This window comes from Barbatula barbatula (assembly GCF_947034865.1).
Source record: "Barbatula barbatula genome assembly, chromosome: 8".
Taxonomy (NCBI): Eukaryota; Metazoa; Chordata; class Actinopteri; order Cypriniformes; family Nemacheilidae; genus Barbatula; species Barbatula barbatula.
Genome location: NC_136771.1, coordinates 13,224,419 through 13,296,507, shown reverse-complemented (window position 1 = coordinate 13,296,507; position 72,089 = coordinate 13,224,419). Strand labels below are relative to the sequence as shown.

The window sequence follows — 72,089 nt, the reverse complement described above, 5'->3', positions numbered from 1 at the left end:
CGCCTGCGGATGGGCAGGACCGGACGCCTGGGGAAGGGCAGGTCCGGCCGCCTACGGATCGGCAGGACTGGACGCCTTCTGGATCGCCAGCTGTGAACCCGGCGGGAGAACCGGCAGGAAAGCCGGCTGGGCTGGGTTATGTGCCCCCCTCTGTTGCCTCTTCCTCTTCTGCCGAGCCAATTGCCTGGTAGTCGGCTGGAGGAAGTAGGTGTAGGATGGGGTGGGCTCCGCATTGGAGGCCTCCGAAGAGGACCCCAGGACTCTCTCCTCCCACGCTTGCCCTGAAGACTGTTAGGTGGTGAAGAGGTTGCAGAGTCCGAGGTTGCAGGGTCTGAGGCTGACGGTGCGGCAGTGGTCACGACCCCAAGCTCCAGATGTGACCCTCAGGGATTGGATCCAATGGAGCCGTAGAGCAGAGACGTGCCGAGATCCTGGGCAGATCCGGATCACTAATCCACTAAACAAGATCCGTGAAGCCCAGGTGTCTCAGCAACTTAATCTCCGACTGGGAGAGCGCTCTGCAAGGCAGCCAATGAAGATCACCTTCAATTCCTCCTCCGTGAAGCAGCCTCGCTTTGCCGTTGCCAAATACTTGTCAGCGAAGTCCCAAGTGTACAAGTCTCTCTGGCGGAGGCCAAAAATGAGGTACGCCTCACTAGCACGGGCCGTCGTGTCCGTACTGCCTACTGGGTTCAATATGGTTCGTTGCATTCTGTCACAAAATGGCTTTGGACAGAACCCAGATGCAGGCAGACGAAGGGTTAACGAAAAAACTTTTATTAAACAAAAAACCCACAATGGGGAAAACATAACTAGAAGATTACGGGAGACAGGAGCGCAGGGCTGAGAGACATAACAGGAAGACACGTGGCGCCAAGTAACAAAATAAAGCCACGTGTCTCCACACATAACAGAAACATTTACATTTATTCATTTGGCAGACGCTTTTATCCAAAGCGACTTACAAGTAGTTTTTTTACAGCGGCACATTACTGCAGACCAATCGGGGTAAGGTGCCTTGCTCAACGGCCCTTCAGTCATGACCTGCTGGCACTGAGATTAGATCCAGCAACCTTTTGATCACAAGCCCAACGCTCTAACCATTGACACATACCTATTCATAAAACAGAACCTATCATCATGGGAGTTTAAACAAAGTCAAATCTAGTCTTCTCTGATTCATTTTAGTGTTGATTGCCATCTGATGTTTGTAAGTGATCAATCTAAAAGTCATCTTGCATTTCTGATTCGACATGTTCTTAAAAATACAATGACATTGGCAATACAAATGATCACTATTCATGTTTCTTCTTTTTGAATTTCAAAATTATTTAGTTTTATTTATAGATACCTGCTGTCATGGTTTGGGTCTTGCCTGGTTGTTGTCTGGCACGGGAGGTGTGTTTATGTTTTGTTGAGCACATGTACTCCATTGTTTGACGGCGCGTCACACGCTCATGGTCTAGGTCACTCGGACGCCCTTGTGTTTCCCGTTAGGGCTTCCCTCTCACCGGTGATTCACCTTTTCATCACTCTCGCACCTGTTGCCCATTTTCCCCTTTTAGTTTGACTCATTCTCGTTTTCATTTCACCTGTTCCCACTCAGTAGATTTCTCATTTTTACCCCTCTATTTCTCTATGACCGTTGCATGTTTTCATGCCAGTTCAGTCTAGCCTAGTATCTTGCCATAGTCCTTTGTCTATTCATTTTTTTTTCTATTTTAGAGGTTATACCACACATAGTTTCCCTGGCTTCCTAGTTTCGTCTACCTGTGCTTACATCCCTTTCTAGTCCCTGCTGGCATCCCGGACCACTCTCGCCATCCACTAGTGACACTTCGCCCACGGACCTTGGACGTCACCATCTGCCAGCATATTTTCCCACCTTTTGAGTTACGGGTCGTTAACAACCCTCCCCCATTTCTCTTCTGTGGAGGAAAGGGACTGCAGACTTTATCTTTCTGGTGGACGCTTTGATCCCGCCGCGAGTTGGATTTCAGAGGTGTCTATGCTTTGGACTGTGTTACTTCAATCAATACACTTTGTTTGTTCACCGCGCACTTGAGTCTTCCCTCGTATGCCATGACAGAAGGGTCAGACCAACAAAACGACTCAGCGGGGCCGGATCCTCTGAGAGCCGCTCTCCAGCAGCAGGGCATCATACTGGGACATCAGGCATCCTGCCTCGTTACAACTTCAGGTCTCCAAACTGCTCTGTGGGGCCGCCCATCCTAGGGAGTCTCCCCTCTTTGGTTCTCACGGGGGTCCGAGCAGACCGGAGCCTTTCGCCAACGGCCCTCTGCTCAACGATTGAGATCCCAACTCGTGCAGGGCTTCCCTGTCGCAGTGCGCTCTAGTCTTCACACTACAGCCACGCCGATACACCACTGAGGAGACGAGAGTGGCATTCGTATTGAGATCGTTGCGCTGCACCCTCCCTGAGACCTGGAAGAGCTTATCAACCTCTGTCTTCAGATTGAGAGCCGGGTCCATGCCCAGCACCGCCGTCATCCCTCTCCATCACCCTGGCGACACCGGGATGCCAGTCTGGATGCCGGTCGAGATGCTAGTTCTTCTGGCTCCACCCACTTCTGACAAAGATGTTGAAAAGAAGTCTTTTCGACGTACTTTTGCTCAGTGGGCAGTTTCTATTATTCTATTGAACAAGTGTTACATTTCACGCGAATCCATAAGAATTTTGTCAATAAGCACCGTAATTTATGTCACTTTAACTGCGTTTAAGCAGCACATCAAAAATAGACTTCTTCAACGTGCAGTGTGAATGTTCAAACCTGTCATTACAAGCTTCCTTTTCTATGAATGCTGATAGGTGCTGATAACATGCTGGTTACACGTGCAGTGAACAATCCTCTTCTCCATTGCTCATCTAACATACCTCTGAACATTTCGTACAGGGAACTAGCCAATCAGACAGCTTGTTACATCTCTCTTGCCATAGCTAATTTGCATTGTTTATGCAAAGTACTCAAAGTGTCTAAAAGGAAAAGCTAAATGACTAAGCTAATCGAATAGCAAATGGAAAAACGAAAGGCAACGGGAAAATGGAAATGCAAATGTTAAAATAAATAGTCTTTTAAATTACTGATAAAAAGTCATATTCATTTCATTTCGCCTATTTATATTTGTATAGATAAATAAAGTTGTAAACAAATGTATTAATGCCTATTTTATTGTAGAATTAGTTTAAAAAATGAAATACTTTACACACAACGTTTCTGGTTCTCCATAATATTTGACAAACAAATATAAACAGGTATAAACATTCATCTTAAAAAATATGCGCTTTTATATCCATGCTTGATAATGCTATAATGAAATTGGCAGCACATATATAGTTTTACTGTTTGAAAATCTATACAATGCTGAATAAATAATCAATATATAAAGAAAATATTTGCAAATCAATGTTAAGGACTGCTAGAATATAAATGTTATTGAAGCACACAATGACTAAAGGCCACAAAACTCATTATTTTTTACGAACTTGATAAAATAAATAAAATTTCCATTCTGGGACTAAGAAAACCGCTTGTAGGAGATGTAATATTTATAATGGCACATATTCAACTGTAACTTTAATGATGTGTGAAATTGTGAGCTACATTATTATCATGTAATCCCATATCTTCCATAACAAATTATTTGTCAAATCCTCTGTTGTCTTTGCATAACTTTAAAATTAATTAATTTAGTGTACAAGTTAAAGAACTCCATAATGGTTGTGCTGACTGCACAATAATTAATTTGTTGTTTCTTCACCATCTTCTCTGACATTTTCTTGGGCTTCAACTCACACAATTTAATTATTTATTGAAGAAAACACAATTATGCTTATTTATGGAAGATGTTGCTTGAAAATTCCTAATTAGAGCGTATACATAAAATTAGCCAATTAGGATGGATTAAAAAGAAGATATGTTAGAAGAATAGAAGATGTTCAGGTGTAGCCTTATAGCACCAATTTCAGATAAACGCATACATATTAATGAGCAAACACTGTTCTGATAGGTGATCAGTAACACAATATTCTGGTATTTATGGGATTAGTGGTCACTCAATAAACAGCATCTTAATCTTTACTTCTATGGCATTTGCTCTTTGGCCTATTTCTGAACAACCATTCCCAGCCTATGTTTTCCTTCCAGTCTTCTGTCTGAAAATTACATTAGAGATTATAGCCTCAGGCTCTTTTAGAGCTCTTTTTTCTTCGCCAAGTGCAATTAGAAGCGAGAAATTCTTCCCTCACCTTACACAGTCCGATTTACACACGTAATTACATTGTGTTAGCAGACCCTCGGGTATGGCAATATTCCAGTTTAACCACAGTCACCTCGGGCCACTGCTGCTGCATGAGCAAATCAAGACCTGTAATTTTTTATTTGGGTAGGATGCGTTCACTGTAAATAAGAAACGGGGAAAATCGGGGGAAAGGGGTTTAGAGAGATGGAAACCTTGGGCAGTCTCCTTGGCTATTGCATGAATATGAATGTCAGGGTGATGTCAGGTCAGAGCCTGGCATCCTTGGCACATGATAATAAATCAAAGGGAATATCAAGCAGTTGGTTGGTTGTCATGAATACTGATTGGAAGAAGTAACGCTTAGCAACCCGGAGAGGGTTCAGATCTAAATACGTTTTAAATTCATAATTGAGAAAGGTATTGAAATACATTTTTAGGCACATGTTTTATAATATCAAGTTTGTGGAATAAAAAAAAACATGTCATTCAATTTCTGTCTTTTAAAGATCAGAATTTATTATAATGTTTTAGATATTTGGCACAAATTAGCGTTTAGCATTTTACATTCCATTTTTAGTGCACCCGAAAAATAGACCATATTTAAAAGAAATATACAGAGTTTCAAAAAGTGTATAATGTAATGAAATGCTTTAAAAATTGTTATTCCCATAACATGTCATCCCAGGGATAAAATTGGCTCAGCTCTCTTCGGGTCATTGAGAATTTACATACAGTAGCATGCATGTTACTTTAACACATTATAAAGTAAAAGCATCTATATGATATGAGTCAAAGCATGTTTCTGTTCCTGACAAATTTTTAGGATGACCAATACGAAATAACGTATACGAAAATTTCGGACTGTATGTGCAAAGACCTTTAGTCTTCTACATAATTATAGTTTAATATACTGTACAGCATGGGTTCCCAAACTTTTCAGTCAACGACCCCCAAAATAACAGTGACTTGAGAGCCCCACTATCCTCGGAGGTGGTTAAAGTATACAAACGTTGCGCACAAATGCGCACATATACCTATTCTACCCAAACACGCATAGTGACAACACAAAAGAGCACAGTCTTACATAATATTATTTTACAGTTATTTACTCATTACTTTACTGGCTGTTATACATAAACTAAGAACTATTACTACAGATGGACTAATTTCATCAAACTGATTTGAGTGCTGATGGATATACCTCTTTTCGTACTTGAGGAGGAAGACCCCTGTGACTGTGGCGCTTCTCTGCCCTCCTCAGCACGCCTCCCTGCTTTGTCTTTGCTCGATATTAATCAATGTTTAATTTCGATAAATAAGAATATCCTAAACTTGAAGCCTTAAAAATAATCTGCGTGCACATATGACTGTTTAACGTGGTGCTGTAAATGGATTTGCTGCACCTAATCTAATGCGGTTGCTAATGTCGTTAATGTGACGTGATTACCTCAGGGGTCATGATCGAGGGTGAGGAAATTCCTAAGGCTTTTTATTTGCCTGCTTTTATGTTTAACTTAACTCATATTTTTATATTTTGTTACACTTATTGATTACATACGCTATTTCTAATAAAAGAATAAAGATATATGGGCATTACCTTGCTATCGCACCCTCGTGCCCTTGCAACCCAGAATATTTGTCTATACATAATACTCTAGTAACATTTTTAAACTGAGATATTTAATACTATAATTTGGATATAAAACTGTCATTTATCCCTAAATATAACCAAAACCTAGACATATGGAAATATACACTGGAATCATCAGCTTCCTTTTCTACCACACCATTACATGGAACACAAACAGAGAGTACAGTGAATACCCATTTTATTGAAACAGTTGATAAATGATACGGTACATAGATTGAATGATGAAGCAATATAATAATACGGATGATAATAGATATTCACATTTACATTTAGACATTTAGCAGACGCTTTTATCCAATGGGATTTACAAATGAGGTAAACAAAAGAAGATATAACAGAAAAATGTTGTGGGTATGTTATACACAGTTTAACAGAATGAACCGGATGACGAAGACACCGAAGACACTGGAGCTGGAGACAGGGGAATTCACACATTCATTGCTAAGTAGCACATTTTGGCATGCAGTTGAATCCATTTCTGGATTTTCCAATATTAGTGACAAAATGTTGCCTAATGAGTTCTTTCATACACTGGTCTTTCCAACTTTACATAGACTGGTTACATCTACATTTTTCCAATTGGCTCATTTGAGGTTTTGTAAATTTCACAAATGCCTTGACTAATACAACCGAACAATTAAGATTTTATAAGTGTTACCAATAGATGTTTTTTTACAGTGTATGAATAAACACAATTATAGAAACAATCTGGATTTCAAAAATAGAACTATATGAAAATGACAGTACAGTGAAGCCAAACTATTTTGTGTTGGTGTTGTTTCATGCAAACAGTATAATAAGTAATATCTTTACACATGACCACCCCTCAAGCTGTATAAGACTGAATGTCAACTGAACACGCTGGTTGTTTTATTTTATGCTGTTGATTAGTTGGGCAGGGTTGATAGAAAGGAGACTGGAGGTAATGAATGATGGAATGGACCATACGATATTTGCTAAGGTGAGAAGAATTCAATAAAATTGCATTAATAAAAGTGCCATTGAGTGCGCCTTAATTGAAAACTGATCAGTGTTGTGTATCAAAAGATTCATTTGTAACATTCCACTTCATTCATGTAATTCCTTTTTTCAGACGTCCATGTAAAGTGATTCTAACAAAGTGTGTATTTAAGTAATACACTGTACACAAGTGGACCTTATTCATCTGCAAACATTTGACCTGTTAGATAATACTACAGTAGTTGACCTTTACCAAAGTTTCAGTATGCCCAGACAAAAGCACCAGCAGTGCAGTCACAAGCCTGGATCAGAAACATGTTGGTCTTTTTCGGTAAGGAATGAATGAAACAAATAAAATGAATCTCAAGTTGAATGTTAAAAGAAACAATTAAGTGCAGATACTGTACATAAAATACAGCCATGGAGAAAATTAGGAGAACGTTCCAAATGTTCACTTTATCAGCATTGCTAGATGTATTGTGAGTCCAGTGTCTGTTGAGTTTCATCAAAATCAAACCTCAGGAGTGACATGAAGTCATCCAACAGCAATGTGAAAGACTGACAGCATCACAAGACACATGAAAACTGTAATAAAATTTGAGTTTATCACATACACATTTTTTTTTAGCTTTTCCTAAATGCATCTGGAAAAACATCTGTTGTATTGCATAAGATTGAATATGAACTTGTTTTCGTTGCAGTATTTGAGTTCGGAAAAAATATAGACCATCTTCACTGTTATTTGGATCTTTTTCTCCAGTTTTCATTTGCAAATAAATGCAAAAGAACGACATTTGTATTTGAAATTCTGTAGTTCACAGAATGAAACATCACTGAACTCTCTCCCTCTGTCCTTCCTCAGCCTTCAGGCCAGTTGTCTAGATGATTTGGTGCAGGAAGGGCGTGCGTGCAGAAGGTACCAGGCTGATCTCCTAAATGAAAAATCAATGCAACAGACAGCGTATGGGAGAGGAGAGACGGCATTTTTCAGTGGCATGTTAAACAAGAGAGTGGTGATGTTGCGGAGATGCTTTTACAGCAAAGGCTTGTGTAGTAATGAATATAAATCTCTACCTCAACTACACACTCCACCTCATTGAGAAAAGGACTGATTGTGTGTTGAGAATGCCAATGTTTATTTTTTTGGAGTCCACGGGAGTGGGCTGAACTCTACATGCAAAGGAGATCCACATCCATTTCCTCTCTCTTCCTCTCTCAGTATTTACCTTGTTTTCCTCCCTACCAAGGCTAAAGCGTTTTAATTTGCAGATTGCATTAATATGGTAATGTATTAATCATCATATTTAATTAGAATCCTGTTTACAAAAGATGGGAGATCACTGTCTGCTTATTGAGATCTAGAACTCCAAAAAGTAAACATACAGATCGCTTTCAAGCAGTGTTAGCAATAGGGTTTTAAACATTTCTGTGAAAAAATATCTTCAATGAAATAAACTGTTACTTGTTGGGAGTCATTTTAAACGATATTGCTTGTTTCTTAAAACTTTGGAATTGCTAAATAATAATTGTTTATTTTGCATATTTCTTTATTTTTAGCATATTGAGAAGCAAAATCTTAACATTAAAAATGTACTTTAAATGACTGTGAAATGAATGTGAATTGGAGGGACTTAAAGGAGCTGCAAGGCACCCTGTTGCTTTCTGCGTAATTTTCAGGCCACTTCAGTCCTCTGATTCTGCTGTTAATTTATGGCAGACATGTTTCTCGCTGTGTTTACTGCCGCCCTGAGTAAATTGAACAACATTGTGGGTATGTCCAGCCTTTTGCATCTAAAATGATAGAAATTAAAGATAGGAGATCTTTTTCTGAGGAAAGGTCTTGAAAAAAAAGAAATAGAAGTAGGGCAATTAATCTTGTTTTCAGATGTCAAAATCATCATTCCCTCCATGTATTTCCAAGACAGTACAGCCTATTTCCACGACTTTTTGTGAAGGTACATTCACTGAAAAAATAACTTGTACAATTTACTTCATAAAATCCTCGTAACAATTTGCACGAAATAGTTTGAAGTAAAATTGGCTGCAATAATTCAGGTAAATCTTACTAACCAGAATAAAGTAAATTCTACTTATTAAATACATTTCGTTTTTGTTAAAATGTCAAATAAATTTTGAACAAAAACACGTGTCTAACTCAAACTTCAAGGATCACTTACTTTCATATTGAAATATATATATTATTTATAACATAGATGGTCAAGAATGCAGCCTTGGACTGTTCACTTCCTCATTCAGCATCTGTCTGCCCCTCTTCAGCTACAACTTAAAATAAACAGATTTAAAATAATACCAGAACTCTCCGAAATCTCTAAGGTAAATCAACAAACACAGTCTTTCTTTTTAATAAAAAATATTTAAAATTGACTACAGGACTATCACTGGATCTGCACCGGCATACATTCCCACCATCCTACACTCCTACAGCCCGTCAAGAACCCTGCGTTCAGCAAACGAACGGCGCCTTGTATTGCCTTCTCATTAGGGCAGTAAATCGCTTTCCCGATCATTCTACTTCACAACTTTTTCCTAACTCGGTCCGGTCAACCACATCTCTCACTGCATTAAAAAAACTACTTAAAACCCATCTCTTCTGTGAATGCTTAAAGTACTTGACCTAAACCTCTCTCTTTCTCTCAACAGGTATGGGTCTGGCTTTTGTTGATACTAGTAACTATGTATAATCACCTATTGTATTATTGCTCCTGTTTGAAATAGGGCTTTTGATAAAAGTGTCTGCTAATTAATTCAATGTACTGTAAATGTAATGTATATTTAAAATGACAGTTAATCTCGAAACATGTATCTCCTAATGCAGTCAGATACAAAGCATGCTGGGAATTACAGATAAACTGCCAAGGTACACAAAATAAATTAAGAGTACTCAAACTAAATAATTAAAATCTTACCTACCAAAATGAGTTGATTTTATTCCTAACATTTTTACGTTATTTTAACTCATTTTTCTATAAACAGGAACATAAGTATATTAAGTATATTTTATTAATTTATTTAATACTTAGGCACATAATAAAAAATTTTCAGTGTGGGAATACTGACAATGTTCACACAACCCATTTAATTAAAAAGCATTGCCCAAATCCAATCCCATGAGCGATCCCTTCGTACGACCACCTTCAGAGCTCTGATGGAAAGCACACATCCAAAGTCAATGCAAACATGATGAATCAAATCCAGAGAATAAAAGCTAAAACGTATTGATCCATAGCACAGCATCTTCAACCAGCATAAATTAATAGAGCTTCATGACTAAATGGAGCTTAAGTCAATTAATGTTATAGCTGCGCTGATGACTTGCACCATTAAAACATGATGTGTGGGTGCCATTAGGTGCTGCTGATACTGTTGCGTTTCTGCTTTGATGCACATGTCATATTGTGATCTTGACTGCTCTGCCTCTGCTTGTTAAGAACTAATCTACAGTTACAAGTTAAATAGTGATTTTATTGATAATGATCTTGGAAAGAATGGCACGATGAACCAATTGTTAAAATAAAAAGTGGAACATCCACTAAATGAAAAAAACAAAGCCGTACTTAATAGTTGCCAGTAACTTACTGTAGATTTATATTTATCTAATTTATTGGCAACAGTTTGATCGAAGATAAATGAGCATTAAACAAGTATTTTTCGTTACAGAAAAAAAAACAATAAAATAACAGCAACTTAATGCAAAGAAACCTTTTTCTGTTTTTTTCTAATTTTGGTTCCCAGAAAGGTTTGAAGGCTGTTATTTTTTCCGTAAGGATAAAGACTTAGTGTTTAATGATCATTTCTCTCTGGACAAACTGTCACCAGTAATTGACATAACTGTAAATCTACAGTAAGTTACTGGCAAACTGCTCGCAGTAATACTGTAATTTCTACAGAAATTCATTACAGTGCAGTGTTCCATTGTGATGCCAGTGACTCAACGTTGTTTATCTTTGCACTCTGATTGCCTTTGATAAGAATGTCTGGCAAATAAATACAAGTAATGTCAATGTGTTGGGATGCTGGCATTACAAGGTACATTTTAATCAGAACTGTTATTTTCGGTGATTAATCCAAACAATTTATGTGTTGCTAGTGCAATGCTCTACCAATTGAACTACTGGAACAGCGATCCTTTCATCTGTGAGTTTTGAATTCCATGACAAACCCCCTGGTGTAAACATTTCAGCACACTGTTCTCGCTTCCAACTTGCTCTAGAGCAAGTTGGAAGCGAGAACAGTGTGCTGATGTAGGCAGCTAGAAACTGAGCACTAGAAATTCCTAAAATGTTTTCATTTCTTGGATCCACCTATATCTTTATCTCAAGATCCATAAGATATTTTAAAATAAAAATATCTGAAAATTCACATAGAGCAGAGTATTTTGACTTGTCATTTTATGAATAAAATACAAGTTGTGATACCAAAATACAGGAATGACCTGTATAATAATATCATAATAATTATGTGTTTTTCCAAATGGTCTGACAATATGAAATAATTTATGAACAATAACTTTAAAGGGTGAATAACAGGCAAAACAGTTGCAATATCCTGCACACTGTCATCTTATCAGATGTCTAAATGAACAGAAAATAATACATGTAAAAAATGAGAAGTCTGGTTTAATTTCTTAACACCGTGTCTACACCGGTCACGATGCGACGCAACAAAAGACAATTGAACACATTAGAACCCATGACAAATAAAATGTTGTCCACACTGGACGCGACAATTCCATTAGAACAAGCCGTGTGTCGTGTTGTGCCGGTCACGTCCGGTGTAGACACAGTGTAAAAGTAATAAAAACACAGCAAAAGCATCCTGGCTGAGGTTGTCATTATTCACGCATAAAAGGGTTAAACACAAATCACAATTTACTGTTATTTGGCACAACATGTTCACTTTAACTGGTGCTCCAGAATGTCTATGATTCTAGCCAGGACATATGCCTACAACAGCACTGAGTATCGGTGAGATCCCATATGACTGATCAGCATCCACACTGAAGTCTTATTCAGAAGCCTGGGCAGAAGAGTTCCGTATATGTGTATGTGTGTGTGCACCTGTGAGAACATGAGGACTTAATTGGGCTGAGGCGAAAGCAACAGAGACCAATTACCCATACTCTGGTGCTCCAGAGGCCTGTCAAACCTTTTGTCTATCGTGTTTTACGGTTTGCTGAGGCCAGAGCTGCTCTTTTGTGCATTGTCACAATCTGCTGCTGAATGACTTTGCATTTAAATGAAGGCATCTCTGAGCTCTACGCAAAAGTAATCTGGCATGAGGTATCAGAGGGTGAAGGATGTGTTATTAATCAGTTCTGTTTCTTATGGAAGACGAAATAATATGTTCTTGCCACCATAACCAACTGAGGAAATACACGGAAATCTATTAGGGTAAATGAGAATTTGTAAAGCACTTGAATATGTTTTGTGGGTCTTTCGTGAGCAGTGTGCAGAATTGTTATAGTTCATATAGACATGACTAATCAGACAATAGGATTAGCAGGCCGGATTAAGTCAAAGTCCAAAGTACATGACAAAATCTCAAACCAAGGGACATTTATTTTAATGAAACATAGATTTGAATGATTGATACTTTATTATCAGATTTTGTATATTAACTGTGTATCATGTCCTCTCAGCCAATACAAACTCATGTTTGTTTTCATATTGTGTATCCACTACTTTTTTGGTTTGTTGACTTAATCGTATTTTTTTGTTGACAAGTTGCTTGAAAACATACATTACTTTATACAATTCAGTTTACTGTCACAAGAGACACAGACATTACAAATCAATTCTTTCCTGAAATGTAGGGTTAAGGTTAATAGAATTAGCATCTGTTCTACAGCCACTGAGATAACCAAAAAGAAGTGTTTCAACAGTGATAAACTGTATGTTCAGATGTTACACCCAAAGCTGAATCTACATGAATCATAGAATGCAACTTGACCTTGAATGAATACTCAGTAGGATGTCCATTATGTTTGGTTGTGTTATTGTGTAGTCTGACACCATAATGACTGCAGTCCAGATTGTGGTCCGTCATGGGCTCGCTTACAGTAACCTCTGTTGTGTCTCCATTCCCTATTAAAGTCCATACTGAGGAAACCAGATCCCATGTCGAGAGTGAGCTCTTTATATCTCTCTCAAGGTTGTGAGGCTTTTAAAAACATTGAATGTGATATGCATGCGTATCAGAGGGTTTGTAAGGGTGTAAGGTAAGAAAGAGCCTTACACTTCCAAAAACCACATCAATTTTATAATTTACGTGTGATTTTTTTACTGGGAATTATTTTGGAAATCTTCCCATTGATGCGCATTGATCACACGTTTCAAAAAAGCACATTTTAGACTGAATTTTCATGGGAATACAAGCGATTCAACAAAAACATTCAAAAATGTATGTGCTTATGGATTTAGTGTTATTTAGTGTTATTTAAAGGTTAATTTAGCTAACAAAGAAAGGGCCCCAGAATGTCTCTTCTTTGCTTGGAAGTGCATACAATGTCAAAAAATCCTCATTACAATTATAAGGTAAATCAAATTAGCTTTTAGAGTCAATTCAACTTAAATGATATCTAACTGACTTAAAATCAAGTTCTATTTCAGTTCAGCATAATTAAGTTTTACTCATAAAGCTAATTTGATGAAACGTAAGGTGAAATTGATGATTTTTTAAGGTGTATTCAGGTTTCATGTCAAAACCCTCTATGCCACTAGAGCTGTCGTGAACGGCACAGACAGCGGGTAAGGGGTTAACAGGTATTTAATCATAAAAACAAGAACCCACAGTTGGTAAAATAACAAGACAAGGAGATCCCAGTACCAAAGTGGTACATTTTCACACACTCAAATTCTGCCCCCTCAAAAACCCCCTCTGTGTTGTTTAAGCAGGAAGAGAGTCTGTAATTAAAAATCAAGAGAAGCCACAGTCGAGATTCATAATCACCATTATTATCATTAGTGTACAGATGAAAGCACTCTTACATTTCAAGTGCTGCAGACCTCCGTCTGCTAAATAAGTCGCAGGGAGTCTGTGTGCATGTACGTGCATGTGCGTGTTCATGTCTGTTTGAAAATGTATATATAAGATTTGAAGGAATAGATATTCAAATCCAACCTAATCTTTTTGTGTGTGTGTGTGTGTGTGTGTGTGTGTGCGTGCATGCGTGCGTGCGTGCGCATGCAAACAGTGCAAAAAGCCCTTCCCCTGGAACATTCTACTGCATCTCTAATCTGTCGCATGCAGTGAGAGATGACTGTTAAATGCACCACCGGTTTTTAATATGTGTAGGTCATGTGTCATTTGTCCTCTGTTCTCTCATATGTTGAATTAAGGCCTAACAGTGCTCATCGTTATGATTTCACTCTATTCTGGATGGGGTATGAGGCGTATCTGACATGTCTGTGATTTCCCATGTGCCCAATGACTGTTTGTTTCCTGTCACACTCCCATTCTGCTTATCAATCCCGACAAAATGGTGTTTTTTCTAAGAACTGTGTTAAAGTGAGAGGTTATGCGGGTAAAAATCAGTAGGAATTAAAGATCTGTAGTTTTACAAGAAAAATCATACAAAAAAGGCTTACAAAGAAAAAAAATATAGTATTACACAGATGCCTTTACTTTCAGGGTTAGTCAGTCGTGTCTTTATTTGATATATATATATATATATATATATATATATAAATGTATTTAAAAATGTGTTGGACTAAAAATTCTATTAAAAATCAGATTTCCATTTCAGGTATTCTCCACAGTTTATAGTGTAGAATGATATAGTTTCTAAAAGGCAAAAGTCCAAAAAGTCCAATGATTTTCTCTGCAGTATCTAGTTAAAATATTGGTTTGTTAGGAGTAGTTCAACTTTTCACAATTCAGCCATGATATACAGTCATGCCCTCTTGTCATTTCAAACGTGTATGACTTTCTTTCTTCTGCAGAACACTAATTAAATTTAGAAAAATGTTGGTAACAGAACAGCACAGCCCCCCCCCACTTCACTTCTATTGTATCCGACGAAAAGCAATGGGGGGCTGTTAACAACATCCTTTTGTGTTCTGCGGAGGGAAGAAAGTCATACAGGTTTGAAAATGACAAGAGGATGAGTAAATTATGACAGAGTTTTCATTTTGAAGGTGAACTACTCCTTTAAACATATCTGGCACAGCCATGGATTCGAATGTTGAGTGTTTCTGCGCCCTGGCTCCTGCCATTGAAAGAAAGACCCTGAAAACCTCAGATCCTATGGTTGGGAATCTTCTTAGACTATTCAACCTCATTTGGCTCTTACAATTTAAAGAGTCTAATAGGAAGACAGGTCAGGTCCTGATCAGGTTATTGAAAATCAGAACTTGTACAATATTGCATTGAAACATACTGAAAATAACAGCTTCATAACGGTTTCATTTTCCCTTTTCTTTTGTAGTTTATATTATCATACACAGTATGAGACATACACAGTTAAAAATTTGGGTCCTTTGCCATGGAATAATCTTTTGTGGTTCCAAGTCCTTAACCTTTCTATTCCACAAAAGGTTCTTTGGAATTGAAAAAGGGTACTTTAGACTCTGACAAGATACAGTCAGCTTTGAATAAATGGTACATTCGGGAACCAAAAATGGTTCTATGGCAGCATCGCTGTGAAGAACCTTTTCCAGCACCTTTACTTTTAAGCATAGTATTTTCAAACGGAGTTTGCCTGTACTGGTCTTGCCCACATATGCGCCCGTATGCATCATGCATGTACTGTTACAGCCCTAAAACACTAATGTGAGTGAGGATTTCTGTTATGATCGCTAGGGGTCAGCTGCAACAGGAAAAGGAAAGAGTCCCAATACCAGAGAGATGCCAACAATAAATAGGTTTATTGCTTAAGGGTTCAGCGTCAGGGGCAGACACGGCCAAAATAACAAACCTCTACACTTCCTAAAACAAAAGAAAAACTAAATACAATTTAAACTTACCTAACTCCCTAAACGAAAACAAGGTGAAAAGATAGATACAAAACAAAATAGCGTCAAACCCCCTACCTCCCTTGTCTTGGCAAAGGGATATATATAAAATATTTACATGATAAATGTAGGCGACAGGTACGAGGCCAATGATGTAAAACAGAATCCAAAATCGTAGTTAAACAGGCATTTGTCGGTTAACAAAGAATAAATAGAAGTCAGAAATCACAATCTTAAGATAATCACTCACAGCACAGTTTCAAAAAACTCTTAACACTCTAAACAGTAGGAAACGCGAAACACAATGAAGCACCAAAGTCAACAAGGCTCAAAAGAAAAAGAGGCCTGTTGAGTGTTTGGGGAGGTCCTTATATCTGGATCAGGTGTGGAGGAGAAACCAATCGCAGCCTTCAACCAATTACCACCAGATACCGCCCACCTGTATCACAAACAACTACATGCACACACACAGAGACAATAATACACAGAATGGATTCAATGAGCAAATGACTCAGGCTTATAACATGCACACAGAAAGAATATCATTCAGGCCAATTTTCCCAATGCTTTTGCTTGACTTTTTCATCTTAATTGTATCTGCTGGATTAGCATTTGACCTCACATTTTCTCTTCTGAAGCTGTGGCTACCAATATCTCCAACATGTATAAAAACTGCTGATGTAGCGATACCAATCAGCAACTAAAATTAATGATCAGCAACTTAAATTAATGAGAACATTTGCATTATGTAAAGAGTTCACATGTTAATTGCCTTCTGTTATATGAAAAATTAAATGCAAGTGAGAATATCTGCTCATCAATATAGAATAAGGGAGTATGATTTTATGCGGTTGTTTGTTTGTAATATGTAATATACTGTATATCTAACCAAGGTCTGCTCGAAAGGTGATTCATCTATGCAAATTGATGGGGTGATAATTTCATCAAACCCACCTAAATCATTTATTTAATCGGTTTGCCTTAGACCACAGTCTTTAATTTATTACTATCCAAGAATCTTCATACATGATGTGACTTAAATGTTTAGTAAAACAATCATAACCATGACTAAAACATTAAACTGATCTGTTTGAACATGGATCAGATGCTTACAGTATTAATGTTGACTCAAGGAGCTGCCATTGCCTTGCAGATTGAAATTTTGAATTGAGAGAAGACTGTAACACTAATGAGGATGGGTAGGCAATCTGGCAGGCGCGTTGTCAGATCGCGCTAAACACAGCCTTTTGTTCACACCAGCATACCAACATAAGTTAGCCTGAAGACGCCACCATGTCTGGGACAAAACGATTGATTAAGTCAGTTTTACGATCCCCTCAGGAGATAGCTGCTCCGCGTGACTCCTATGGCCCCCAAATGGCCCAAGTCATAAGATCTGCGCACACACATGACCCCCCAAACACACGCGGACTGCAGTTACGCACACACCAAAGAATTCACGATATAAGGACTTCATTGATAACAACTAGCGGAAACTGTATTAAATGTATATGTGTATGATTCAATGTTTTCAAATGCTATACATAAAACAGCCATGACGTTAATTGTATGTTCAACGAACCCTGTATGCCGGTAACTGTAATAATTGTACATCTATGCATTCCTGAGGCACAGAATCATAGTGTTTGATACCTCTGTAACCACAAAAATGTGAATATATCGAATTTCGTTTAGAGATTACCACACGATGCAATGGTACGGAAGTACCAGCTATCAAAGAATGAATGCCCTTTTTCGCTACCCCCATTAGATTAGCCAGGAGGAGGGAGTCCGCGAAACAAAGAGAATTCTTCCCGCCTCGATCTCTTATATCCGATTGGGCCATCGTAAAAGAGAGGTATAGCCGATCTTATCTATAAAATCAGATGCCCAACGTTAATCGTGGCATTTCGCCAAAAGAGGAACAACGCCAACTTCCGAGAACATCTCCGGAGACCTCCGACCAAACCTTTCTGCAAGAAGTTTTCGCTGCTTTCCTGTAACTTTCGTTTCGTTGATAACTTCTTTTATTTGGTCATCTAAGTTTGACTAAGTTCTGTATAACCGCGAGCAAGAACGGACTTCCATCGCTTAGCAACCGCAACCTTGTTGGACGCAGCCTGGAGCCACACCCCACAGGCCCCGGAAAGGACTATTGAACGCCGCAGAACATTTTACCCGATTTACACACACACGCACGAAGCAGCACAAAGCAAGTATCTTCCTTTTACAATCAAACTGCATTTAAAGGTCGTCTAATTGCTCCCTTTCGGGATAATTTGAGCTGTTTGAGGTCTCTTGAAAGGAACGGAGTGAAACGTTGTGTCTCTCTCTTTTCTCTCTCTTTCCTGTTACCATTTCTCTTTGTGCCTTAATTGTTTTGTTTTATTATACGTATATGTCTGTGCATATTTACTCTGTGTGAAACCGTAGTGTTATACTCTCTATAGTTGTGTTTATTAAAATCCCAAAAAGTACATGTGAACGGAATATGTTATTTGCACCACATGCTCGAAGTCAATGAAACTAAGATATTAACGTTACCTACGCTTTAGTGTATTACTATTTCAGTGATATAAACAGTACGAACCTAGGAAGTATTAATTTGTCCTGATCAGAAAATTAAGACTATTTTAGACGTTCGTAAGGCAGTAATCCCTTATTGAGAATTGAGTGAGAAGTTATTACTATAGTTTGCAGGACAAACGAAATAATCATATAACTTAAACAATTCTATAAGAGGTTACTTGTACTAAATTAAACATTTTTCCTTATCGGGAAAATTGATATTTAATATGAACGACCAGCAGATTATATTCATAAACCAATGAATATTCAATCCATTTGAGTTGATTTTTCCCCAAGACTCATTGTCGCTACATATTAATGGTGGAGAATCCTTAGGCAAGTTTCAAACGTTTGTGTATGTGAGCAATATTCATATTCAGATGCATGTGTATTTTTGGGTATTGATAACACGCACGCGCGTTTTCGAATTGTGAGACCAATCGCGCAAAGCGAACTCACTAAAAAGCTCAGCTCAGGCATCTTGAACGAATACTGATACATATGTAAGCCTATATTAATGAAAGTATAGATTAACTTACACGTATGTTGCCATCGAATAATGTATTGATATGTAAGCCTATATTAATGAAAGTATAGATTAACTTACACGTATGTTGCCATCGAATAATGTATTGATATGTAAGCCTATATTAATGAAAGTATAGATTAACTTACACGTATGTTGCAATATTAAATGTCCCGGGGATAACGAAATCTCTGAACAGCACATTTTTAATATTGTGTCACCCGCGTTGATTCAAACGAGTCGCTGTTGTTCACGTGGAAGATTGAAATTAAGCGAGTTTCCTTTATTTCAATAATAGGCCTAATAAGAGCCTAAGATTATATCGTTAAGATAAACGGTAAACTGTCGAATAACTAGACGATATTAATGAAAGTATTGACTAGAACTATGTTACGATATTAAATGTCCCGGGGATAACGAAATCTCTGAACAGCACATTCTTAATATTGTTTGACCCGCGTTGATTCAAACGAGTCTCTTTGTTCACGCGGAGGATTGGAATAAAGCGAGATTCCTTTATTTCAATAATAGGCCGGCCATATCGTTAAGGTAAACGATAAACTCCTGGTTAAGCGGTGAATTTGCTACTCATTTGTGAAACCTAAAACATTTGACTAAAGCTGAAAAAACGGTCAGCTAGTTAATGTCTATGGGACCTCTTGTAAATGTGTTTGCTGTACAGACGAAAATTCCTGTACCCACCACATTTCGTTCCGTGCCAATACAGCACGAGGAGACCTGCCGAGGTCTGGAGAAGTAGTTGTGATTTGTGTATCATAATTTCTCAAATGCTGAATAAACGATCAGCGAGTTGATGATTCATTGAAGTTCTTTTAAATGTGTGAATAGACAGACGAGAATTCCTGTATCCACCACATTTTTCCCGTGCCAATACTGCACAAAGAGACCCGCCGTGGTCTGAAAAAGAATTGTGATTTTTGCAAAAAATTGATTTTTGTTCCAAAATCACGAGAAGGTGTTGCAACGCCGCTTGCTAGACACCAGAGGGCGACTCTAAAATTAGACACGCCGCCATACCTTCCCCCGCGAACGCAACAGCGTCATCTCGGGGATAATCTCGGATAGCGCCACTCCCCGCTATTAATTGTGCCTTAAACAAAATAAGTAGAGCAGGTAAATTGTTTACTGATTATAGTTTTGAACATTTTTATTTATACAATTGTACTAGCATATAGGCAATAACCAAGTCCCCTGTCTCGCTGATCGAACACACTTATTTGAATTTGAAGTTTAAAAGGAAAAATATTTTTCTCTAGCTTAGATTAAAATTAGGTTAAAGTTACAGACAGTCCACTTGGAAGGAAGTACGCCACCGTGTGGTCGTAACCTGCTAAATCAGCTTCCCGATTCTCTATCCTTTGACCTCTCTCAATGCTGGGTGAAGTGCATTAAACTTTTTTTTTTTCCCTTTTTCAGACAATGCTATAGCTATTGATGATCCCTAAAACTTATCGTTGATTGCTCTGATATATCATTTCTGACTTATTCTCCTTATTGTGTCCTTACAGACTTATTTAAATTTGGTTTCAAACGTGTTTTGAAATTAATTTGAATTATTCCATCGCTCGAGGATATCATTATTATTATTATTTTCGTTTTTTTTTTTTTTTTTTTTTTTCTCATTCCCCTGTCATGCTTATTCAAATTCAATTTAACTTGCGTTGAATTTAAGTTGAATTAAGCGGGCTTTCTCAAAAGGAATTGATTAATAGGAACATTATTGTGACACTTTTATTTTGTTAAATATTTTCTCTCATTTTTTTTTTAAGTTTTTTTTCTCTCTCTCTTTTTCCCCCATTGAGGTTAGGTCCCCTTTTTGATAAGTACCAACAGTTATCACAGTTCCCTTTGTTGTATCATTAGTTGATACAAACATTAATTTTTTTTTTGGTTCTTCCCTTTGTTTGTTTGTTGTTTTCATTTTACCTACTCCCAATTGAGCTTTATATCTAATTTGTCACTTCTCTTACGCCTACAACCATAAATTACTCAATCCAGTAAGCCAGAAAGCCCGAATTGATTTTAGACTTTCACCTGTTTACCCTCTTTGTGTATTTATTGCAGGACTCACAAGAAAGGTGATAGAGTATAGACTATAGGCCAAACGTCAGGTATTCCCTCAGGTATATCCAAAAGTTTTGACCAGCCTTTCCTCCCTAAAGCCACACCCTCTGCTTAGGTCCCCTACCCCGACAGACAAACGTGCTGTAGGCCCTATCAGAGACTGTTACGACAGGTAGTAGGTTTAGCCCTTCTAATTTTCCTTTTCCTAACATTCCCAGCCTTCACACTAAATTTTTTTTTTTTGTTTTTATTACCTCATTACAGACCTGATTAATTTTGTGTTTGTTATAACTGTGCTCTTGCCAATCTTCACTGTTCGGACTGTCGTAATTGTGTTTCTTTCAGTTCACCAAGAGACCCCAAGGAGACCTAAGTAATTAAGTGACGACCAAGCAGCGGGTCACCACGTGACCCACAGGGCTACCGCCCGCCTGATTGTCTAATTTGTCTAACTGCCTAACTGTCTACATCAGTTAGCCAAAATTCCTATCAACGGCATAGCCGTGCGATAGTTCGTTAGCCCTAGATCAAGCTTGCATTGGCCTCTTTGTGTGTGTGTTGTGTTTCTCTCGTCCACAGTGAGCCAGCATGTCCCGGTCATCCAGTCCCGCTGTCCCGTGGGATCGTCTAGCGATCTGGCTGGAAGCGATAACGGACACTGGTCGAGGGGACCTGGAGCAGCTGAGCCAGGAGCAATTGGACACCGAGCTAGACAAGCTGATGGCGCATGATCCAACGCAGAGCTACGCTCACAAAGACCTGGTCAAGATCCTCGGAAGCCTCGCCCACAACCTCATCGCTCAGGCACGGCTAAGCGAAAAGAGCTACACCGATCTGGAACGGGAAGCCGCAACGCTAAAGCTTCAAGCCAAGGAGGCCCAGAGAGAAGATGAAATGGACACAGAACAGGAAAAGGAAGTAGAAAGACTTCAAAAGACCCTGGAGGATCTCCGTCTGGACGCCGCCCACAGAGAAAAGGCAGAGAAGGACGCCAGGAAAGACCTCAACGAAAAGCTTCGGCGTGGCGAATCCCTCCTGGAGAGAGCCAACACAGAACTAAAAGAAAGAGACGCTAAAACCAAAGCTTATGAAAAACATTTGCAGTCAGCGCAAGCCGAGATCAATGAGCTTGTCCAGCAAAGACACGAGCTCCAAGATGAACTTGACACGGTGCGCAGAGAACTGAGACATTCATATAAACTGCAACGTGATCGGCAGGGGGAAACACACAACACAGAGTTTCCCCTGACCAACTATTCTGCACCTTTTAGCCAAGAACCAAGAGCTACGAAGGGGGGTGACAACCCACTGTTTAAAATGTCACCTGCTAGTCTCCACGAATTCCCGTCAGCAGCGGAGGAAGGGGAGCCCTCCCAGGAAGCCAGAGTCAACAGCCACGTAGCCTCAAAAGGCCTTGACAAGCTGGCCAGAAACGTTCCCACTTTCAGCCCTGATCCTGCAGGAGGACACGACGTCCACGCATACTTAAAAGACATAGACTTTCACCTGCAAACTGTCGCCAACGCGAACAACTGGGACAGATTGTACCTACTCAGAATCACGTCTAATCGTGAGGTACGCAGCTTCCTAGATCGCCAACCAGAAACTGTCAAAGCGGACTACAGGCAGCTACGACAAGCTCTAATTCGTGAGTACTCTGACCCTGAGTCAGACCAGGGTCTCATCGCGGCCGTGGACCTCAGGCAAGGTCGACTTGAAACACCACAGAACTTTTATAACCGACTGCGACGTGCTTACTTTGGGGCACGTAATGAACCAGGCATGGAGGAAGACGTCAATTTCAGAACTCTGTTCCTTCGAAACCTTCACTCCACGATAAGTCACCACCTGGGAGTGCTGGCGTGCCCGCGCAGCATGAATACCCAGCAGTTGAGAGATTTAGCTCACAAAGCTTACCTCAAACAGAAAACCATTTCTGAAAAGACTGTAAAACACCCGACCATTTGCCCTGTCTCTGAGCATCGTCCAGAGCTAGCACTAGAGGGCGCCCAACAGAACCACAGTTACAGACCCGCCAACGGAGAGTCTAAACCACTCCCAGCCAGCAGAGGACAGCGTGGTCGTGGTGGGGGCCGTCCGAGGCACCAGAACGATCGCTCGGAGAGATCCTGGGACCAGCCCCGCCCCTTCTACAACCAAAAGGGGGTGAGCGCCTGGGAAGCCAGCCAGCAACCCAGAAGGATCCGAACCGAATCTCCAAGATCACCAAGCCCAGAAAGCCGGCGAAGGGGCCACTCACGACGTGATACCGGTAAGCTCAGACCTGAGCCCGTATCTAACAAAGAAACTGCAGCCGCTTCTGAAGCTGCAGAACTCCTCAAAGCACTGAAAGAGTTTCTCCAAAAGAACCCTCGCAAGGAAGACAAGAAGGATGAACCGGACACAGCATGACTGAACCTGATACCTGAAACCAACCTTCCCAACTTTCCTGAAACCGCACCAAGCACCCTGAACACTGTTTTACAACCACAGACTATTGAACTACCTGTTGCATCCCCACACGTCAGCAGCACGCACTCACTACAGCTGACGGCAATAGCTCCTGACCAAGGCAGCATCATTCGTCACCCCAAGGTACCAGAAAGTGCTGTTTTGGTTATCTGCACTCACAATGAGCCACCCGAGACATATCCCGACGGCTTACCGATCAACACACAGGCCCCAACACCAAGACTCTTGGGAAACCTGATCGAGAAGGGAATGGCTCGAAAACTCTATCTAACCATCACCGTGGAAAGGGGACTGAAGCTCGAGGCCCTCGTTGACACCGGCTCCGACCTCACGTTGATATCTGCTCAACTGTTTAACAAACTCAAATTTGAAGCACAGAGACAGAATCACACCCTTAACCTTCACACGTGTAAGCTAAACGTGCAGTCGTATAGCCAAGACGACCTCCAGCTCAAACACGTAGCTTCCATTTACCTGACAATTGGACCTATGAGCCTCATTCACCCCATCTATGTTTCCCCTATGAACACTTATCCATTCCTCATCGGCAAAGACCTGCTGGACCGTTTTGAACCCTTACTGGATTTAAAACAGCTGAAATTCTGGGCTCAAGTGCGCGAACCTCTTCCCTTCCAGCCGCACACGTCGTCTGAGCAAGACTGTCAAGTCACAGAGGTCACGGAAACTCCCACAGAGCCAGACTGCCAGGTCACAAAGGTCACGGGAACTCCTGCAGCACACTGTCAGAACACAGCCTCAGCCCCAAAGCCAGGTTCAAGTTCACTACTCTGCACATTTCAGCTCACCAAAGACAATGATAACTTCTGCCCCAAGGTCATGAACGACCTACAGCTGAATGATATCACCACAACGAACATTATTCTAGCACTATGGGCCGATAACTCAGCCATTAGTCTCTCACTGTTCAATGCACTCAGTGAAAATGCACCCCACCCTCCTTATGCCAGCAAGCGCACCCGTTTCCCTTTGAACTCGCACCCCTCCTCTATGGTATCTGCCCGAGGAATCTGTGCGCTGCACCTGACATGGAATCAACGGTGCCTTACCCATTATTTTCTGGTCCTGCCGGACCCGCCCCACGATCTGTACATTGGAGCAGACATTTTAATTCGCCTCAAGGCTCATGTGGACATGTTGAATGAAGTGGTATGGGCCCCGTTTACTTTACAGCCACACGTTTCCATCAGTCATGACAACCTCATGTCAGGACAGACCATCCCGGAAGTTTGCACACTTGTCAACGAACAGGGAACGGTGATACCAGCATACACCAAAGGGGTCGCTGTCCGGCTCAACATAAGATGTGGTCAAACCTTAAACCACACGCTGGGCTTCTTCCAACCCTCACCTGAATGTGTGGAATTCGGACTCACACTTGAAGCCACACCCCTCACTGAAGTATCATCTCGTGTAGTCTACATCCTGTTCAACAACTGCACTGCAACCGACATCAATATTCCCAAGGCCTTCCGGCTGGGATGGCTAGTGAGCCATGATTTTCATGATTTTGAACTTGTATTACCCATCATTGGGCCCATTCCACCTGCACTGATACCCGAAGGGAGTACAGACGACACACTGTTCACTGCACCCTTCAAATTCATCGCCATCACCTCTGTCATGCCTGTAACCAAAGACCAGGTGTGCAGGACGGAGCTGACCGACGACAGTCATCTCGCCATATACACAGTCTCTCATCATCCTGTCAGTGAGACTGATGCACCTGCAACACCCCTCAATACCAACCTGTCTGATGACACACAGACAGAGGAACCGTACCCAGGTTTCGAGTCTCAAGTGCGGCAAATTCTACAAGAAGCTAACGCACTCCAGAGTGAGACAGACCGCCAAAGACTCAGACAAGTCCTTTATAAGTTCAAAGAATCCTTTGCCAAAGACTCTTTAGACTGCGGTCTCACCAACCTCCACACGGTGCGCATTCCAACGCCCCCGGATGCGCCTCCCACGTTCGTCAAGCAGTACAAGATTCCAATCGCCTCACACGAACCAGTGCAGGAGATCATCGAATCTATGCTTGAGAAAGGTGTCATTCGGCCATGCAACAGCACCTACTCCGCCCCCATCTGGCCAGTCCTCAAACCTAACGGCAAGTGGCGTCCTACCATCGATTACCGAAAACTGAACAAGCAGGTGCCACTGTCAAGATGGCCAATGACCCAGCTAGAACAAGAAATACCCCGAATCAGGGGAGCCACAATCTTCTCTACACTTGATGTGGCCTCTGGATTCTGGACCATTCCGGTGCATCCAGAAGACCAACACAAACTAGCATTCACATTCGGCAACCGGCAGTTCACCTTCAACAGGTGTCCATTCGGCTATGCCAACTCACCAGCTGAGTTCAACATCTTCCTGAACAAAGCCTGCCCAGACGCCAGAGTAAGAGGCAACCTTATCTATGTCGACGACGTTCTCATGAAGAGCACAACGGTGGCCGACCACCTGAAAGAGATAGACTATGTTTTGAACCAACTATCCGCCGCAGGCGCCAAGATCGCCCTCCACAAAGGACAGTGGTGCCGGACCAAGGTCAACTACGTGGGCCTGCTCATCGGATCCCAAGGCATTGAACCACAGTCAAACCGTATTCATGCCATTCAAAACATAAAGCCTCCCACTAACGTCTCTGAGCTGCGCAGCTTTCTAGGGGTATGTAATTACTCCCGACAGTTCATAGAAAATTACTCGGACATTGCTAGACCACTAACAGCCTTGCTGAAGAAAGACTGCCCTTTCGTCTGGTCAGACGCTCAGGAACACGCCATGACGGCGCTAAAAAGACATTTATGCACAGCTCCATGCCTTGCTTACCCCGATCCACAACAGGAATTCTACCTGGAAGCCGGGTTTTCCGACCAATGTCTCAGCGCTGGCCTATATCAACGACACGACCAGGACAAGAAGGTGGTGGCCTATGCCAGTAAGACACTTCTACCTCCAGAGTGCAAGTTCTCAGACTGTGAAAAAGCTCTGTTCTGCACAGTGTGGGCCATTCAGCGATTCTCCAACTACATCGGGGCACAAAAAGTTATCATAGAGACTCGCCACCAGCCCGTAATGTTCCTCAACAGCCAACGCATCAGAGATGGCGTGGTCACTAATTCACGGATAGCCACGTGGTTAATGGCTCTCCAGGGGCGCAACGTTGAGGCAAGATATGCACAGAATCACAAGTCTGCGCTGGGCGATGGCCTGGCGGCATGTCAAAACTGCTCTGATAACATGCCTGCTGCTGCTGCTGATGTACAAGAACCCCAACAACAACAACTCACCTGTCACAGATACTTTGAACCGAATGCGTGCCAAGACATGCCCACGGCCTACGTCGATGGATGCTCCTACAACCACGACGGCATACTCAAAGCAGGTGCAGGTGTTCTGTGGGTAAACAACCAGCCGTGCCCACCACAACACTTCAAGTTGGGACCCCAGTCATCGCAATATGCAGAGATAGCAGCCATTCTCATAGCCCTACAAATCGCATCAGCCCATGACATCAGAGAACTGCTCATCTGCTCAGACTCTAACTATGCCAGACTCAGTTTCGTGTGCCACCTTCAAAGCTGGAAACAGAATGGTTTCAAGACCGCTAACAACAAGCCAGTCAAACACCAACACCTGTTCCAGGAATGTGACAACATCACAGAGACACACGACCTCATCGTGTACTGGAAGAAAGTGAAAGGACACTCAAGGTTACCAGGTCTAGACAAAGATTTGAATGACCAAACTGACGCCCTCGCCAAAACGGGCGCACTACACGGCGACACGTGGGAACCCCCAAACCCCACACCCGGCCCTGACATTGCAGTGCTAACCCGCAGCAAGCGACCGGCACCGGCCACGATGCCCGCCCCGCAGCCGCTATCGCTAACTCCGCAGATTTCCAACAACGACATTGCGGACATGCAAGCCTCTGACACTGCAATAAAGACAATTCTTGACCACCTCTCTGACCCCTCCAACCACCCTATCACGGACACTGAGCTCGCTGATGACTCGGGCCTCAGACATCTACATAATTCCAGACACATGCTGCGAATACGAGACGACATTCTGTGGTTTGCACCCGATGACAGCACTTCACCACGGCTTGTGATACCTCGGTCGCACAGGGGGGTAATGTTAATGTACGCCCACGACACACCATGTGCTGGACACCATGGCACCAGAGCCACGTATGACACACTGAAACAGGTGGCATACTGGCCCGGGATGCAGCAAGATGTGGCAGAATATGTCAGAGAGTGTCTGGGTAGCTGCCAGTTTCAACCAGCGAACCCGAACCACAGAGCACCACTGCAACGCCGAGGAACAACTTTTCCATGGTCAGATCTACAAATCGATTGGGTGGGACCCCTGCCCAGATCAACGAGAGGCAACAAGTACTTTCTCACGGTAGTGTGCCAGTTTACCAAGTGGGTAGAGTGTCTGCCAGCACCCAACGACACTGCCCAGACCACGGCATACCTCCTGATGAACCACATCTTCTCGCGGTTCGGATTGCCACTGAGAGTCAACTCGGACAGAGGCACCCACTTCACTGCCGAGATCATGCAACAGATCTGGAAATGTCTAGGGATACAGGCTAAACTGCACATCAGCCACCACCCCATCTCTTCCGGACAGGTCGAGAGATCGAATCGAACGGTGGTCGCCATGCTGAAAAAGTACGTGTCTGCTAACCAGAAAGACTGGGATATGAAACTCCCCCTCGTTCTGATGGCCCTCAGAGCCACCCCGCAGGAATCGACGCGGGTGTCCCCTTTTGAACTCATGACTGGGCGGCAGATGACTCTGCCACTTCACCTGCTGTACCAACCTGGAGACTCCAACCTTGTCACAGCGTACACCACGTTCCAGTACCTCGATGAGCTCCATAGACACTTAAAAACAACTTTTGCGTTTGCCCAGCAACACCTGCAAAAGAGTGCTGAAGGTCAGAAAGCATATTACGACCGTAAAGCCTCACACCAGGAATTGGAGGTGGGCGACAAAGTCTTGTATTACAGCTTCAACCCGCCACCTGTGACAGGCCCCCGACGGCTGTCAAAGAAATTTCTGGCCCACTGGACGGGTCCTCATGAGATTATGAACAAACTCTCTCCAGTCGCGTACCAGATCCAGTTAAACCGGGGACAGAGAGAACCAGTTCTCAAATGGGTTCACCGGAACCAGATTAAGAGACATGTGGCCATTAACAGAGAAAGACAGTTAGGGGCCAATGCAAGCTAAACTCAACCGCCGTCTCTGAAACGAAAAGACTGTCCCATCCACCTGGGACAAACCCCGCTGACCTTTCTCTCTCTTTTTCCCCTTTTCATCCCTACCTATCTCTCTCTTGCCTGTAACAGGATGCGACTGTGGATCATGCTCCTGTGCCTCCAGACACTCCGAGGCCAGCCGCCACCCGACATCATCACACCAGGTCCGGCCTCGGGCATCGTATTGAGAGAGCAACCCGGACTCCTGATCACAAATTGCCGGACACACACCCAGAAGGTGTACGTCCGACTCGACCCCCGCAACGTCTACAGAGCACACTACCCCCGCGCAATGGCCCAGTACAGCTGGGCGGGTGCTCACTGGACAGAGGAATCTCTCCTCCACGCAGAGGCCGATGTCAAGCACATGCTCAGCCAACTAGAGAAGATGACCGTCACCCAAGCTGAGTTAGGTGGACACAACCGCCGCTCCAAACGGTTCCTTGGAGCATTGCTCGGAGCCGCCGCCGCCGTCGGAACTCTGTTCAACATTGGCATGTCCAGTATCAACGCGGTAAATATCGCCACGGTAAAGCGACATATGGCCGAAATCCAAACCGAGCTTCCACAGCTTAAAGAGCAACTCACCACACAGAGTGCAGCTTTACAAACCATCGGCAAGACGTTGAGAGGAACGGTGGTAATTCTGAACACCCACAGTGTCCTGTTGAACCAGACCATGAACTCCATGAAACAGCTGGTCACTGTCTTCCAGAATGACTTTGCCCAAACTCAGCTGGTCACCGCCTTAATGACTGACATGCTACGGGAAGTAAGCTCCTCCATCAATAGCTTAGCCATGGGTAGAATCCCACCATACCTGATACCCCTAAGCCTCGTACAAAACGTGCTGGCATCCGCTATCAACGCACCCACAGACCCTCTGCAACTGCACCTGGCCTACTCTCTGGGAAGCGCCATTCCCCTTTACGTGGACCCCGAGCAGAAGGAGATGGGTTTCCTCCTTAACCTACCCATCATCGAGTCAAGCCGAATCTACCGACTCAAAGACATTATCAATGTGGGTTTTTGGAAAGGTAACACTCACCTCAAGGTGCGCACTCCCCAGGTGGTCGCGTACCATGACAGCGATACACAGCTGTACCTAGCCCCGAACCTGCACATGTGCACCCTGACTAAAGACATTCATCATCTCTGCCCAAGCAAACCTTTCCTCAGAGACAACACCGAGGGAATCTGCGGTCTGCAACCTATGATCAGTGATACCCGCTGCCCTACCGACGCTACGCCTCGTACCCAAGTCACCGAGACGCAAGCAGAGATCGTAGGTGACAGGTGGCTCGTCAACACTCCAGTGCGTACCGCTACGCTGATCTACGACCAGCACGACACTGCGACCCGTATCAACCTGCTGGACCAAAGCATGTGGGTCCAGGTCCCACGAGGGGCCATCCTCCACCTGGACGATTTGGCCTTGTACCACCTTCCGAGTGAAGAGTATCAGTCAGAGCTAGAAATCCCTGCCTTTTTCAAAGACTACAATTTCACCCTCGCTCCGGAATTAGAACTGTGGATTGAGAAAGGGGGGGCTCAACTCATTGACATTGCCCCCCTCGACACAGCCCTCCAAGCATTGTCTTGAATGCCGATCCCAAACACCTCGCCTGTTGTCCAAACCTGGACCGCAGCTGACACTGCGCTATGTGTCTCAATGATCTTCGGCCACGCCCTAACCCTGGGGCTAGCCTTCGTCCTGTTCAGAAAATACAACGAGATAAGAATCTCCACCGCCAAGCTCACAACGGCCGTGTCTGGGGGTCTCCGATGGAAACCTCGGAGGGAGGATACCACCCCCGAAGCAGATGCGAATCTCATCGAGCTGGCTCCTCAGGTGTAACAACCACCTGCTGCCCGACCGCCCGACTCACCTACCATCCAATCATTGTGGGAGGGGGGTTGTCCGATAATGTCCCCAGGACATCAGCGAACAAAAAGGGGGACTGTAACACTAATGAGGATGGGTAGGCAATCTGGCAGGCGCGTTGTCAGATCGCGCTAAACACAGCCTTTTGTTCACACCAGCATACCAACATAAGTTAGCCTGAAGACGCCACCATGTCTGGGACAAAACGATTGATTAAGTCAGTTTTACGATCCCCTCAGGAGATAGCTGCTCCGCGTGACTCCTATGGCCCCCAAATGGCCCAAGTCATAAGATCTGCGCACACACATGACCCCCCAAACACACGCGGACTGCAGTTACGCACACACCAAAGAATTCACGATATAAGGACTTCATTGATAACAACTAGCGGAAACTGTATTAAATGTATATGTGTATGATTCAATGTTTTCAAATGCTATACATAAAACAGCCATGACGTTAATTGTATGTTCAACGAACCCTGTATGCCGGTAACTGTAATAATTGTACATCTATGCATTCCTGAGGCACAGAATCATAGTGTTTGATACCTCTGTAACCACAAAAATGTGAATATATCGAATTTCGTTTAGAGATTACCACACGATGCAATGGTACGGAAGTACCAGCTATCAAAGAATGAATGCCCTTTTTCGCTACCCCCATTAGATTAGCCAGGAGGAGGGAGTCCGCGAAACAAAGAGAATTCTTCCCGCCTCGATCTCTTATATCCGATTGGGCCATCGTAAAAGAGAGGTATAGCCGATCTTATCTATAAAATCAGATGCCCAACGTTAATCGTGGCATTTCGCCAAAAGAGGAACAACGCCAACTTCCGAGAACATCTCCGGAGACCTCCGACCAAACCTTTCTGCAAGAAGTTTTCGCTGCTTTCCTGTAACTTTCGTTTCGTTGATAACTTCTTTTATTTGGTCATCTAAGTTTGACTAAGTTCTGTATAACCGCGAGCAAGAACGGACTTCCATCGCTTAGCAACCGCAACCTTGTTGGACGCAGCCTGGAGCCACACCCCACAGGCCCCGGAAAGGACTATTGAACGCCGCAGAACATTTTACCCGATTTACACACACACGCACGAAGCAGCACAAAGCAAGTATCTTCCTTTTACAATCAAACTGCATTTAAAGGTCGTCTAATTGCTCCCTTTCGGGATAATTTGAGCTGTTTGAGGTCTCTTGAAAGGAACGGAGTGAAACGTTGTGTCTCTCTCTTTTCTCTCTCTTTCCTGTTACCATTTCTCTTTGTGCCTTAATTGTTTTGTTTTATTATACGTATATGTCTGTGCATATTTACTCTGTGTGAAACCGTAGTGTTATACTCTCTATAGTTGTGTTTATTAAAATCCCAAAAAGTACATGTGAACGGAATATGTTATTTGCACCACATGCTCGAAGTCAATGAAACTAAGATATTAACGTTACCTACGCTTTAGTGTATTACTATTTCAGTGATATAAACAGTACGAACCTAGGAAGTATTAATTTGTCCTGATCAGAAAATTAAGACTATTTTAGACGTTCGTAAGGCAGTAATCCCTTATTGAGAATTGAGTGAGAAGTTATTACTATAGTTTGCAGGACAAACGAAATAATCATATAACTTAAACAATTCTATAAGAGGTTACTTGTACTAAATTAAACATTTTTCCTTATCGGGAAAATTGATATTTAATATGAACGACCAGCAGATTATATTCATAAACCAATGAATATTCAATCCATTTGAGTTGATTTTTCCCCAAGACTCATTGTCGCTACAAGACTGAGACTGGTCTGAGATCTGCATGACAGGGACCAGGTTCTGCCTTAAATTAGTTAAGAGTCAAGTATGACAATTGAGAAGGTGACAGCAACACAGAGGAGAAATGGCGTGTGCACTAGGTGTCAAAACAACACAAATCTGGCAAAATGCTTTTTTATTGTAGGCTTAATTATTTATTATATTACAGTCATTTATTAACTGAGCATTAAAGATCAAACAACAACCTCTTAAAATACCCTCTAAGATCTGGCAACATATAATATTATAATAGGCTGTACATTGAAACTAATTCTAAAGCATTTTAAATGACAGCATAATATACAGTTAAATAACTAGAGCGGTCAAACTACGGTCATGCATCGTTCAAGGAAAACACTTACTCCCAATGTTTTCATTTAATTGAAAATAACATTGTTAAACAAATAACACACAGTACAAGAATTAAAGGTATATTTCAGACCCAAGACAAAATTACACCATGGCTGCATCCGAAATCGCCTACTTTCATACTATACATTAGGCGAAAATGAGTATGAGTCAAGTATTGTCCGAAACCTCAGTATGCAAAAGACAGTACGTGAGAAATACTCGGATGGTCTACAACTTCGAGATTCGTGAGTGTGGATCCGATGGACACTTATGTATCCCATGATGCCACAGGAGCTGAGCAACGGTCAACATATAGCGAATTCTTTTTTATGTAATTGCCTGTCATGATTTTGCCTCCTTGGTCATGATTTTCTAGTCTAGTGGCAGGAGCATGACAGACCCACCTGTTTAGTGTAGAGAGAGACATGGCATTGTTGGTTTTTGACATGCCCTGCATTCTCTCTGGTCTCGTCTTTTTCCCGCCCTCTCGTTTCCTCATTATTGGTTGATAATAATTTCATGCCCCACAGCTGTTCCCCTCCTGATTTGGTTCCCTTTATAAAGCCCTTGTGTCTTACATCTGGTGCAAGTTCTTAGTGTGTTCTATGTTGTGGTTGGTCATGGAAGTGAAATTTTTGACCACAGTAAGTCTAGGCAGTGTTACACTTTGAAGTGTTGTCATTGTTTTGTTGTTTTACCCCTCATGTGTTTGTTTGTTATTTATTAAATAATTTTTTATTCCATGTAATGTTGACAAGTTTCATTTTTGGGTGAACAAATATCCCTATTTATAACTTTATTTACGATAATGTCTTCCCTTATCCGTTGGCTACGTGTTCACGGGAGGATGGCACGCCTGCGTCATTTGCCGGAGCGCCAACCCTGTTGCACGCTCCCATTCTAATGTTTCGATGAGCCAAGATGGTATTATAATTCCTGAAGTCTGATTCTTCTCATATACACCTAGGATGCCTTGAAGGTGAGTAAAACATGGTGTCATTTTGTTTTGGGCCAGCTGTAGAAGAAATCTGCTGGTGGGATGTGGTGCAGTGCTACAGACTCGAGTCAGATCAGTTTATCTTTAGATGTAGTTAGTTACACTCACTTTGCTGCCAAATATCTCAATATCATAATCTTTATCAGCACTGCACATCATATTATATTTTCAAGTTGCATAATACAACATAATTATATTATGTTGTATTATGTTTAAACACTGTTCAGAGAAAACATTATTTTGTACTTGTCCAGACAAGTCTACTGTTAATTATTGTCCATCTCTATTTACTGCTAGGTTGACCGTAACTGCACACATTCTCATTAGCTGTTTTCAGTATATAGCAGAATATGTGAGGTTTCCGTCTCCCATTGTTTCTAGGTTGCAACAGTATTTTGCTTTGAGTATCCTAGGTCTTTGGGGTAGCCATACAGCCCAGGAACAGACAAAGGATAAGTGCTTTAATTTACACATGACATCATTTGTAGATATTGGAGGAGAATTTGATAGTTCTTAGAGTTCAAGCACGGTCAATGAGGTTATATACGGCTAGATCCCAAGTGTCACGGTTTTGCTTTTACTGTGTGTGTTTAATTCATCAGTGCCTATAACAGGTTAACACAACAATGCACATCATTAAAATTTCCACATTTGAGGAGTGTTATCTACATTTAAATTGTTCCATGTGAACAGGAGTGACTTGCAGATGTGAGGACTGACAGTGTAACCATAGCAACATTTTGTGGTGTTTTGCTTGTCATTCTCTTAAATTACTGAACTTTGTGTAACAGGATTAAGCACTGAAAGGTGAAGTGACAAACACATTTAGCTGCCGTGTGCAAGTGGCATTTGTTTCACAGGTGTTTAATTAGGAAAAGCACAAGAAATGGAAAGCAGATCTGACGCTTATGACCTACATATTTCTTTTTCTGTTTGTGAGAGCAGAGAATCAAAAAAACAATATATAACTTAAGAGGCCAATCACCCATCTTTATTTAAGGGGTAGTCTCTAACGCACTTAATGCTTTAATTTCAGCTCCCTTCATTTAAAAATTTCAAACAGTAACATCACATTTACATGAATGTCCACATTGTTTGTCGTGTTAACCTAAAACATCTAAAATTACAGTTGAACAATGTTATCTATGTTAAAGTTTATGAATGATGTTCTGTCCATCAGCAAACTAGAAATACAAATACAATTGACATACTATGTTCTAGTGTTTGAAAAACATTTTAAATGCAATTTAGTTTGATAAAAGCTGATACAGTATGTTTGCACAAAAATAATTACAAACTTTTAAGCACACATCTTCAAATGTAAATATTTTTTTAGATCATGAAAAACATTTCAGTGACCCAAAACTTTTGCAAAGTAGAATAAATATAATTTATTTAGTTGAATGATGGACAGGGGCATGTCGGCTTTGACCTTTATAGACAAATGCTCATTAGCACCAGAGTTTGATGTTACCTTAAAGGTCAATGTTTTATAATTCTCACTAATATAGAATGTGCATGAAAAACCAACACAACTGTGATAATGGTGAAGAGCAGTGTATTATGTCAGGGGAATTAATTATTTGAGCGGTAAATTAGAAACATTCAAATCTTATTTTGTATCACAAAAATATTGTTTTCTCCGAGAACACATTCATTAACGCTTTAGTTGTGGATTACTTTTATATTACAACAAGTTGGGGTCTGCATGGTCTATATGACATGGACAGTGATCAGTGGTGTAGTGGTGCCTGAGAAGTGGGTATACTGTTAATTTATGCCCCCATTTTCAAAGCGGCCCAGCAAAGGATGAACACCTATGTGTTATAATGTAGCCATGTTTCCACCCTGGTTTTATGCACATTTTATAGTTTCGTATAAAAATGAGTGATGGCCAGGGGCGATTCTAGGTTTTCAATAGTTAACATTGTATATGTGTATATATACACACACATTAGGGATGCACCAATATGTATTTTGCAGATCCCGAGCAGTCATTCTCGCATATGAGGAACATTTAGACCAACCCACGCTCACGTTTAACTGATGGAAGCCTCAACGCCTGCATGAAGCTCAACCTCACCACGTATGAACCAGACTACAAGGCCATCAGCAAAACCATGCAGCACCAAAAGTCGCATTAAAAGTGAATGTTAAATATTAAATCTATAATATACGTTAAAACAACTATATGGCTCTCAATGAAATATATTTAGAAATATTTGGCCTTTATGGCTCTCCCAGTCAAAAAGGTTCCCGACCCCTGGTCTAAAACATATAACCTCCTGATAAAACTACATAGGCATCATGTTATATGCTTATATTGCGTATTTGTGAGAAAAATATGAAGTAGCAAAACTTAAAAAAACGTATTTTTCCATTTTATTCTCTTTTGCATTGTATATCGTTGTTCTTAGTTTGTCCATTTATTATATATTTTATTGCTTTTCTACCCCATCTGCAAAATATAATTTCAGGAATATGTGACGATAAAGAGCTTGAAGCTGATAAGGGTGGTGTATAAATTAGCAACATGTTTAACAATCTAGTGAGCTGATATAGAACTCAATACTATTGTTAAGTAACATTTAAGTAAAGCAAATTCAATTTTTATTTTATTAGGACAGAAACACACTTAATTCAAGGCCACATAGTGAAAGAAAGGTTAATAAATCTTGATAACAAATGGCTTGAATTTACTGAAGGGAAGTTTAGACAGACAAACAAGTTCATTGTTAAACTGAATGATTATGAGATGCTGAAGACGGCTCTTTCATACGTAGTCATACACATTGACATGACTGGACTCATCTCAATGACATATTTTCACTGTCAGAATAAATGTGAAGGTAAAGGTTATCTTATGATTGCAAAAAAAACATTCTTGAAGAATTGTATTATTAAATTGTAATTCTACATATTTGTCGATATAAGCTTGTCGGAACGTCGAATATGAGACTTACGCTATATCAGTCAACACACAAGATTGGCTACCTTAGAAAGATCACACTAATGTAATATGTGCAGAGTATCAATATTTTATGTTAAATTATTGGCATGTTAAATGATAGGTAAGCACTTACCTCGGGAAATAGCACTGTTGTACTTCAGCAATTACATTAAGTCCAGAGGAAAAAGGCCGGCTAAATGTTGTCACTAGATGTCAGCTAGTGCGGATGTCTTGTAACATGCAGCTGTTTATATTTTTCAAAATCAAAGGCGTTTTTTTCAAAATCAAAGTTCCACTTCAAGCTTGTTTCATAAGATACTTACTGTAACTCAGAGAACGGAGCATACATTTAAATCATTTAAAGTGCTTGCGTTGAACATAATTGTTCCAAACAAAAGTAGAAACCATTGTTTTCTGTGTATAGACCCCATACACTGATTTCTTGAAAGAGTTCACGGACTGATCAGACCTATTGGTTAACATTGATAAAGTTCTGATTGTCGGAGATTTAAATATCCACGTAGGTAGCTAACGATGCATTAGCAGTGGCATTTACAGAACTACTACACTCTTTTGGAGTAAACAACACATTAGAGGACCCACTCATCGATTTAATCATACACTAGACTTGATTATATCTCACGGAGCCGATCTAACCAATATAGATATAATATCTCAAAGCAACGATGTCACCGATCTTATAACATGTACACTGCGCACTGCAGGAATCAGCCATTTAACTCGTTATCGACAGGGTAGAACAATTACCTTGGCTACTAAAAATAGAAAACACGTTAAATGGAGCGCAAGTGGAAACAAACCCAAGTATCGTATTGACTTTAAAGTTCTTTTAATCACTTATTAAGCCTTTAACGGTTTAGCCCCTACCTACATAACAGAGCTTCTATCACACTACAACCCATCACGCTCTCTAAGATCTCAAAACTCAGGACTTTTGATAACACCTTGAATAACTAAATCCACCAAAGGGGCTCGAGCATTCTCATATGTATCACCTAAACTCTGGAATAGCCTTCCCAACACTATTCGAGGACCAGACACACTCGCCCAATTTAAATCTAGATTAACGCCACATCTTTTCATCCAAGAATTCACTTAATGCAAAATATGCTAAATAAACCGTCAGGAGACTGCATTTGTTAAATATTATTTACTAGAATAATTTAACTTGTTATACAAACACCATTGTAACGAGCAAGGCGTGGCAAGAGCCATGAGGGAATGGCCGAGGCCGGTGACGCGAGTGATGATGAGTGTCAGCTGTACATGCAGCGGTCTCGCATCTCTTACGGATGAGCTCGGGGAGAGGAGAGAGGCCTGGACATTATCTTGTGTTTGTATGGCCGGCAGTCGACCGTGAGGGGGCATTTAAGTTCGTTTTATTGTTTGTTTTGTGGCAAGCGGGCCAATGGACATCAGCTTGTTCTAGTCAATGTATGACTAACACTTGGCTGTTTCCTTCTCTTTGTAGTAACAAGCGGATAACGATCGGCAGAGACTCACAACCCACTCATGCACCCCGAAGACCACGCTGGGACCAGAGCTATTTCCCCCACACCTCGCACCGCACCGGGTTGTTTATAAATCACCCTCTGGGGGTACAAACTGTGAACAACAGTGTCTGTGTTTCTTTCTGCCCGCCACAGTTGGTGGAGAATATGGGCATAAACCAGACACAGTGGTTAACCATCTCTGGTCGTTTGTTCACAGGAACCCGTTATCTCTTTCTTCTGTTATGCTCCGGTGTTCCCTGATGGACCACGGGTATGGAAGAAATTATCCGCCGCCTATCGGTCATCTCTGCAAAACAGCAGCAATATACTGAGCAGCTGCCTCTGCCCGACGCCCAGACCACCTGGCACAACCACCTCACCAAGCTGACACTCGATGATATCGACACACATCTTCACACCTTCGAGGTCATCGCTACCCGTGAGGCTTGGGAGAAGGCAGAGTGGGCTCAGCTTCTGGCGCCCTTCCTGACTGGCAAGGCACAGTGGCCTATTTCTCCTTCCAACCCCCACAGAACGAGGACTACGAGAGGCTGAAGGCGGAGATTTACCCCACGGGTTATCCAGGTTGTGGTCAGGTTGGGCAGGACGGTCAGGGATACAAACAAACCCCCCTCAAAGTCCCCTAGTCCCCGAAAAACTGTGAACAACTGTGTCTGTTACTTTCTGCCCGCCACAGTTTATTTAATTAAATGTTGTTGTACATTCACCGGTTCCCGCCTTCCTTCCTTTTATTGAACTATGTTTTACCTTTTTTGTGTTATTCGGTTTTCCCCTGTAAAGATGCTTTGGAACAATGCACATTGTGAAAAGCGCTATATAAATGAAATGTAACTTAATTTAATTGAACTTTTGAATTTAAATGTTGGGTAACCGGGATCTTTTAGTTTATTTCTTTCTCACTAAAGTAAAAAACATTTGAGATTAAGTGCCGCTTGCTAAATAATTTTATTACAAATTAAAAAATAATTGCTGCATTGTTAAAATGTAAACCATTCTGAAAAGTATATTAACCCTATCTGTGCCCCAGTCTCTGATCTGTCCACCCCAATGCTCAATCTTAACTGGCCCGAGTCTGTATGGCCATATCTCACCCAAAATGCACTTGAGGACCATTGTGAGCCGACACTTGGCCGGAACTGGCACCCGTTTCACACAGCATGCGTAAGCAGGCCATAAGCAGTGCGTATTTTTGCCATGCGCTTTAGCATGTACCACTTTAGTATTTTCCCAAAAAACGCAAATGAAGGTAGTTTTGGAAGCTTTCTGACTCTTCCTTTGGTTGCGTTGCAATCTATCTTCAAAGCTCTGAAAGTGCGTAAAGACTTCGTAAAATGTTACTTTTTGTGCGCAAAAATAAACAAAACTAACGACTATATGATTTGACAAAAACTTTATGATTTGACCTGATGTGAGTTTTAGTTTCCAGCACGTGTTCCAGAGAGCCACACAACAGTGCATCTGTTGTCAGCATCGCTTGACACATGTGCGTTCTGACGTAGAGCCTGTGTGGTCAGAACGCGCATGCGTCGAGTGATGCTGACACCAGATACACTGTTGAGTCAGAAAGCTTCCAAAGCTACCTTAATTTGTGTTTTGGGGAAAATTGGAGGTCATACAGATGTTAAACTACTTGAGGGTGAGTAATTAATGGCAGACTTTTCATAGTTACCCTTTAAACTGACCTCGAGCTTGGCTTCTGTTAGTAGCAGCCCCCACTTTCTTTCATTTAACTGACCCTGTCAATTAGATTTATGAGTCCTTGTAGAACGATGAGGTAGATCAGATCTGAGATCAGTCATAGGATTTTTCTACAATATTGGCAGCAGTTCATTCAGTTTGTCCGGTTATTCACAACTTTTATGACACACCATGGAAACATTTCTGAGGGTATAGACCGTATACCCACTTTTGTACTGAAGGGTATGCAAGGCCGACTGATAATAAAGTGGGTATACACCGTATACCTGCGCATATCCTCGACTACACCACTGACAGTGATGTACATTTTCATTTAAAGCTGGGAGATTATGAGGATGAAAAAATTATGAAAATCTTCATTTTGGGGCAAACTATTCCTTTCATCTACAACCATTCAGTTTTCCTTTTCGATTTGTTACTTGAAAACCTGACCCTATACAACTGTTGTACAGGAAAAAGCAATAGACTTTATATATCCAATCCTTCTCTGTAATGGGCACACTGTGTTGGGCTTTGTACAGTGAGACTTTGTCACAACAGGCAGCCGGTACAATATAGCAGAACCAAGTCAGGGTTGAAAGTGGGGTTACTTTCTTGCAACTCCCAGTTAGATCAGGAATTCAGAGCCTCATTAGCTGTCCCATGCTGAAGGCCCCCTCACCCCAAACATGCCTATACTCCTAATGAGGTACTCTCACTTTACATTGTGCATCCAATTACCTCATGGAATGTGACTGGAGAGCAAGCCTGGCAGGTGTGTCTATAGGTACTGTGTCACTAAATGATAACCCTCAAAGATAGTATTGAGTTATGGGATTCGGCCAGAGCCTAGATGTGACCTGAATATAAATCACATTGTCAAGAATAAAGACAAAAAACCCACAAACAGTCAAGCAAGGAATTCAAGAATATAATGTTTCACTGAAAAAAAATATTGAAAGTGATGGGAAAGTCACATTAGGAAACTAATAAAATAGCTTTGGGTAATAAACAAAGATGGGTTTGGAAAGGAGTAATGTGGAGATTTTAGCAGCCTCTAGCATTGAGGTTATACTGTATATTGTAACCAACGGCTCACTCCACTGCTTGCCCCTCCCTTTCTGAGCACTACGGCGACTGAAACAAAACAAAGATGTTGTCATGTTTTCGCTTCTTTGTTGAAGGAGATAATGTGTTTGCGAAATATGATCGGTACGACATGGCAAATTCCATAGGGGACCCCTGGTGTATGTAGATAAAAATAGCTCATTCTAAGCTAATAAGAACATATTGCTTCATTAGTCTTTATAAACCTATATCCTCCAAAAAAAATTACACACAGCACCTTTAAAAAAGTACCTCATGTCCATATTTAAATATACTTTGTCACTTTGGAATTCTATCCGACATGTTTGTCAAAATTTCTGTTATTCACATATTTATAGTCACACAATTTATTTAATTTATGTGATGTATTTTTTGTCATGTTGTGTACATTTTTTACTGTTTTCTTGAATATAAAAGAGTTTTTATCATCAATTGGAATGCAAAAACTATAAAGCTCAATATCCCCTCAGAATGCATATAATTCCAAGCTGTCGTTTTGGATCTTTAATGTTGGGAATAAGTTTTTCAGATACAAATACCAAATTATAAAAACAAATAAAAATGTCGTCAGTCTGTTATCTCATTATGGATTGTGACTGGATCTTCCATAAGTACGTATACAGTAGATACATATAATGTGTATATACATATGGGCCCTATACTTGAATAACTTGCATAAAATTTGCTATATGTATGATCGTTATGTATGACCGTTGTAGACAATAATAGCTGCCTTTGTGATATGGCGTTGTCCAATTTTCCGAAAAATACAGCCACATTATTATGTTGAACGTGTCATGTAATCAAAAAGGGGAAAGTGATGTACCCTGTGGCAGAAGAAATAAAACAACAGTTTTTTTCCTTATTTAAACGGCCATTTTGTTTTTGGATAACAGCAAAAAGTCAATGTAACATCTGTTCAGCTGACCACTCTCTTCTTCTTTAGTCCATAGCTGGCTCATCCTCCCAGCCAATATGCTGCAGATGGTGCCATAGGATTCCTTGTACTGTTCACAATATGCATTCACTCCTGGCAATTGGTGGGAACATTGCCTCAATAATACTCAGTCATTGGTTCTTTGGTGTGATGTGCACACTGAATATTTGTTTCTAAAAAAACCCAAATTAGATAGAAAAATACACATATAATTAACTTCCCTAAACTCTCTTTATATCATTTATGTTTACTCTTAATATACCATTTCAAATTGTTCTTTCCCATCTGTCAGCATGACCTTTTCCCAGTAGCATATTGACTGCGAGCTATGCTTCAGAGAAGTCAACGAAAAACTTCATTTCCCATAAGCCTTTGCAAAAAGATGGCGAGTAATAAGTTGCCCTGAGTCTCCATTAAACTCTCCGAATTAGGAATATGATAGTTTATTTGTGTATTTAAAACAAAAAACATATTTATTTTAACCAAAAATTAGCAACTGGGAATAAAAATCAATCGATATTCTTTTAAAATGGGCGATCTCTATATTTATGTTTGAACTTCGTTTGTCCAGCAGGTTCCGCATCTGTCTGTTTTCTTTTTCAGTGAGTGAATGAGGTTCTGTCAAGAAGTCCAACACACGCGTCGCTTCAAACATGTCTTATAAACCAGTAACACATGTGCTTTTTGATATGGACGGCTTGTTATTGGGTGGGTGAAAACATTTTAAAAGAACGCTTGTAAATCCGCTCCCATAATAAAATGTCGTCCTTTGCTGACTCTCCTTTCTGTAACTCGTGTCATATTTAGAAAGTCGGAGACCTTATTTCACGAGTCTGTTTTGATAGGCTTGAACCGAAAAAGCATAACGTTTAAAGCTTTTTTTGGTCCGTTAATTTTCATTGCAGCATCGCATGTTTTCCATTTAAATATCTTGCAGATACAGAGAGACTGTACACAGTCTCGTTTCAGGAAGTTTGTGACAGGTTCAATAAGAAGTACACATGGGAAGTGAAGTCCTCTGTGATGGGCAAGAAGGCTCTGGATGCTGCCAGAATGATCAGAGACAAACTGGAACTCCCAATGACACCCGAGGAGCTCCTGGAGGAGAGCAGGAAGATTCAGGAGAAATTGTTCCCCACTGCCTCTCTGATGCCAGGTAATAACCCTGTAGGATTTGAAGTGAAAGATGTAACAGAGGGATTGCCTTAGCCTCCAAGTCATATTAATAATTCAATCTGATGATTATCTTTGCCATTGAAATAGTCTGCGTTTATTTCAGGTATAGAGAAGCTTGTCGATCATCTCCACAAGCATGGCATTCCTATTGCTGTGGCCACAAGTTCAGCAGGCTTGACTTTTGAAATGAAGACCAGCCGTCATAAAGAGTTCTTTGGCCTCTTCACTCACATTGTACTTGGAGATGATCCAGAAGTCATGAATGGCAAGCCACAACCGGACATCTTTTTTGTGTGTGCCAAGAGATTCCGTCCCTCAGCAAACCCAGAACAGGTAGGGGTATGAATTCCATTCCAGTCTATTCTACATGCTTAACTCTTTAGCAGAGTGGAGATTCCAGTGGGCAGAGTGTTAGCATGCTGGCTGCCACCTTTATATGACAGTGAACTTGAAATTCGCGAACAATAGAGGCTTTAAAAAGGTGTTTTCTCAGCCAGACTAGAATTGACAATTAAAGTGGCCATGCAACGGTGTGTCATGCATTCTGTGTTATGTATGCTATATAAATGGTGGATATAACGCTGGATTTGGAGATCGTTTGAAACTTTTATATGGACCCGCCGCAGCTCTAAAAGACGCCGGACATGAACCGCATGCGGTGAGTGAAACTGACGACTGTGTTTTGTTGGCAATGGGTGCGCACGTGCTTTAATTCAGCCTACCCCTTCCACGCGCCGTATGCTTTCGAAAATAATCGTACAGCTGTATCCTTTATAAATGTGATCGAACTAAAGACTCTTTGAAGATAGAAAGTATGCAATACTACTCTATATGCACTCATGATTAATATGACATTCCGCGTGTGTTACGGCCACTTTAAGACGGAAGTTATAATGCAAACTGAAGTTATGTTACTGCTGATGATGATTGAAAGGTCAGGTAAACAGCCCTGCAAGGCAGATATTTTAATAGACATTTCACTGCTTCTTGAAATAGTGTGGAACATATCACTATACTGCCAGTCACACTCACTCACTGCTATTTCCGTAATTATTTGAATCCTTTGGTTATATTTTTTCACTCTTTTTGTCCCCTTCCAATTGTTGTGATTTTTGAATCACGGTCGGATATGAATATTATTTAAGTAGTCATATTCTGTGGGCTTTGTTTGACATCTCCCTAAGCTGTATAAACATACAGTTGGCTTATTGCTAACAAAAGGGTGATTGCTGCATTGTGTTTACTATTCCAGTTGTCTGATTTCAGTGGATGAAGCTGTAAGTCAGCTACTAATTGCATATAAGACTTTAAACCTGGCTGTGAGATGAGAGAATTAGCAAATCATTGCACCCCTCATTTTTTTTCTCAAACCTATAGTGTGAGCACTATGAAAATGAATGATTTCCTGTCTTGCATGCCTCTTGGTTGGCAGTATTAAAATACAAATGATATTGCCTTTATTTTGTTCTGAAATGTTTAACTGTTTATAGCTGCTCGATTTCTTCTTTAATTGCCTAACATGATGATCGCTAACAAAGTCTGGCAGGAAATAATCAATGGCAAATGGGGATCAACTTTATGCATGTTTCATTTTATACCACCATAAAACCTGTTTAAGCTTTGAAAGGAGGAAATAAACGAGATACAGGACTGTGAATTGGCTTGTTTCTTTTGTCCTTGAGGGATTGATATCCGTCCCTTCACTCAGTAAGGAGGTTTTTCTTTTGTTCTGTTTTTGAATCAGCTTCCTCCACCACAGTAATACAAGGCAGAAAATGAGGACTAAATTGGAAATATAGAGAGCATGCTTAAAGAATAGTTATAACTTCTTACTTATTCCTGTATATATTATATATAGCAAAAGTATTCAGTGATTTGTTCTTTGTGATATTTGAGTTTCACAGCTTCGCAGCACTGAAGTAACTTTGTTATGACATTGATTTATGTTTGAAATTATATGCTTAAAAAAAACGAGTTTTACATTTACTTTTTTGTAGAGATTCATACAGCTTTAAGATGCTTCTCACACTAAGCCCCAACTCCTCAACATTCAGAAAATAAGTTAAATGTATTTTAATGATTGGTTACAGCAGTTTACAATGCTATTAAAAGAAGTGACCTTCCTATATGAAGTCCAGGACATGAAAAAAATAGTTTTACAAAAGGAGCTACGAACTCCAAAGTCAGTCGTGGTTTGCCGGTATTGAAATGTCAGTTCTTTGGTAAATATGACAATAACATTAGCAACAAATTTCCCTATAGCAACCATTTCCAGTATGTAAGGGGTATCCTAGCTACTATATTTTTCACTGGTTTCAAGATATTTAAAGGAATTAAAAATATTTAAGAAAAAATATAAAACATAACCATAAGCTATGGTTATGGCCCCGCCATTCGATAACATTATCCCGCAGCACTTCTGTCCCGTGTTTTATGTAAACACGCGCTAGGCTGACAGGTTTCAACGTTCGCGTGTGTAACTCACGTCTGCAGCGCCTCACGCATTAAGCACAAGTGTTTACGCCGGTTCACCACATATACAGTATAGCAATTGCAATTTCACATTACGTCATTTTAAATATAATCACAGGCAAACCTCTTCACAAGCAGATCTTATACTTATGTGCAATGTAAGCATAAAACATGATGTGTTTATGTAGTTTTATCTGTTTCTCTGAATGCTGTGAGGTTTCACATTGACATTGTGATATGATCACCAACTCTGTATACACGAGCAGTCGAGCACTATGCAAAAGCATATAGAGAAAACAGCAACAGCTCTTTACTAAAAGCTGCACCGGTAAGAAAACAAAGAGTACATTTTTGGTGCAGTTACTGTCTGTCAGTTGAGTTTGTGACAAAACATTTTGCAGTATTTACATATTGTTTATTACTGCATACTATAATTCATTCAAATAGAAGTTTAATTTGTTTCATAAAATAAAAGGTGATTTTATAATGACTACATTTTGGCATTTTGTGTTTTAAGGTGAATAAAATAAAAAATGTCCCTATATATTTCATTATTTAGGAATTATTTAAAAAGGTCTAAAAATCTCGTTCTTGTGTCTCATCCCGTGGGATAAGTGTCTCATCACACCCCTAGTTATTATACAAAAATTCCATGAATCATTTTATATCTACAGTATTGTTTTCAGTATTTTGTTCAAATGCAGAAAAGTTTTCACTGTATGCATGGTTGCATACAGCTATTTGTTTTCTGAGAAATGATTAAGATGAAACAATTGCCAACCATCACTTTTTCTACAATAAATTCAGCATTAATTTATGGATAGACCTACAACAAGCTCACGGTTTTCCAGTCTAACTACTGTTGCTTTCTCTCCCCATTGACTCTATGTTCTATGGAGGCGATCTTCATTACCACACTTTTACTGTACTTTCCATTCTGCTTTTCAGCATGACGCACCATCGTTCCCAGGTCCAAACATTCTATCAAATGCCTTAGGCAAACAACCAAAAATCACGGTTAATTTAAAAAAATATATTCAAATATTTATGTGGAGATTCTGTGAGACTATAGTGTACAAAAGGGTTTATAAAAGTTTAGTGTAATAATGTGTGATATGAATAAAAATGTTGTCATAAATGGCTGTTTAATGAGTACCCTTAAAACGAATGGAGGCTTAGACCCAGAAACAGTATTCCTTATGTTACGACTTAACAAGCGGATAGCCTTAATATGCCAAGTTTATAATAAACTAAATAATATATCTGCACTAGGTGGAATTTGGGTTTTTTAGTTTTTAAGTTCAAACTCTCCACAGAAACTGACATCTGTAAATCAGAGGACATGGTGAAAGTGATAGCTACCATTATGATACTGCAACTATTGTAATGTTTGAAACAGAACAACCAGCAGTGACTCAGATCGCGCCTTTCCAGGCTAAATTACTAAAACGTATGCAGCCGTGCAGATGTGACACGACCATGGCACAAGAAATGAAGTCTGTGTTGAAAGTGTACCTCTTATCAGGACATAAACCCACAGTATGCATAAAGGTAAGATGTACATGCAGCTCCTGCATTCAGAACGTTTTATTAAATATAGGCATATAATATGCTTTTATAAGGCATACTTTGTTAAAACTACTTGGATGTCCCAGTTTAAGGCCTATGGCTTATTCTAATCCCTGCCCATGAAACGGCCTCACAGTGTGGTAGTACTTCACACTGGTTGGTAAAATAAATTGTAATATGTTTAGTCCTAAATCCGATTGTAAATATAAACGAAATTGTGATCGGCATCATGAAACGGTAGATTTACTGTAGCACAGTGTCGGAATGCCTTAGTTGAAACAGCAAAAAAAATAATATCAAATAAAGATATAGTGCCCAAAACATAAAAATAAACTTCTGTTTATGTCCACAGCTTACTATTTCTTAATTTTTTCCAGGTGAAACATGTCCTGCCAGCAAATGAATTGCATGGATTTGCTTCTCGGCAGTCTCTTTGAGCAGGTGCCAGAGTCCACCTGGTCACCAGAGATGTTATGCTGAAATACAGATCCAAGGCTTCTCGGCCATCGACTAACAGTGCGATTGACTGGTTGGGATCTCATGAGACAGAGCTTCATGTTCTTTTTAAATCCATCAAAGGGATACTATTCTATTACTTTAGCCAGTGTAGTAACGATTTTTCACATTTTTCAATAAACAACAAATGTCTTGTAATCATTCATCTTTCACATCTCTCGACCTTGTACTCTTTATTATAGCCTACAGTATATGTTGAGAGCAGCCAATGCTGTGGTGCAATAAACAGTGTGAAAAGGTCTGTCTCCTTTTCTTATCAAAGATAGGGAAGTCTTTTAAGTGTACTAGTGCGTTTTGGTGCATAAACAGTTACTGACTGACTCCATTGCTTATTGTATGGAATCCAACGGAATCCTTCTGAATTTGTGAAATTAAAAATTTATGTTTAATAAATCAGCCAGTGAATCATGTACTAAACATTCACACCCCTACTATTCAGGATACACTGATGGAGCTCACCAGGGGCCAGTTGCACCAGCTGGACGTACACCCGGTCGTAAAATTAGTCTGGAGGTAAAATGCGTCCTGCATAGAATTTATAGCTGTTGCACCTCCAAGGTTTAGCTTACATCTGAGACTAAATCCTACGCCTAGTCAGAGGTAGGCGTAAGTAAAAACTCTTGACGTTTATCCATGGAGATAAATAAAAAATCCAGTATAAAATTGGCCGTCTTATCTACAGATTTTTTTTTTAAAGTGTATTTTAGCGCCCTTCATTGAAAAGTCAACATACACCTCATGAGCGAGATTTGTGAGCAGCAATGGAAGTAAGCACGAACGATCAGATATTTGAGATTTAGGAGCAGGAAATGTAATTTATCTGTCAAATACCTGAGAAAGCGTTGGATTTTTTAAAAATTAATTCACAATAACGAATGGAAGGCTAATGCTCCTTTTAAGTTTTATTTTAATTTATATTCACATTACAGAACATAATGAATCTGCTGTCAACTGCATTTCACGAAGATAGACATCATTTTAAGGGGTGTTATTTTTATGGCAAAATATAATAGAATGGGAAATAATGGGGATAAGTGTAAATCGTATCGGAATCGAAAGACTAGGAATGTAAGATGCAGTTAACGTTTAAAAATATGTCTTTACATAAATCATGATGTTCACCTTCAAGAAAAGTTTGCATATGATGTTTTGGAATTTATTTGTAATGTTTTCGGTTACAATACACTCAGTCCTTTTTAACAAATTTAAAACATTCTTCCCTGTCGATAATTTACAGGAAGGTTTCATTTTAACAGCGCAGATATTTTAGAATAAATCAAGGAATTGGCAATGCAGTTATACATAACAAAGGATAGGAGTGGATAAAAAAAGGATAGGAATGGAGAAATAATCGGCCCCTTTTTGTTCTTCTTCAAATTATTTTCCTCTTTAACATTTGCCTTCGTTGGAGACAATAAGAATGTTACTCTCAACTAGGGAATCAAAAATTTGAATCGTATCGGAATCGAAAGACTAGGAATCGTATCGAAAGGAATAGGAATTGGATACTTTAAATAAAAATCAATTCCTGTGTGCATATTTTTTTAAATGTGCTTGTTTGAACTTGTGATAAAGCACAGGAACCACAAATTGACCATAGTTTCATTATAGTTACTAGAGTTCTACCAGGATGTAATTAAGGTGTGGTAATACAAATTTAAATAAATTAGACAAAAATGGTTGCCATGTGTAGATATTGTATATATATACACAAAATGGTGCTCATAAATATATATATTAATAAGCAGGCTAAATGATCATATGTTGATATCTAAATGTTTTACTTGAACTGTGGAATCGAAACTGGGAATCTATAAGAAACGTAATCGATGAGCAGAATAGAAATTTGAATCGGAATCGATAAAATTCAAACGATACCCAAGACTACTCTCAATGCGGTAGAATGTGACTGTGGCGACAGGCATGGTCTATAGCTGCGCCTGGTCATAGTTTTAGATGGTGCTACAGGTGTAAATATTTATCAAAAGTCAGGATGTTTAAATCCGACTTTGGGATTACACACTTTTTTTCGTCCAGCTGGTGCATAAACATATTAGGGCTATGTACAGGTATGTAAAAGTAAGTTCATTTCTCATCAGCAATCACTCACAGTCATCACTTCATTCATTACTTGATTATCTCATGAACGCATTTCTTCACTGTAGCTGTTTACACTCTGCAGCAGTGTGAATTCATGTAGATATTTAGCATTGAATAACCTTGACATTTGTTCCCAGTGCATGTCGGACTCCGGCAGGGCTGCCCTTTGTCGCCGGTTCTGTTCGTAATTTTTATGGACAGAATTTCTAGGCGCAGCCAGGGGCCGGAGGGTGTCAGGTTTGGGGACCACACGATCTCGTCTCTGCTATTTGCAGATGATGTTGTCGTGTTGGCCCCTTCAAACCAGGACCTTCAGCATGCACTGGGACTGTTTACAGCAGAGTGTGAAGCGGCTGGAATGAAAATCAGTACCTCCAAATCCGAGGCCATGGTCCTCAGTCGGAAAAGGGTGGCTTGCCCACTTCAGGTTGGTGGAGAGTTCCTTCCTCAAGTGGAGGAGTTTAAGTATCTCGGGGTCTTGTTCACGAGTGAGGGAAGGATGGAACGGGAGATTGACAGACGGATCGGTGCAGCTTCTGCAGTAATGTGGTCGATGTACCGGTCCGTCGTGGTGAAGAAAGAGCTGAGCCGCAAGGCGAAGCTCTCAATTTACCGGTCAATCTTTGGGTCATGACCGAAAGGACAAGATCCCGGATACAGGCGGCTGAAATGAGCTTCCTCCGCAGGGTGGCTGGGCGATCCCTTAGAGATAGGGTGAGAAGCTCGGCCACCCGGGAGGAGCTCGGAGTAGAGCCGCTGCTCCTCCACATCGAGAGGGGTCAGCTGAGGTGGCTTGGGCATCTGTTACGGATGCCTACTGGACGCCTTCCCCGGAAGGTGCTCCGGGCCCGTCCGATCGGGAGGAGACCCCGGGGAAGACCTAGGACACGCTGGTGGGACTATGTCTCCCGGCTGGCCTGGGAACGCCTCAGTGTCCCCCCGGAAGAGCTGGAGGAAGTGTCTAGGGTGAGGGATGTCTGGGCATCTCTGCTTAGACTGCTGCCCCCGCGACCCGGCCCCGGATAAGCGGTAGAAAATGAATGAATGAATGAATGAATAACCTTGACATTTTATGTTTAAACAACGTCAGTCAAGTAAAAAGATTATTTGACTTAAAGCGATGGTTCACCTCTAACATGAAAATGTGGTCATTATTAACATGCCCTCATTTCAAGCCTGTATGACTTTCGGTCTTCAGTAGAACACAAAAGAAGATATTTAGAAAATGGTGGTAACACTGACTTGCTAGCTGTGCCATGCCGGTGTTATGCCATTCTGTGCTACCATTAGAATGTGCTATCCCTCTCAATGACTTAAGGTTTAGGTTGGGGTAGGGTGCTTTTTGTGCCAAGAAACAAATACTTGGTTGAGAAAATTGGCAACGTTTGATCTCCCTCTTTTGTTGGTGGTTAGTTGGCGTTCCTAGAAAATATCATAAACACAATACTTGTGTATAAGAACCTAAATCACGCCTTGCTTGACCGCAGTTTTTGTCGTAGTTTGAGAGTTGGCTGTAACAATGGTAGGACACAAAGTTCAAACGAGACGTACTAGCAACTTGATTTCATTCTTAGTAAATCTTCTGTATGTTATTAAGTAGGCATATATTTAATATATGTGCGTTTTCTTAAAAAATTATGCGCACCCTTAGAATGTTTGTCAGTCATGTTTGTCAGAATTAAAGTTAATCCAAAAATCAACTTTCTGTGATTTCTTTACTCACCCACATGACGTTAAACATGTTTAGAGAACGTCAGGCGTCTTCGAAGCACAAATGAAGATATTGAGTTGACATCCGAGAGATTTCCAGGCCTCCTCATAGACATCATGGTGTCAGTTGTTGTCAAGGTCCAGAAAAGTACTTAAGACATTGTTAAATTGATAAAACCGGGCATAGTGTCTCAGTTGAATTTTTTTTTAAGGGGCGAGGGTGCTTTATGTGCGAAAAACAAAACAAAATACAGACTTTAATCGATATATTCTCCTCTGTCTTGTCAGTGTATGGCGCGCGTTCACGAGAGCACTTAGTCTTCTTCTTGGACGAGAGCAATTTGATGCATGCGTATTAGGTTTGTGCGCCGTACATGTATGGGGCTTGCCCCTATTGGACGCCGGCACTCCAACTCACAACGCAGAAAATTGATCTCGTGAACGTGAATTACTTGCTAAAATAATCGGTAGCTGTAGCCTTAGATGTAGTATTTCTGTGCTCGGTAAACTCCCCGAAGGTTCATATACGTTTCCGGGAGTTTTTTCAATTATGAAATTCCGTTACGAAGCACTAAAATATGCCAGACATGAACCTCCCTCCGTTGTAACACTCTTTGAGTGATGAGCACGACACACACCAAAACAATCTACAGTCCAACAGTTTAATGATAATCCCCGGGTAGGCAAACAGGTTAAATCCACAAATAATATCCAACATCATGGGTTAATCAGGTGCAAGGGATTATGGGAAGTGTAGTCTGTGAGTTGTTACAGCAGTAAGTGAAATGTTTGTGTTTTGTTGGCAAACGGCAGTTTTCAGAAATAGTCGTACAGCTATATCTGTCTTTTACAATTTTAACAAACTAAATACTCTTTAAAGACACAAAGTCTATAAGGATTTGAGATTAATATAAGATTGGCAGAAACTGTTTGTGTTAGGGTTCTCACGGTACCATAAACATTTAACGATACTATACCAGCTGCAGTATCTTGATACCAAATAGTATCATTGTTGCTATACCTTGTTCAAAATTCAAATATATACAAAAACACAGGTTTTGATGAAACATTTTGTATTTACTATAGTAAACTGTATTATACTTTGCACTAGAATATGTTGTTGTATTAACTGTAGTAATTGTATAAATTGCAAATACTGTAGTATTCTTAAATATTTATTATGGCGAGACTCAAAAACACTAGTGTCTATGAGTTTTAGTAGTTTACTGTAGTAATGATTTTTAAAAGGTAAATCTTTGTTATCGTTTATCATAATAGTGTGAACGTCCATTAAAGTTGGGTATACAGTATATCTCTCTGTTTACTATTACAATAATTAAACATCAATTTTTTCATATAAATCAACAAAGCTCTACTACACCAGGTACTTACTGTAAGAAGACTTAAGCCCAATTTTTACTTCTGCACCATAGGCTACGTGTCGGCGTTCATTTATACTTCTGCGTCACTGTCTGCGTCGACAGGCAATGACCACTAGACGTAAGTGCCTACGCTTGTGTGTTGCTTGTGTAACCAAGACTAGAGTTGAAGAAGAAGCAGCTAGTTTGAGAAGCATTAGCAGTGATAGCGGCAAGTAAACAGTCACCTTTGTTGCAGCTTGAGATGTTAAATACAGAAGAACAAATAATTGACTTGAATATTTACTTGAATTTAAAATGAATGAACATGATGGTATCGCAGATGGTGCCTGAGGGAGGGGTTCAAACAGACCAATCACAGCGCTTGCGGGCCGTGCAGGGTTGTTCAATTTTTGGAGAGGTGCACATCAGGCTACGCCGTAGAATATGCAGCTCTGCGCACGAGCATAAACTGAACTTTACAGTGACCCGCTGACAACAGTGTTTTCAGTATGTTACTGTAAAAAGCCTGGAAGTTCTACCAATGTACAGTATCATTCTTGCTCATTTTTATGGTTGAGTTCCAGGTTGTTCTGAATACTTTTCTTTATTAAATTAATCAGAAGGGCAGTGTCATTTTTGTTATTTGTTTTCTCCAATGTGTTTGGACTCTTGCTGTAAGATGAATATTCAAAGCGTAAGTTAAGTTCCAGATATGTTGCAGTGCATTATTTTCTTGTACTTGTTAATATGAAACTCTCTCTTTAACAAGATGATCAATCTCTGCTGATAAAAAGTAGTTTCATAGCACAAGCTTCCATATAACACTGTAGGAATAGTTTTTACTGAGATGTGGACAGTGTCAGGTTCTTGCCACATATATACAGTATCTTTGAATTTTGGCTAACAATCTATATGTCTTTGCTGCTGGATAACTCCTGGCGTGGTTCTTTTTTTAGTAAAACGGAGTGTAACGTGTCAGTGTAATGTCCAGAGCTCTCATTATATTTGACTGGTCCACCTTTATTGTATTCCTAACAAGAATGCTCCTCTTTTGGCAAAGACAGTAAATATTTCCAGGCAGTGTCAGGGAGATGTGATGCAACTTCCTTTTTTCCACATGCAGCAACTGACTAATATTTTGTACTATTTCTAATTTATGCTTGGTTTTACTTAGTCTTTGACTTGTAGATTTTTCTTTGAAACAGAAAAACTGTGTGCATTTACAGGCCAACTGTAAGACAACTGTGTCTTTTTAGAGCAGTTGGCGCAAAGGGCCTATACGTGGAGAGAGAGAACATTTTTAGTCTCATACATTTTGTTTTGTTTCAAATAAATTGTCAATTCATTAAGCAATTAAAGATTTGAAAACCTTTGCAAGAAAGCATACATATATACATACACAGCAATCCTTATTATTGATGTTTTGTGAGTAAGGAATGTTCTCTACGGATAATTTTGTGCTGTGGATTATTAGTTTTTATATATTACATGCAGGGTGTCACTAGCTGTGATTTGGAACGTTGTCTGTGTCAACTGCGATATTATACATCCCTCCTGTGCACTGATGAGAACTAAATCACAATTCCTCAAGGGTTCTTGAGAAATCAGAGTCAATTGGGTACTTAAGATGTTAGAATCATCAAACATCTCATTCTCTGTGTAGAAGTTAGAAGAGCACCATCAGTGTCAGATAAGCTTAGATGCAGGATTTATATCAACAGCTATAGCCTATAGGTCATTGTGTGAATTCTTGAAAATGGGAAGATGAAAAGCTCACGCAGTGTTTGTGGAGGAATGTCTTGTGCGTCATGCCTTCTTTGGGAATTTTTACTGAAGGTCCACAGAACAACTTGGTCTTAAACAGCGCGATTATAACCTGCATCTCCCCTGATAAGATATGAAAGCAGCGCTGAGAGGGAATCTACAGTGATCAAGGGATTAACAAATGTTGCCGCATCACACGCCTGCCTCAAAGCGATCCATGTGCGTCAACAATCGGCCTTGTGTGTGTGTATCGAAGAGCATCAGGAGATGAAACGACCGAGGCACAGTGGCATTCAGACTGAGGGAAAATCCAGCAGACACACAGAGGAGAAATGGGTAGAGAGGATTGTGAGAAGAAGCTATTCATCAGTTTATATGTTTGAACTTCCAAACCAGCATAAACCAGTTTCACCAGCATGGGAATTGCTCTATGTCAGTCATCCTCAATTGGCGGAACAGAGCAAAGGTTCGGATCCGGCCTGCGGTCCGCCAATTGAGGATGACTGACATAGACCAATTCCCATGCTGGTGAAACTGGTTTATGCATAGCCTAATAAACTATTTAAAATATTTGACTATTTTGGTTGTTTAACATGTGCTTTCAGGAACATTTATGAAACTGATCTTTTGCCGCTATATCCTCTAATTATTTTTATCTAGTGCCAACACTAGATCAACCCTTTCTGCTCCATTGCGCTGCTTCTCTCCCGCCAAAGACGCACCATATGAAGAGCAGCAGACACATGCTTATTTTAACAACATTAGTGCAGACACGCAGTGCAGTTAAATGGGCACACAACAGTTATCAAAATGCACCAATATTAAAGCATTTGCATCAGTCTGTTTACGGTTTGCTATATGTCTCCAATCTTTCAACTAGATTTGTGAAATTTTATGAACCATAACATTTTAATCTACATTAAGCATTATTTACCAGCACGCACACATTTGTAACCCTTTGAAAACCCAGGCTAAAGTCTTATAATCTATCTAATTATTAGATAAACATGCATCAAATATTAATGTCAAGCTTTAATTTCACTAAGATTTCAATCTTATAAATGGCTTTATTTAGTATATATAGAAGAGATTGTTGTTGTATTTTCACAGAATATTCTGTAGGCTGAAGACTGAAGATATACTGAAGACTTTTGCTGGGTTTTCACAAGCAGGGTCACATTTTGTAATTAACATCTTTCTAATTGGAACATTTTTTAAAGTAGTTCTGGTATGAAAAGGCTAACTTGTTTATGATGAGAGCATTTTAATTCGCTAATAATCAAAATATAAAATAAATTGGCTGACAAAAGACAATATCTTTTATACAGTATATCTAATTTGGCTAAATTGATTAAATGTTTATGTATTTTCATAAAACTTATTACCCAGACCTCCATTTGGAAGAAAATATAAAGACCAGACCTCTTGGAAATCTTTTTAGCAGAGCAAATACTTTTTCTTTCACCGCTTTGTCAATTTTACAGAATTTTACTGTTGTTTCTTTAGAGATTTTTCACGTATAATGTTTATGTAACGAGGTTCAATAAAAGTAAGGAAGGAGGCGGGAACCGGCAAATGTAAAAATAATTTTAACTATGTTAACAAACAATAAAACAAACTTACCATACAAACTTTATAAAACACAACATAAAGTCCAGGCCTGGTCCTCTCTCGCACTTCCCTCCTGTCACTCCTCTCTTATGCTTCCAGAGCTCCTCCGTGAGAGATGCGAGACCGGTGTACGCACAGCTGCCGCTCGTTATAACTCACTGTAACGTTATCACTCACTGTAATATTACACATGTATCCGTTTTATTAACAGTTTTTCACCTTTTTTTTAAATATGCGCAAAACCAGAGAAACTAAACTAAAAGACTGAAAATTTCAGGAAAAATATGTAATTTAACAAAAAAATGAATAAATTCTTATATTTCTGCAGCCAGAAAATTTCCAGATTTTTTACAGTGTAAATAATGCTTTAGATATGGTCAAAAATTATCCAAAAAACTAAAATGTACAAAAGACTATATATATTCTGTTCATCATGGTCATGCTTTTCTTTTTCATCTCACTGTATGATTAACCAACTAGCAGAACATTAATTTATAAATTACATGAAACAAAAATGATGGCAAATTAACAATCACAGATTAATTTTCGAATACAAAATTTACTGAAACTCCTAAAAACACACAAAAATATCCACATGTTTTTTACATCTTCATGTATATTTTGTGGATTAGTGGCATAACATAAAACAAGTACTTCTCCATACTTCGACAACTAATGTTTTCTTGTAGTCTGGCGCATGATGACTTTTCAGTAAGGGCACATAAATCCTATCACAAGAAAAAGGCTCCATCCTTGATTAACGTTTCTCAGAATCTTCACACATACAACCTTTAGAAGCTTACAGATAAAAATAAATAGCAAAGTAAACTGATCCTAAAGGTCAATTTACAAACGACATTTACAAATGAGTCATTTAGCAGAAGCTGTTATCCAAAGCAATTTAAAAATGAGGTTAACAATGGAAGTAATCCCAAACGGTAGTGTATGTGTGAGGAACAAAACTTTTGGAAATTGTTACGTGCTGTGATATAAGTATAAAGACATTAAGGTTAATATGGAATGATGTTATGCGTTAGTTAGAAATTCATTAATTTTGTTCTGTATGTTTTCACGCATGTTTTGTAGGCCAAAGTGAAAATTTGCCACAGTGGCACTTAGCAGGTGCAAATGTAGCTGTTGCTTTAGAAGGTCTGAAGTTGAGGAGCTGTAAAGCGATATGTAAAAATTAACTAGCATCATTACTTGTGCTATCATATCACGTGGACACTTGCAATGGTGAAAACCATGTGAAATATTGTATCCATTATATCTGATCAAAGCACAAAAGCATAGGAGGTAAAGAAAGTTGGAATTTATGTTTTTTTACAGTGCTAGACCAGAACCAAATCAACGTATTTCATGTAATTTCAAAACACTGACATCTAAGAAAATATTCAAAGCATGAATGTCTGTCTGTGAAATCAGACTGTTCATCAGCCTGCACCAGAATACTCTCAATAATATATGTGGGTTCTTGGTCTTCAAAGGAAACCTCAGATCAAAAATGAATCCATCTCCATTGTGCATGCGTCGGCCTTGGACATGGTCAACACATAGTTTCCCTTTGAAAAAAACATTTGTTTTGCATTCGTGTTTAGATCTTTTTCAGGATCGCTAAGTCTCAAGCACGTATCGAGAAAATGGGACCAAACGATCAACACGTTGAAAAACCATTAATCGGAATTTGATCGGAAACGGAACCTTTTAAGTTCATACTAGCTAGCAGTAGATCGGCATTAAAGGGTGACTTTAAAGAGGATTTTCTGGTCTCCCTTCATCGCATGCACGTGGTGATGTGAGGAGGCTAGCATGACGTGAATACTGAGTAGTCACTCCAGAGGCATGGAAGCCCTCTCCTCCTTGTGAGTAATGTATGTGTGCCAAGTCATCCGTCTCTATTGTGACTAGAGGCAAGGAAGTGGACCACCTCTTTAAGAAGAGGCAGACATTTCATATCCTTCAAATATGAGCAGTGGCCTGAAGGGAGTTGAGGTTTACAAAAGGTGGGTTCAGTCCTGTGGCATAGACTAGTGATACATACAGGAACAGAATTTCACGTTCTTCTGTGAACATGGTGGAAGTCGTATTAGGGCCTTCTCTAGCATAACAACAAAGTAAACGTGGATTGATCTGGCACATTTAAAAGAGATCAGGGCCACATTTCCCAAAACGTTCTTATCGCTTCGTCATTCTTAAGTTATCCCTTAAGCTGTTACCTTATCGTTAATTTGTTTCTCCCGAAACGTTCTTAGTTAAGTATACCTTCTGTAAGTCATCCGTTCGGAAGGTTGGTCTGGACCGCTCTTAGCTATACCTCATCACTGTTAAGAGTTCACCTTAAGATGAAAATAAAGCTTCTTTATAATTGTATTTGTATAGACTGCGATGTAAAGTCAAATTAGATTTAGTGTATATTTAAAGAGAAAGATTGTGGAAGGAAGTTTAGTCAAACTGCAGCGATACAGCAATTTATTTGCTAAATCAAAGACAGAGCCGTTCTCGGAGCATTAAAGTGCATTTAATCCGTGAAAATCTGGCTACAGTTATAGAATTTCAGATTATAATATAAAAGTTAACCTGCCACGGCAACAAATTCATCAGCTTTTAGATCTTTTGTTGGTCTGACTTTGTCAAGACAAACTCAAAAGAGCCGCCCATAAATTTAGCTCTAGGTGTTTTTCCTGTTATAGCTGATGATTATATGTTCTGCGTTTTGCGCTTTTATTGAGTAGAAAACAGCAACGTATATTATGATAATATAAATTAGGGGTTTCCAAACACAGGTATAATCAAAGCTAAGCTATTTCATGGCACACCTTTTAAACAGAAAATATGGGAAAAACACACAAATTCACTCCCATTATTTTTTATTTTCCTTGTCATGAATATATAGGATAAGTTTATTTGCAATATCAAAATACCTTATTTCAGGGCTTCACAATTATGGCATACCTGTAGATATTATTTCCCTTGTTATGTGAGTGTGATTAATAATGTTTTAATAAACGCGACCATAAGCTATGCTATGCTTCACGCTCTAAATGTGCCGCTTGTGCATCCCGCTTCCAAGTACAATAAACGTGTCAACTATACAAGTCTGATTGTTAGTTGCTGGAATTAACTTTTTCAATGCACCACAACATCAAGTGGCTTTGCCTGACCCTCCTTATTACCCAAGGTTTGAGAACCTTTGATATTAATGACCATACTGCCAGTAAGTGTAGCGGATTGATACATTTAGGCATGAGATTGCGGGTTCGCACACTCATTTCACAATAAAATAACATCCATGGTTGGATTTACTCAACAGTAGGTGGCTAATTTCTTAGTGTGTCCCGTTCCGATTTATGGAAAATGTTATTACTATCAGCATTGAAAAGACAACTGTTTTTAAAACAATTATTTGTTTGTAACATGTTTCAAATGTATTCTTCTATCACAGTGTGTAAATTTGTTAGAATTTCTTGGGGGCACTTTGAACATGATAGTTATTATGAGCTACAAAATGGGATTTATTTATTTTCTGTTTGAGGGAGATGAGCAGTACAAAACCTGTAGTGCAGTGCCTTCATACATTATAATGTTCTCAAATGTATTTCACGACTGTCTTCCACACAAATTGTTGAACAAAACACACTACCAATTTTTTATTGTTTAAGAAAGGTACTGTGACTGAATACTTTGCTTTAATATTTTAATTTATGGATTAAATACATAATCATACATTTACTATATTAGATTATTTAAACAATGCCAAGAAACGGCAACAGTGCTTTCACACTCATCTGACAAATGAGTTTTTTGCCGTTTGGAGCTTTTGGTTGGTGTAGCGAGGTAGGCGGGACAAGAGCCGGGATGCTAGGTCGGTGCGTGAGTGTTAACGAGCGTCAGCTGTACGCACACCGGTCTCGTATCACGGAGGAGATTGTTGAGCATATAAAAGGACGAACGACCGGACCATCAGTGAGAGAGGACCAGGCCTGGATTTTATGTTGTGGTTTGTGTTTATTTACATTTGATTTGATTAAAAGTTAGTTTATGTTCGCCGGTTCCCGTCTCCTTCCTTCCCTGCTATGGAACTTCATTACAGTCGGCTTACTGTGATTTAGAATTTGTGCATGCACAACTGCGAAAAAGAGAAAAAGGTATTGGGTGGATGTCAGGAATACTCAAGAGTCAAGTTCAGGGTTCAGACAGATTTATTGAAGGTCACAGATAACCCCAAAAACAGACCAGGGGGGGAAACTATGAGCTAAATGGCTTGAACGCTCAGCCGGTGGTGAGGGATGACCCAGGGGTAAGAAAGTAGCAGAGTCTGTTGGTCCTTGAGGGACAAAGAACCTAGAGCCGGTGGTGAGGGATGACCCAGGGGTAAAAAAAGTATCAGAGTCTGTTGGTCCTTGAGGGAAAAATAACCTAGAGGGAAAAAACAGGGAGTAATCCACAGTCCTTAGAGTCTTACGGCCAGCCCAGAACGAGCGCCACAGGCAGACACCGGAGGCCAGTAAAGGCAAGAGCCAGTCCATAGTACTGGCAGTTCGCAAACTCCCCGATAGCAAATTCCTGGATGGCAGACTAGTCTAGACGAGTGACCCCACTGCAGGACATGCCCCGTTCATGGCCTGTTTGAGTGCTGATGAAATTTCCCTCTGCCCCAGAGTCTAGAAGAGCATGACCTGTGTGGTAGGCCCCCTGGAACTATAGACGGCAAGGTAGTAAGGTGAGGTTGAGAGGTGAGTAAGAAGAAGTGATAGCGCCCACCCAGATCTTTTGGCAGGCAGTGTAGGGTAAAATGGCCAGCCTTGCCACAATGTAAGCAAAGCCTGTGTGACAGACGCAGCTGTTCCTGCTGCGGGGTGTGATGTAGGCGGCGGCCCAGCTGCATGGGTTCTGAATTGACTGGTGGGCTCGCAGAGGGTTGTGTGTTCGGTGTGGGGGGTGAGCACCAAGAGGGGCTCGAGAAGCGAAGCTGTCGGCGGTGGTTCAACCTGCTCTCGACTCAGACAGAGAGGGAGATAAGAGAGTCTAGGTCACTGGGTAAATCAAGCGGAGCAAGCTAGTCGACAATGGCATGATCCAGTCCATCGAGGAATCGCGCATGATGAGCGTTGTCGTTCCAGTCACAGGCAGCGGCCAGAGTTTTAAGGCGAATAGCATAATCAGTTATAGATCCCCCTTCTGAGTATGGCGGGAAAGTTGAGCTGCTGCTTCGTCCCCCTGGGCAGTCCGATCAAAGAGGCTGATCATATCCTTGTGGAAGTTCTCAAAACTAGCACAAAAGGCAGCTTCAGCCTCCCAGAGCGCGATTGCCCAATCACGAGCAGAGCCAGAAAGGAGAGTGAGGACGTAGGCCACCTTGGAGCCCTCTGTGGCTTACCAACTGGGTTGGAGACCAAACACTAAGTTGCATTGCGAGAGAAAAGCTCTACAGGAGTTTGGATCACCATTGTAGATTGGCGGGTTGTTTGCATGAGTCTCAGCGTTCGATGAACGGTTCCAGGGAACAAGCTGGTGCTCGTCCGAATGAGAACGAAGCTGGGCCATCTGTGCCTTGAGCGCTCCCACCTCCTTGGCAGCGGCGTTCAGCCGAGAGCCCTGTTGTCCCAACAATGCACCCTGCTGCGTGAGCGCAGTTCGAACAGGATCCGACCCCGCTGACTCCATGTTGGTCAGACCTTTCTGTTACGAATACTAAAGAGTCAAGTCCAGGGTTGACCGATTTATTGAAGGTCACAGGTAAGCCCACAGACTGGTGGAGCAAAGAGTAACGACCACGACCGCCGCAGCGGAGACAGAGAAATGTCCAGCGGGGGAAACTATGAGTTAAATGGCTTGAGTGCTTGGCCAGTGGTGAGGGATGACCCAGGGGGAAGAAAGTAGCAGAGTCCGTTGGTCCTTGAGGGACAAAGAACCCAGAGGGAACAAACACAGTCCTTAGAGTCTTACGGCCAGCCCAGATCGAAGAGAGGCAGTCCGTAGAGCTGGCAGTTCCCAAGGGGAGAAATCAAAGCCAAAATCCACTCGAAGCAAGGATAATCCACTAGGCAGGTAACACTTGAAAAAAGTATAAATACACTTGGCCAGAAACAATGGGGTAAAGAGAGGCAGACACCCGGGAGTGCACTAAACTCTGGAGCCAAGACAAGAAACAACAAGAGGAGATAAAGGACCAAAATATTAACACGACTAGACTAGGCAAGGAAAGGCAAGAAGTATCTTAAACGGTCAATACGTAAGGGTATAACTCAAAAAGTCTGACAAGACATGCAGAATACAAAGAGAGGGAAATTGACAGAAAATAAGGAACCAGCCGGGGCAAGGGAAATCGTGAGGAGACCCATGTGAAACGGGGAAAACCAAATGAGTAGATTAACAAGGTAATGACAGGGGCAGGGTAAAGCACACGGACTACAAGCATGTAGCGAGCTTCACTCTGCCAAAACAAAACCACGTGCCTGACACAACAAAGACAGAGGACAAGACAGAAAACACAGAGAGTGCTAGACCAGAGACCCAACAGTGGATGACCAATTGTTATCTGGCAGTGACCAATACCAGCACCAACTAAATATCATCCAGAAAGTGTGAAGAATTGTATGATTTTTGTTATTGGAAAAGTTCAATGGGCCCTCACTCACAAGTAGACCCAATTTTGTCTGTTGCTCGATTACTTCATTGGATTAGAACATCCAGTCTCATAAATATGTATGAGACACCAATACATCAACCTGCATGTACTAGGAATTGTTTCACCAAGTCACAAACTTTGACATTGACACAATGTAGATTTTAAACCTGTAAGTGGTAAACAGCACAGTTTTCTCCTTCAATTATATTTAATGAATTCTAGTGTCCTCTATGATGTGCAACAAATGCTCTGTTATAGTCTTAAAAAGCAGCTCAGTTTTTCATAATGTTGGTTCACTCCACCCCTCCCTTTCGAAGCACAACGGAGGCTGATACAGGGTTAAGATGTTGTCATGTTTTTCTTCTTTGCAGAAGAAAATAATGTATTTATGAAACATGCTCTGTAGAGCAGTTTGTCCATTTAGGGCTACTGTAGAAACAACATGGCGATTTCCATGTTAGGTGACCCCTGGTGTATATGTAGATAGAAATACCTCATTCTAAAGTAATAAAAACATAGCACTTCATTATGTAAGGTCTTTATACACCATAAAGACATAGTTATGTATATTATATTTCATTTCTGTCCATGGATAAAACAATACACACTGGACCTTCAAGAACAAAGAAAGCTAAAATGTTCCCATGAGATTGAATATGCAAGGGTGGGAGATAAAAACAATACAGGGTACTACCCTATACCAACTTTGTCCTCTTATTTCTTATTTTATTTTAACAAATTGAAATGAAATGTGTCCTTTAATTATCATTTGTCATCTAAAAATCAATAATATTCATATTAGAATTACACACAGATTGCGCTTTATTAAACAAATTTCATCTTCAAGTTAACTTGCTTTCACAGCATTTCAGTTTGTGTGTGGTTGTAAATGTCAGTGTGCTGGGCTGATACTGGGATCTGTCTTAACCAGGCAGTTCTTCACAATCCCCCTTAGCTCTTTATCAACCCACAGCTTTGCGTAGACCGTGCCGAGTTCAAGACCTCATGAAGAGTATGAGTGGGCTGAAGAAGTGAAGTATGTGTGAGTTTATTGAGGATATTTGCTGTATCGATCAACCACCAAAGTCTCTCTTAAGAACATCCTAACTGAGTGTTAGGAAATGTAATTTAGGATTAGGCAAAATATATCATCAAACGATGGCCCCAGCTTGATCCCTTGAAATATGCAAAGATATGTCTATAGAGGAATAAATTAAACAAGTTTTCTGAAAAGTCTTTATCATCAAGCACAAAACTTGTGGAAAAGTGTTTAAGTGTATTAAAAGAAAATATTCTGAGTCTGACCAAGTTGCCTTTGAAATCTCCACAGATTTTTACATTCCATTGAACAGGCCATATCATGCCAAGGCGAGGTAGGGTGAAGAATGCATTCATCCATTGAATGATGTTTAGTGTTATAATACAATGGTCCTAGGGTGTTATGTCGCCAAAATGCTCTGTGTATGGGCTGATCTTTTATATTTCTCTGTCTTTTTTTAACTCTTACACAGATGATAAACTATTACCCATCATCGCTGTTTACTGATTCTGTTAGAAATTTGTCAGCAGAATTTTCAACAGAACGGTTTTAACAGCCTTCTTCTTGCACATAAAACCCATACACAGACACATGCGTACAGCCATGTGACATACGTACAGTCACTTGCTCAGTCTTTTGATGAGCACCCACGCCTCTCGCTTCTTGTTGTTGTCATCTCTGTTTTGTCATGTCTGCGTTCTGGCTGCTTATCGGAGCAGATAGACTTTGGCAAAGAAATGGCCGCAGCCTTATGAAACCAATGCGGTCATTGATTTGTGGTTGCATGTCACAGGCATTTTCAGCATGACCGTCAGGTCTCATGATTTAACTATAGCCACTTTTCTGTGTAGTAACATTATTATGTTGCTTATTGCTCATAGCTGGATCAAGTCTCTGTCTCAGCTATATACGTAGCTAAGATGTTTTATAAGGCTCCAGAGGAGCAGCAAAGGCTTCCACAGTCAATTATAAACCGACTTGCAGGGACTTGTAGAGAAATAAGTTATTCCTTCAGCGCTGCATCATGCACATTCTAAAAGGGATGCAAGATACCATTTTTTAAAGACTGTATGAGTCCCGAAATGTATGCCTGTCCCGATGCCAGTACCTTTTCACAACACAGTGAGACTAATAAAAATAGAATAGCTTACAAACAACTCCACCTTAAAAACTTTATGAAACAACTAATAAATGTATATGCTTGTCACAAACTTTCAAAGCAAAGTTCACAACAAATTTCAATCAGTTTTGTCACCTGATGTATCGGTGCATTTTTACAAGTACAAGTACAAGTACATTGAGCTTAGCATTGGGCCCGATACTGGTATCAAAAATAATATTTTTGGAGATTTTCTTTTTCAGGACAGCGGTGTGTGTGTTAGCTTTGGTGAAGTGTCTTCCCTGTATAACACGTGATGTTAGTCACTCTGATGTAGCCTAGCAGAGATGGTCATCTGGCCCCTGACATTTCCAAGAGCACTGGACTCCACTTTGTCAGGTCATCTCTGCATCATCTAAAAATTCACGTTGTTAAGTGTGGCACATTTGTATGTGCGTGCCAGAGAATACTGGATTAATATTTTAGTTAAATTAACATATAATGTTTTTTTTACTTTAAAATAGTAATATATTTGCCAACATGAAAAAAACTAGCTTTAATTGAATTGAACACAATTAATGTACAATAAAATATTAATATAAATAAAATGTTAAATAATTAACAACAAAAATGTTTAAACAAACACAGACCGGTAGTTAACATCTGGCCAGCGCGTGAATCCGTGGAAACCTTCTAAAGCAGTGGTTCTCAAACTGTTGTACGCTACTACTGGTGGTACTCGAAAGAGACCATGGCAGGGAATTAAAATTGCTATATATTACTTTACTTATTGTGTTTCAAATGCAATTTCATACATATCAGATAGTCTATGTGGAAGTTTAATAAGTTAGATGAATTATTTTAAGATGTTTATGATTTAAAATTGATGTAAAACTGCTCTTTCTAAGATTTTTTAGCAGATGTTTTCCAGATCTTTAGCAGACGTGTTTATATCCAATATTTAGATACAATACAATAATCTATCTAGAGCAGTGGTTTGTTCAATATGAGTGCCCTGCGAAGTGAACATCACTGAGTATTCTGCCAGGATTCTACTTTGGAAGGAGCGTGTGTAAGATAACTTTCCTGTAGCTCTGTGTAAAGAGCATTGCGTTAACAATGCAAGGTTATGGGTTGGATCCCAGGGAATTGCAGATACCTATGTAAAATGTATAGGATAATGCAATGTAAGTCGCTTTGGATAAAAGCATCTGCCAAATGCCTAAATGTAAAAGTAAAATGTAAGATTCAAAAGGCATTAAAGTGCACATGACGTACGTAAATCACACGATTACAGTTAAATAACCCTTCACATTTCTTTAGTAAGTTCTGAGAGTCGTGTAGCGCAAATCCGTGCTCTTGAATGTCAGCAGATTTTCTGTGTGCAGGCAGGGAGTAGTGAGCAATGAACAATGTCTAGGACCCATTTCATCCGAAACACAGTTCGTTCATGGAGTGCTTTTCTAATGAGCTGGTGATTTGAATCATGTGTGTTAAACAAGAGAGAGATGCAGAAAAAGCAGAGGGGAAACTTGATATTTAAAAAAATATGTGTACTTTTGTTTTAGAAATAACCAAACATTTTGATTGTAGTTCTGTAATTTTAATACATATTTCTTAATCAATTTACTGCCATAAAATGAACACATTGAAAACTGTGAAAAAGTCCAACACATGCGGTAAACAAAAACTTTATTACTTTAAAGGGATTGCTCGCCCTAAAATGAAAACGTGTCATCAATGGTTTCAAATCTGTATGAATGTATTTGTTCTGATGAACACAGAGAATGATATTTGTAAGAATGCTTAAAACCAAAGCGTTCTTGGACCCCATTGACTACCATAGGAGAATAATTATTTTTTGTTCTGTTGAATACAAAAGAAGATATTTTGAGGAATGTAGGACAGCAAACAGTTCTGGGGTACTTTTGACTACCACTGTATAGTCAATGGGGTCCAAGAACTGTTTAGTTACAAGCATTCATTCAAAGATCTTTCTCTGTGATCAACCAAACAAAGAAAGGCATACATGTTTGGAACAACTAGAGATAATTCATTTTTGGGTGAACTATCCCTTTAAATGATTGCACACTTTTAAGAGACACATTTATTATAAAGATTATTATTTATTATCAGTATGTTGTAATGCCCAGACTTTCTTTCCCACCGTACACAACTACAGTACACTATATATTTTTTCTGTGTCTCTGCAGATTTAGCTGTGGAACAGCGCCACTCTTGCATAGCGGTACATTAAACAGATTGCAGACAGATTTGTGGAGGTAGATGACTGATTTAACTGGAGTTTTGCATCTGTGGCTGTTTTATGGATGGCCATTAATTTTTTCCCTCTGCATTTATGTTGTGAGTGTATTTACCCAATTTGCGTAATTACGTTTTGTTTGGCTTTGTTCGAGCACCTTTATTCTGTTCTCCTGATGCCTAGAAATAAAGGTCAAGATGGGCTTTTAATAAATGGTGTCCTTTTGAACGTAAAGCAGTGTCTACCTTTTACCTTTAGCATGTTCTGAAGTGTGAAGCAAATGGGGCTGTAAAACGCTGATTCACTGTCTTAACTGTAGGTGTTTGAGACTGTCGTCTCACCCTCTCAACCCCAGCTGTCTGCGCAAGAGACGTGTGAATCTTAATGCCTCATACTCCAGCTATGACTAATTACTGAATCTCTCTTGTGTGAGATGTCCTGGACCGTTTCTAATCCAACAAGATGCTCCACTTCAAATTACTGACAGTGAAAAAGCACACAATTGAGCTTTTGTCCTCTAGCTTTTTTTATTTCCTTTCTTTTATCAAAAAAATGCGTGCTTTAGTAATTATGGGTAATTTGCCGGCCTTTATGCGTAATTAGAAGTTGTAATTGTGCCCCCGGTAGAAGGGAATTAGCTTAGTTTTACTCTCCAAAGGGAGCTCAGTGCTTCCGCTGGCCTTTGTGAGGTTCTTCCACTTATGGTAAAACTGGCTTAGTGATTTCAGTCTATTATGGCCTTTCATGGAAACTCAAGTGCCTTTTTTGTTTTGTTCCTGTATGTGATGAGAGGAACAGAATGTTGAGACTTTTCTTGTCTCCTAATAAAACATCTTGAGAGTCAACTGATGGCTTTTGTCCTAACTAAAATAACAAATAATTTGTGATTAACGGAAGTGAAAATTCACCCTCGAGATAACTATGGATTTTCTGATTTATAGTGTTTTTATTTATTGTAAGTAAATTTACTAAGTGCTTATTAAATTACATTTTCAATTTTATAGTCGCAACTATAAATTGTGTTTTGGCATTAAACTGGCCATCAGTTTTCTTGATCTCTAGATATCAGTGTCAGCATAGAAAAGCTATTTCCAGCATATGCAACCGAGTCTTATGACAGTTCGTCATATGAACTCATCATTTTATGGACATGAATTTCCCCTTTTTGTGTCACCCAGCACAACCTTTTTCATATCTCCCAGCAAGACTTTCAAAACACATATGGCCTGTTTATATACAGTACTGTGCAAAGTCTTAGGAATGTTAGTACTTTCACCCCCTAAGCCAGTTATTTATATATTACGCTATAGTGTATTGGTAGGAAATATCAGTTTCCATTTTTATTATTACACGAAGAAAGAAAAAAACTGAGAGCACAAGAGCTGAGGAAATGTCTCCAAGATGCTACAAGAAACGTACCTGAAAAGCTACAGTACTGTGAAAAGTTTTTTGAACATTAAAAAATGATGTCATGAACCAATTTATTAATTCATTAACTTCTATTAACTACATCAAATGTGTGACAACGCTTTGTGTTAAAACAGCTTTCGTCCTAGATACACTGTTTTAAGTTTCTTCTTGTTCACCAAAGAGTACTTATACAAATGCATTAGATTTAACCACCTCCTGCTTCTATTCCCAGACAGAAATGTGCAGAATGTCTCTAAATATGGTGAAAGTCTTAGTATTCAAATGCATTCTTTTAATAGTCGGTTCTGGTTCTGCCTCCACAGTGTCTGGTGTTTGAAGATGCTCCAAATGGTGTAAAGGCAGGCCTGGCCGCCGGGATGCAGGTTGTGATGATCCCAGATGATAATCTGGATCGTGACCTTACCCAGGATGCCACCCTGGTACTCAGAAGCATAGAAGATTTTAGACCAGAGCTCTTTGGACTCCCAGCCTACCAATGACAATAATCACCAGACTGATTTGCACTATATCTTCTGAGGTTATGAAATATAAAATCAGGCTGCAGCATGGCTCATGCAGTCAAAAAACTCATCTTTATTCCTGTTATCTGTGGATTTGTCATTCAGGTGCAAAAAATAATGTTTTTCTTGTCTTGGCATCATTGTTTCAGACAGTTAAAATGCTGAATCTCATTTCTTTCCGAATGATCACCCGAGTGACACCCAAGATAAATTTGATTATTCGGCTTCGTTAAACCATTAAGCCGTATTGACATTTTGCATTTGAACCAATTACAGTGTCTATTTTTTATTTTATCCAATTTATATTTGTGCAGTCTCTTGCATTTGTGTTCTCTCTACATGTGTCTAGGTGTATAAATCTTCTTTCAGTACAGCTTTCAACCTGTACACAACGTGGCTGTCATGGTTCTTATTTACAGTATGTGGCGGTTTAACAATCCCGCTCAACCATATGTGAGTTCTATTACCTTTACCTATACTCCTAGGAGAGCTTTAATAAAATGTGAGTTCCAACCACGTGAAGTAATCCAATAACGCGGATCCGAGAACACAGTCTTCTTTCATCTTCTGACCGTGTCCGCCTTCACAGAGCTGGAGTTAGCATGTTCACTCTCCCCCCTTCAGTGCTGTCCAACACCTTAAGAGAACTCAATCCCATCTCCTTCAACCTTTCCCTCCGGTAGCAAGAAATGTTTTTTTTCTGGCATCCACTTCCTCCTCCGTATATATGCCATGTCCTTTCATCCTTAAAGATGAGGTATTCTGGGAAACTTTCCATTCCAGGAAGACCTTTTACATGTCATTTAATTTATTAATTTACCATGAAACAATAATTGTGTTGACAATAACTAACATTTAAAAAAAAGATTGTAACAAAGATTGCGAATCACTAATTTGTTTATTTGATTGTTTGAAAAAATAAATAAATGAGGCCCATTAAGCATCATGATTTTGACAAAGAACTTGTGTGCACATGTGAGAACATGTGTATGTGTATAGACTGTACCTCTATTGAGAAACATATTAGAAAAATCACCAAGGTTTCCTTTACTCTTCATTCAAGTGTGTAAATGTCTGGCTGAACGAATGAAACAAAGTCTTGTTTATATCATTGACCTCTATGATGTGATACCAAATGACTCAGGAGTGTTGGAGTATGACATTTACACTAATAAATATGAAATTTAAAAAAATGAAACTTACTGTACTGTTTTGCTCTCTTTAACAAACCATTTGCACAAATACTTTTCATTTAAAGAGACGTAATCTTGAAAAGGGGGTATATAAAAAAATACTTGATATTACTTGGTCAGTCACAGCACAGTGAGGTCAGTTATTCCCCCATAACAACCAGTAAATCTGCAGGTCATTTTGAATGGTACTTTTATACTGTAATACCAGATTTTATTCCATGATATCGAAGTTTTGAATTGAGTTTCTTGCTCTTGTTGCAAGCATTATCATCATCATCATTGCTTTTGACCACCACAGCGTTACGCCAATTATAGACCTCAATCCTGCACTGGCCCAAGCCCCACCAAATTTGGTTGAAACGCCAGGTGTGTTACCTCTCTCTGAGCGTTTCCATGCTGACACATGCAAACACCTTGTGAGGACTGATTCACAAGTCATTTTGCATCACATTTAAATAACAGGCAGAAGCTCTAGTTAGTGTCAAATAGTCAGAATTATATTGTACTGGCAAGGTCACTTTCTTTAGCATGTCTGGAATATGCATGATTTAAATAAACTGTGAAAACTCAAAAATTACGTAACACTAAAATAGATTGTATGTGTGTACTGGTAATAGTTGCTTATTCACGGTGAGACAGATGGAGAGGGAATGCCTTAGGCTGCCCACCGGCCATGTCCACAGTTTACGTAAAAATGAGTCACCCCTGCATGACCAGAGCACAGAAAGCCCATCCTGGGAACTATTTGATTGGTCAGGTACGGGACTGTCACCTTACCGCCAGCAGGCAGTGTATAATATGCAGGTCTGTAGGGAGATGAGGTTGCTTCACTTAAAGGCATTTTATAAGACTATGGAGACCAGCAGGGAAATAATGGTTAGTAAAGATATGAAGCTTAAAGAGAGGACAGTGATAAGGAAAGAAAACAATGAAGGTTTAGGAAGGAATAATGTAACAGTGATATTTATAAAATAGAAGGAGCTGATTCAAGGAGAGGTGTTGCTTTTCACACATTCTGTACCTCTATTCACCGCAACACCGAAGGGGCAGTGTGTGTGGACTACACTTATCCACGATGTCAGTCTTTATCAGGAATTTTATCAACACTCTGGGAATCTGCCCTTAACCAGGCCAACAGAACGCAGTTGTGGAAGAGACTCTTGGTATGGATGACCTCATTTAAAACATAAAAGCTTTTTTATCTTTTAACTGTATAGCCTTGCTGGACGAGTTATTCTTCTGTTCGGTTAAAAAAAATGATAAGACAGACGGTCTTATCAGATGGTGCATGCTTGAAAATCTCCATCCAGACACATATTATATTTTCAAATAAAAGCCTCTTTATTGTGTATATATTTGGCTAGATTTCAATGACATTTTAACATTTAGTTATTTTACTGAAGCATATTTAAAAAACATAATTTTATGTAGTGCCTTTATCAATAAGCACCATTATCTACTAAAACAAAAAAGCAAATATAGTTAATAGGGATGTAACAATATTATCAATATCGTGTTATCGCAATAGCAAAATTGTCTTAATATTATCATGGTCACATTCCTGTTTGAAACGATAGGTCTTCCTAACATACAGAATGTAGGAAAAATGTTGTCCATC

At 40.1% G+C, this 72,089-nt stretch overlaps 1 protein-coding gene across 1 annotated transcript; it reads left to right on the top strand.

Annotated features, from left to right (window-relative positions):
- Nucleotides 1–42,593: 42,593 nt before the first annotated feature.
- pudp (pseudouridine 5'-phosphatase) lies at nucleotides 42,594–70,464 on the top strand. Its single transcript, XM_079463349.1, has 4 exons — nucleotides 42,594–42,747; nucleotides 42,977–43,195; nucleotides 43,319–43,548; nucleotides 69,081–70,464. The coding sequence occupies exons 1-4, from the start codon at nucleotides 42,693–42,695 to the stop codon at nucleotides 69,255–69,257; spliced, it is 681 nt and encodes a 226-aa protein (XP_079319475.1). The 5' UTR covers nucleotides 42,594–42,692; the 3' UTR covers nucleotides 69,258–70,464.
- Nucleotides 70,465–72,089: the final 1,625 nt, after the last annotated feature.

Excerpts from the sequence above, each read along its gene's own strand:
- pudp (XM_079463349.1), top strand. The coding sequence starts at position 42,693 with ATGTCTTATAAACCAGTAACACATGTGCTTTTTGATATGGACGGCTTG. Across the intron at positions 42,748-42,976 it reads TATGGACGGCTTGTTATTGG|ATACAGAGAGACTGTACACA; the intron begins GTGGGTGAAAAC and ends AATATCTTGCAG. Across the intron at positions 43,196-43,318 it reads CACTGCCTCTCTGATGCCAG|GTATAGAGAAGCTTGTCGAT; the intron begins GTAATAACCCTG and ends CGTTTATTTCAG.